The following is a 72,089-nucleotide window of genomic DNA, read 5'->3' as shown; positions in this document are numbered from 1 at the left end:
TTCTGAGTTCTCGTCTTCCCGGTCAATCTCCCTTTTATCTGTCTTCAGCATCTCGTCTTACTCCTATGATCCCTCATTCTCCTTCCTCCTCTTCATTCCTCATCTCATCTGATCAGACTTCTGGCTTTGACTTTGGATTGAACTTCTGGCTTTCCTCGGATTCAACCTCAGTGCTGCTTGACCTCTGCCTGCCTCTGACCACTGCCTGCTTATCGTTTCTGCCTGAACTCTGCCTGTCCTGACCACTGCCTGAACCACGACACTGAGTAAACTCCACCTGCCTCTGATCACACCCTGAACCTGTTTCCACTTGCCTGCTGCCTGTCCCGACCACTGCTTGTCTTGACTCCACTTTCTTCACCGTGCAGGCCTAAAATCTCTTCTACATGATGGATCTTCACCTCCTTACAGGCCTGCATCTAATTCTAGCTAGCCCCATCACCCCAGGGCTCAACATAAAGGCAATGAGGGCTGGTATTGATGAAACTCCAGTTGAGCCTTTGTTCCAGCCAGCTCTGCCTGATGATGGTAGGGACCTGCAAGTTGCGCTAACTCCATCTCGGCCTAAGGGTCCACTTCTGTAACATCTACTTGGTTAATAACAGTTTATTGACTTCTCGTCCAGGAACTTGTCCAAACCGTTTTTAAACCCAGCTATGCTAACATCCTTTAGCAGTGAATCCTAGAGCATAACTGTGCATTGAGTGAAAACAAATTTTCTTCAATTTGTTTTGAATGTTCTACTTACTAATTTCATGGAGTGCCCCCATGTCTTTGTATTTTTGAAAGAGTAAATAACCACTTTACATTTACCCATTTTATTCCACTCATGATTTTATACACCTCTATCATATCAGCCATCTCTTCTCCAAGCTGAACAGCTCCCACCTCTTTTGCCTTTCCTCATAAGGGAGCTGTTCAATTCTCTTTATCATTTTGGTCACTCTGCTCTGTACCTTTTCCAATGCAACTATTTATTTTTTGAGATGCAGCAACCAGAACTGCACACAGTACTCTAGGTGCGGCTTCACCATGGAGCAATGCAAAGGCATTATGACATTCTCCATGTTATTCTCCATTCTGTTCCTAATAATTCCCAACATTCTGTTTGCTTTTTGGACTGCCAGAGCACACTGAACCGATGATTTCCGGTTAAGTTTTTGTCTGTATATTTCTATATATACTTTATGGTCTCTTTATTCTGTATTTGAGGGTCTATCTGTGTTTTGCGTGTGTGACTGAAGTGAGGTATTCCAATAGTGTGTAGTTTCTACGTAGGGATCTATAGCAGCTTGGCTTGTTCTGTTTTCCAGATAGGGTGTGTATATTGCTGTTTTAGGCTTGGTGTAATGTTTGCAGAGTTAGTTAGCTCTCATAAGTAGAGAAGTTGCTGTTTGATTGCAGTAAGTTAGTGCTGTTTTGATATAGAAAGTTTATTGAATTATAAGTTTGTTTTTTCGTGGTTCTCTGAGGGTCATGTCCATGCCCAAGACGCATTATAGTAGGTCTAATACCATATGGGTTCCAAGTGTCTCACTTTTTTTATAGGGTTTTCTGGTTGGCACCACAGCAGTGTATGTAAATATAATATACATATTATAAGTGATATTTTTACCTCAGAAGATTGTGCTTTGAATGTCCTTTTTCATGTAAAATCTGTTATTAATGCATAATTGTTAATTGTGTGTGAGTCAGGTGTAATGGGGTGGGGGTGGGGGGTGCAAGGCTATAATGTTTTCCTAGGGCCTGTAATACCCTTGCATTGGCCATGCGCATTGCTGAACAAACATTTAACAGAGTCTCCCAACTCGTGGTGTCATATGTTCTGTAATGGGTGAGGGTGCAGATTTTCACTTGGCCATAGGCACCACATTGCCTGACTATGACTCTGGAAAGCAGTCTTCTACTTGTCATCCTGTCTTTTCTGAAGATTGTAGGCCCCCTGCAAGTCCAGCTTGGTAAAAATGTTGTGCATCCTGGAGTCTATCAAACAGTTCATAGATTATCAGTAGGGGATAGCAATCCTTAATTGTGACCTTATTGAGACCCCAGTAATCCTTTAAGGGTCTAAGGGAGTCATCCTTATGTAACCCTCTATCAGAGGTGTGTATACTCTTCCCTGAGCTTGGGAAGGGGAAATCACCATAGAAAAAAAAAAGAATTGAATATGTCTATACTTTCCTAGCCTGGAGGAATTAAAATATAGTCCTCTCCCTAATATCATACCTGGTGCCTTCTTTTAGAAACCCCTTATTGGCATTCCCATATATCATAGGTAAATCACCACCTCAAAAAGAAGAACAAGGCAAAATATTTTTACTAAGAACATATTGTATAAGAACTCTATTGTATTATCTTATAATCACTACCTGCCTTAACTTCTTTCCAGCTGTTTAAGCTTCCAAGTTCTTACTCCTTGTTGAATGTAACTTTTGCCTTTCTTCTCAATTGTTTAATTATTTTAGTTGTCGCTTCAGTTATACCCTTGTTCGATGTAAACCGATCCGATATGGTTATTACTATGAAGGTCGGTATAAAAAAGTGTTAAATAAAATAAATAAAATATAGTAACCCAGATGAATAGGTGACAAAATATGTAAGTGACAAATACCAAATACTATGTAGTAATAATACCAGTATAACATTCAAAACCATTTAACAATTACTTCCCCACTGAATAATTTTGTCCTTAATTACTCCTGGATTCAATTCCATTTCTTACAGTCCTCAGTAAAAATATGTGCACACAAAAACAGGAGGAGGGAAAAAAACCCAAAACTTGTATCCCTTGCTACTTTTTGAAAAAAAAAAAAAAAAGGAAATAGAAAGATGGTGCATGCACAAAAGATGAAAGCTATATCCAGTGGAGTTTTTACTTCTTGAGGGGAAAAAAACCCAAAACAATCCTCTGCTTTTTCCACTGTGAGGGGCAGACTTAAAGTCAAAATTCAATTAGCAAGTCCCTGGCACATTGAATCAGTGTCCTAGCTGGCTGTACCTATTGAAGTTTGTAGCAGCCCTGTTCAAGAGCAAGGCACAGACTAACACTGCAATCCAAAGCTTGCTCCTTCTCTTGCTAGAATACTGCGTAGAACAGTTATAGAACACTTATTTCTTTCCAGGAAGATAGGTCCTCAGTCAAATTCCTGGCCTTTGGGGAAATCGTAGGTGAAGACCTTGTTGCAGTTGGGCTCTCTTCTCTGCTCACTTGCCTTCCATCCTTACCTTTCACTCTCTTTTTCTTGCTCCCAGGCTGCTTTAATAGGAGCTGCTATAAAAGTTGTACCCTTTGAGTCCTCCACTCGGATTCTGCTTGGTCAGATTCCCCCTTGAAGACTAACTGCTGCAAGATTTACTTTGGAGGAAAAATTCAAAAAGCATTTGGTGATCCTGCTGTTCTGATTGGCTCCTACAGTAATTGCTCCCTCACTCAGCAGGATGTCATAGAAGGCAAAGCAGATAGATTTTCCTTTGTGGCTTCAGCTGATTAACCCTGCATTTCCTGGTTTATTTAGAGACACAGTTATTCAATAGCAGAAGACAAAACCCTGGGCTTAACTAAACAGTTTCCCTCTGGTACTCCCCACTTGACAAGCAGGGAAGAAACAGTACTTATCAGTTTATTTGTTGTACAACTATGAAACACAGTTTTTAAACCAACCCAAAACCCAACAAAAGGTTTATGGTTGCAAGGCATAGCTCCAGAACCAGTTAAGCTCAGGGTTGTAGAGACACCCAATTATGGGGACCCTGCCACACTTCTTTTGTTTGAACAAGAATTCTGCATTGGCAGGGGACTTTAACGGTCAAATGAAGCCTCAAGCCAGATTTTCTTCAATGATTTCAGACATGGCCTTAGTTTTTGGACCTGACAACGAGTATGGATTTGAACAGCAACCAACAAGGGCCCCAACTTTTATGGTCTGGGGAAACAAATAAGTATGGGGATAACTTGCCAATACGGCAGTTACTACCCTTAACCAATAAGTGTGATACTTTGACGCAACTCCAACATTGTTTTCTGCTTCAGCGGCAAGGTATAATGGAGAATTGGATTCAAACAGCAACCAATGAGGGCCCTGGCTTTTACGGTGTGGGAAACTGATAAGCATGAGGGTAATCTACATGGCGCATCAGATATTACCAGACAGGGCAGACTGGATGGACCATTTGGTCTTTTTCTGCCGTCATTTCTATGCTTCTGTGTCCAGCCACATGGGGGCATAGTTCCAGGAAGCAGTTCAATGGTGCAATTGTATTCCCAATGCCTCGAGAGCATCTCTGCTTATTTCTTGCTAAAGACATCTGCAAAAGCTTGGTACTGCCTAGGAAGGCCTGGGGGAATTTCCACAAGAGTGAGAATTATAGGCCCAAAACACAAGAAGAGAAACGAAAAGGAGACCAAGAGACAACCTGTCAATGAGTGGGTTATGTAACAGAAGCCATGGTACACCAGAAGAACTGTACAGGAAGGCGATTCAAGAATGCAAAAGGAAATGGTTTCCGAGTGCCATGTACCCACGAAGATTCAAATCCATCGTTATCCATTGCTCCCCCCTTTATTCAGGGGCCATCCATCAATGGCAACATAGACTGGGGCAGGATTAGGTTGGATAGGAATTTTGTGCTGGCAGACAAAATCCAGACTAATAAAATTGCTGACCCAGAGTCGATATGGGCTGCTGATTCTGAAGACCAATGCAAGGATACTAAGACTGAGAGATGCTGGGCCACTCAATTGAGGGATACCTCAACAACATCCAACAGAATCTGCTCCTGTGAGACTGGTGATGAACGTGGACCAGAATTAGGTTTTTGTGGACAATTTCTAAGTGTCCGGGGTCAACAACAGTAGAGGCAAAGTCCCAGCTGCTTCCTTTGATCTTTCTCTGTTTGGGAAAGGTGAGTGCCAATATGGCCCAGTTCCATTCCTCAATTAGCAGAACTGGATTAACCTGTGATTGTGCAAACAGCACAGGATTCATGGGGGAATACTGGAGCTCTGATTGCCATTCACATATATGTAGGCACAAGGAGATCAAGGCATCCAACTCTGAAGGCAGTTCCCGACAGGTCAATTCATCATTGATCTGATCTGCTAATCCATTCAGGAAGGCCACCACAAGGGCCTTGTTATTCTGGCCCATCTCTGTTACAACCATGCAGAATTCTACAACACACTGCTCCACAGTATGGGTCCCTTGCTTCATGTGGAGAAGGGAAGTAGAAGCTGAAATGAAGTGGCTTGGGCTGAAAAAATGTGTTTAAACACATGACAAAAGCATCACAGCTTGAGATCAAAGGGTCCTGTCTTTCCCATAATGGGGAGGCCCAGGCCAAAACTTCCCCATTCAGTAAAGATATTATATATGCCACTTTGGACTTATAGTCAGGAAAACAGTAGCTTTGCAGGGTAAAGACTATAAATAAGCACTGATTCAGAAAGTCCCAGCAGGTTTTTGGATCTTCAGAAAAGCATGAAGGCGTTTTCACCCAAGGCTTTTTGTGTGTATGCTCCATTGCTGAAGGAAGTATAGGAGCAGGAATCAGTATTTGCTGCAACTGTGATCCAGAGGGCCCCAGGAGATTTTGAGCAAGGGCATTCACTTGTTCCTGCATGCTTCCCAGGCATTGTTCAGACTCCAGGAGCTTATCCAAGGCTGTAAAACACATGTCTAGCTGAGTGGGGGTCCATGTTGACCAGAGCTTGATGTGATGGTTGTAGTCTAGTCTGTGGGTTGCCTTAGAAATGAGCAACCTAATCCCAGAAAATTCAAATCCAGGCCACCAACGATAGATGGACTTCTGCCTAGGCCAGCCTCAATTCCTTCGGATTGAGCCCTCTGGTGCTGGTGGCCAGTGAAGCATGAGAAATGGGATAGCTCCTGACATGGACAAGGAGCGAGAGGCCTGAAACAGGATAAGAAGCAAGAACAAACCAGAAATCTGGTAGCCCAGAAAGGAGAATAAAAGGAACACTGAATGAGGAAACTGAAATTAATGAATTCTTCTGGAAAAAGGAGCAGAGCCAGAGTAAGAGGCCCGGAAGGTAGAACCAAGCTCTGGCAACTGATTGCTGAGACTGCCTCAGTATAAGTACAAGTCTATACAAGTAGCAAGATGACAACTGGGAGGAAGCAAGGAGCACTGAGCTGGGAGGACTAGATAGTTGAAGCAGCTCATAGCTCCAGCCTGCAGGTGACAGACACTCGGCAATGGATCCTTACAATGCTTTGTAAGAGGTTAAGGTCTGTCCTAGAGAAAAAGTACCATAAGTAAATATTATGAGATATTATAAATGCATATTATAAAAGACATTGATAGAATTGTATATAAATAGTACAATATGGGAGTCCATTAAGTAAGTGAGTGTACAGGAGAGCTATGCATGAAACCATGCGAAAACAGAGAGTTCAATATAGCAAGGAGGTAGTCACATTTTGAGGTAGAGCTTGGTCTCTTTGGTCTGCTTCCGGCAGTTTTAATCTGTATCAGAGTACAGAACATTACAGTTTGCAGCAGTCATAAAGAGGCCTTCATAATCATGGACTTATGTTACAGGTGCAGACTGAATGCTGTTTAAAATATCCAAGTTTTTATTAGTTTTCTGAAAGCAAAGAAATCTAGAGCTAGTCTGATGTTAGGCAGTAGTGAATCATGAGAAAGTACTCTTTCTGGTGCTAGTGAGGCATATTTCCTTGGGGTCTGGCATATTATTGACATAGTAACATGGTCACCATTGGTTAGCCAGGCGGTCTGTTTGTGCATGGAGAGGCAAAATCTATTTGAATAAAATAATTAATGCTTCAGAAAGTTCTACCCAAGCAATTATATCCCTGTAAGATAAGGTGTTCCATATATTTAATAGTAGAAAGACTAAATTCTATCATACAATTTCACCTGTCAGCCTTTGGATGAAACTATTTGTGGATTTTTTTCACAACAAGCAGTGAAGTTTTTGGTCTCATTTTGAAGCAAGAATATAAGAAATGGGATATAAATCCTACACCAATCATACATTTGCTATTTCGCAAGCATGTATTAAGGTCATCGATGTGCATCGAATAATAGCTGTAGAGCAGAACCAGGCAGACACTCAATGCTTTTAGACAGAGAAAAACTAACTTGTCAGATTTTGTTTACACCTGAGTCAGAGTTACCCTAAATCCTACCAATTTAAGGCTTGAAGGAACCAGCAACAGATAATACAATTTAATGCACCACCTTGAGACATTTCCAGTTATGAGGCCAAGCATGGTATTTTTACATTTTTTCTATAATATAGATTCCAAATGACAGAAGCTCAAGTTAAAATGTATAATAAATTGAAATCCCATGTAAAAGAAAATACAGCTATTACTATAGCAACACAAACAGACTTAAGTTAAAATATAGAAAGGGAGGCTATATTTTGGGAAACATGAAATAACCTCCAAACCAGCTCATCAGAAACAAACTATCATGATGCTATCTAAATGTTGTTGGATTATGCCAGAACTACATATATTTGTTTGTTAACACAAGGGACTGCTGAGGTAAGCAGCCTTTATGCTGTTTTGTATGTACTTTTGTTTTTGCCTATAAATAAAGCCGTTTGTTTGTTTCCCAGGCTTTTGATTTGTTAGTCCAATAGCATGATGCTACTCTGATCATTGCTTGAGGTCTATATAATATTTCAGCATCAGCTAACCGTTTGTCTGGTGCTATGTTGTATTTCATCTTCTGCAGTGGCTCATGTATAGTGTTGATGCTTATTCTGACTTGACTACATCCTATTTTTTTATTTTTTTTTATTGTCTAATGATTGTTTTTACTGTACTCCACTTAGAACATTGGATATTGCAGATAATAAGTGCCTAAATAATAATAATGAGATCAATATTTAGCTGGCTAAGCCCTGGATTTATCAAAATGTACTAAATATTGCATGTGATAGGAAAAGGGGTATGTTTATGGTAATAGGCAGTTTATGCTAATACCTATGTGAAGTGCTATCTTAGTGCAAGTTGCCATATTTCCTACATGCAATCATGTTTAGTAGTTTTAAGCTCCTGGAGAGCTGGCCTATCAAGCCCCTCCTACAGCCAATGAGAGAGAGAGAGAGAGAGAGAGAGAGAGAGAGAGAGAGAGAGAGAGAGAGAGAGAGAGAGAGAGAGAGAGAGAGAACCTAGCCATAATGCCCTCACACTAGGTAGGTATTTATATCTCTATAGGAGGCCCACCAAGTAACTCGAGGTGAGGTTTAGGTATTAGTGTAGGGGTTAAAGGCCACTTTGACATTCAAAGTGAGACATACGAACAGAACAGTGCTCTCTTGTGAAGATTTGATGACCTTCGGAGTGAGGAAACTCACACAAAGATGAGATTTGTGCAATGTTCTCTCAACCTAGCTTGATGGACTCTCTCCTGGGTAACATCACGTAAGGAGAGAGCGCTTGTCTTGATAGAATATCTGAAGTTACTCGCAGAAACTCTGTTGTTGTTAAGCATGACCGATTGAAGCATGATAGATCGCTCCTCACAGTGAAAGTAAAAATCATTTGACTCAGACTCCACAGCAGTGATCGTAAGCCAAAAACTGCTTAAGTGGACATCTCTGGGTAATATTTTATACTACAGTTGAAATTTTGGATGTTACACGGTTTAAAGAGCCCCTGATGCAGCCATAAAGCAAAACTTTGGCCAAAGTCGGGCATGTTTCATAATAATTGAATAAAATCCTTTCCAAGGCATCGGTCTAGTTCTTGTTTTTCCATTTCTGTGGCTTTCCTAGACCGGTTACCGTCTTGTTTTGTGGGAACAATTTTCTAAGCCTGCTCCAGGCAGGTGTTAATTGCCGAGCGCTAAATGTGCATCCTAGACCCACCATTTTTTTTTTTTTTTTTGCATCTGGAGTGAATGCTAATAGCCTCAATCACATGCATTTGCATGGGATTAGCGCTATTACACTCAGGGGGATTAGCGCCTATTTAACCTGCGACCGACTGCCGGTTATACAGTGTGCTTGGACAGTCTGCGAAACTAATAATTATAAAGGTATCTTGTATGGCTAGCAGTTACTACCATAAGCTTGCTGGGCAGACTGGATGGACCATTTGGTCCTTTTCTGCTGTCATTTCTATGTTTCTATGTTTAGGTACTGTAGTGAACCTGTTCCTGCTGGGCACTTGTGACCTGGATTGGCCATTGTTGGAGACAGGATGCTGGGCTTGATGGACCTTTGATCTGACCCAGTATGGCATTTCTTAGGTTTATTTTGTACCTGTGGCAAACTTCAAAGTGAAATTATGTGCTCACTTTTTCTTTGAAACCTAGTAAAAAAAGTACCTGCTAACTTTTTTCCCAAAGCAGACAGTTTGAAATTTGACCTCCCTGTACGTAATACTATTGCTTAATTATCTACCAAACACAAATATTTTAAACTTTTCAAACACAGATTTGTTGTTGGATAATGGCGTTAAGAAGCTCAGCTTTTTCATATGTGGAAATCCCGCAACAGTGAAATAGCTGCTGTGTTTGACAGTCACTGAGCCTAACCTTCGGGCCAATACAGTACAGTGCGCTCCGACGGAGCGCACTGTTAACCTGCCATTGGACGCGCGTTTTCCCTTACCCCTTATTCAGTAAGGGGCGGAAAACGTGTGTCCAACCCGCCGAACCTAATAGCGCCCTCAACATGCAAATGCATGTTGATGGTCCTATTAGGTATTCGCGCGCGATTCAGTAAGTAAAATGTGCAGCCAAGCCGCACATTTTACTTTCAGAAATTAGCGCCTACCCAAAGGTAGACGCTAATTTCTTCGGGCACCGGGAAAGTGCACAGAAAAACAGTAAAAACTGCTTTTCTGTGCACCTTCCGACTTAATATCATGGCGATATTAAGTCGGAGGTCCCAAAGGGTAAAAAAAGTAAAAAAAAAAAAAAAAAATTTAAGTCGGCCGGCGGCTGTCGGGTCGAAAACTGGACGCTCAATTTTGCCGGTGTCCGGTTTCAGAGCCTGTGGCTGTCAGCGGGCTCGAGCGTCGGCTGTCAAACCCACTGACAGCCACCGCTTCGGGCCAAAAGGAGGCACTAGGGACGCACTAGTGTCCCTAGCGCCTCCTTTTGCCCATTTCTACCGCCGGACCTAATTTAAATACTGAATCGTGCGCACAGGCGAGTGGCCTGTGCGCGCTCCCGCGGACTTTACTGAATGGGCCCGCTTGTGTGTTACAACATTTCATAAATGTACCCTCATTTACTGCATACAGAATGGACATAGTAAAGTAAGCAATGATTTTTAATTTGCATTTACTAGTGTGATATGAGATGTTAAGGGACCTGGTGAAACTGATTTGCATTTTTTTTTCCCTTTCTACCTCTGTAGGAACATTTCCTAAGGAGCAATTTATTCTGCAGTGGCTATACCATATCCTCTGATTATAGGAATGATGCTGAGAAACAAAAACTGAAATTGAGAGAAAATAATACAAAAAAGAAATATTTCAATACTCTCTCTTAAACTATCCATCTGTCACAAGCCTGATACTTTGATCCAAAAGAATAATCACAAAGATCTTATAATCGGATAGAATGTTCCTGAAAAAAAGCAATTTTATATTTGGTGAAAATACATAACCAGCAAGTATCAGTTTAGCTGAGGAAATTAAAATTCCAGCAAGCAATAAGGAATGGGTGGAATTTCTAAGAGACCAATATGAGGACAAGGGTTAGGGGATGGCTGCTGCAGCTGAGCATTCGTGTTCATGGAGGGTAAGTGGGATGGTGACAGTAGCATATTGGGAGCTTTTTGTAGGAACTGTTTGCTTACAAGCTCCCCTCTCAGAAGGAACCAGCAATTTGATGCTGGCCAAGCAAAAAAATGGTGAATAGGGCAGGCCTGGAAGGAGACAGCAGGCAGAGGGCCCCTTGTAAGAATGGGGCCTCAGGTGGCCAACCCATTGCCATCCCTTAAGATTGGCTCTGGACAGTGTACTTTCTAGGTCATCTCACTCACCAAGAGATACTGGAAGTAAAGTGGATGTGGCAGGATTTATATGCCATTCCTGCTAAAGTATGCTAGGGTTTCCAGTGCAGCAGGTAGAAGAATTAGGGAATTCTTCTTTAACCCGTAACGGAGAGTGTTAGACAAAGAGATGCTTGAGTGCAAGGGAAGAGGAATATCCAGCATGAAAAAGGAGGTGATATTGCCCCTGTATACGTCCCCGATATGACCTCATTTAGCCTATTGAGTACTAGGGGTCTGCAGGCCAAAAAAATGTCATTTGGAGGTCAATTTTCATTTTTGCTAATTTTTATGCTTTTTTTTTTTTCTTTTTTTACATTTCGGAAAGAGAGCACACTATTTCTGAATAATGTGCACTATTTGCAAAATAGTGTGCACTATTCAGAAATAGTGTGTAGTAAAACGAAGGAAGAACAAACTAGAGATGTGAATCGTGTGATCGATCGTCTTAACGATCGATTTCGGCTGGGGGGGGAGGGAATCTTATCGTCGCGGTTTTGTTTTTTAAAATATCGTGTAAATTGTAAATTGGGGGAGGGCGGGAAAACCGGCACACTAAAACATCCCTAAAACCCACCCCGACCCTTTAAAATAAATCCCCCACCCTCCCGAACCCCCCCAAAATGCCTTAAATTACCTGGGGTCCAGAGGGAGGGTCCCGGTGTGATCTTTTACTCTCAGACCTCCGGTGCGTTGTAGAAATGGTGCTGGCGCTACCTTTGCCCTGTCATATGACAGCAGGGCAAAGGTAGCGCCGGCGCCATTTTGTTTTTTGTCCCCCGACGTCAGGAGCGTAAGAGATCACTCCCGGACCGGCGCTGGACCCCCAGGGACTTTTGGCCAGCTTGGGGGGGCCTCCTGACCCCCACAAGACTTGCCAAAAGTCCAGCGGGGGTCCGGGAACGACCTCCTAAACTCGAATCGTTTTGCCGTACAGCAAAATGGCGCCGACCGTACGGCATGGTCGGGGCCATTTTGCTGTACAGCAAAATGATTCGAGTTTAGGAGGTCGTTCCCGGACCCCCGCTGGACTTTTGGCAAGTCTTGTGGGGGTCAGGAGGCCCCCCAAGCTGGCCAAAAGTCCCTGGGGGTCCAGCGGGGGTCCGGGAGCGATCTCCTGGACGCGTGACGTCGGGAGCTAGGAATCAAAATGGCGCCGGTGCTACCTTTGCCCTGTCACATGATAAGGGCAAAGGGCCACCGGCGCCATTTCTCTTCACAGCAGCCGTGGGCAGAGAGCGGGACATCGCGCCGGGATCATCGCGCCGGGACCCCAGGTCATTTAAAACATTTTGAGGGGGTTCGGGAGGGTGGGGGTTTGTTTTAAAGGTTCGGGGTGGGTGTTAGGGTTTTTTTGGTGTGCCGGTTTTCCCACCCCCTATTTAACGATACAATACAAATGCCCCTGACGATAAATCGTGGGCATTTGTATTGTATCGTGCACTCTAACGATTTTGGACGATTTTAAAATTATCTGACGATAATTTTAATCGTTCAAAAACGATTCACATCCCTAGAACAAACACAAAATTTTGAAACTGGCAAACGAATGCATATCCTACTGAATACAATTCTGGATACCATGCCTTCATAAGGATATAAACCAGATAGAATTGGTCCAGAGAGTGGCTACTAAAATGGTCAGTGGTCTTGATCATAAAGCATATGGGAACAGACTTAAAGATATATATATGAAAATCCTGGAGGAAAGGAGGGAATAGGGATATATGATAGAGATATTTAAATGTGTAAGGAGGCTCTGGAACGAGGGGTCATGGGATGAAGGTGAAGGAATGTGGATTCAGGAGCAGTCTAAAGAAATATTTCTTTAGGGAGAGGGCAGCAGACACCTGAAACAGCCTCCCAGTTGAGATGTGAAGATGGGAACTTTGTTAGAATTCAAGAAAGCATGGGACATGCACAGGGGAACTCTGAGGGAGAGGAAGGTTTAGCAAAGCTAAGCAGGAAGTCTGGATCGGCAGACTGACTAGATTGTATGGACAGACAGGAACAGACATAGTAAAAGTAATTGGGGTGGAATCCTTAGGATTGAAAAGACCAGGACCTCTTTCTTGCCCCTTTCTGCTGATTTAAAAGAGGACGGACGTGATAGCAACTGCTGGGAAAGCAAATGAACATGTACACCCAATCTGCTGTGAAGAGGGTAGATGTTCAGAGTTAAATCAAAAGAAGAGAATTCTGCCTTAAAGAGCTGCTTGGAGGAAGGCAAGTGAACTGTATTTTTCTTTCCTGTTTTGTCTGCTTCAAGCCTTAGCAGGATGGCTACTGAGAGGGGCCTTATTGAAAAGCATCTAGTCAAGAACTGTGGTTGACATTCAGAACTATGAGCCTTAATGGAGTATGTGCTGTATAAACACACTCAGCCCTGAGGAGTTGTATGGGGAAAGGCAACCAACTGGAAAGTGTTCACAAATTTCTAAGCTGCGTTTCATACATGCAGAGAGTATGACTTTTGCACAGTGGTGGTTAATTCGTGGTTGCAGACCTGTAAAAGTACTGAATGTGAACTGTTTCCAAAACTGTGTGAACAGTTGCGGGTGAAGGAGACAGCAATCTATGCTTAGACTAGAGACAGGTGGGTCTAAATGACCATAAGCTGAATACTGATGAACATTGTTTGAGCTTCCTCCAGGTGGAGTACAGATAATCTTAACAGTATCCCAACACAAATGTGACAGAATTCATAGGAAAAAACTCTTCGTCGTGGGAGGCATGATAGAAGAGTGTGAGACTGCAATCTAATCATCCTCACTCTAGAAACATATGTGAACACACCCAGTGAACTGACAATTAAATCTGCACTCATACATTATGACTGCCTGAGACAAGCTTAATCTCTCTCATTAATAAGGAAACCTTACTCGTGCCTCACATCATGCTGAAATTATTCTTGTTAAATGAAATCCCCCCCTAATGCTGGAGCCCTCTCATTCCCTAGTGGCATGAATTATATGACTAGTTATAGTTTTTAGTTGCAAGTGCATGCTAAAAGTCAATCACTGGATGAAAGTAAAGCTTTTACTTTAAAATTCACAAGAATTATGATAGCCTTATTCATTCTGAAGAAAACTGTAAATTTATGAGGCTGTAAACATAGAAACATAGAAACATAGAAATGACGGCAGAAGAAGACCAAACGGCCCATCCAGTCTGCCCAGCAAGCTACGCACTTTATCCATTTTTTCCCCCTTTTTTTCTCTCCCACCTGTTACTATTGGCTTCCAGTACCCTCCAGCCCTAATTCCCCTCCACCCCACCACCAATTTAGAGAGCAGCGCCGTATCTGCATCCAAGTGAACGTCCAGCTCAATTAGGGGTAGCAACCACTGTAACAAGCAGGCCACACCCTTACCCCATACTCTTACCCACCCCTGTTTTTATTTTTTTGTTTGTTTTTTGTTTTTTTTGGAGATAGCAGCCCTCCATCCTTCCGCTCCGTGAAGGTGGAACACCAACTACTGGCCACTGGCATCCCGCTCCGTGAATGCCTCTGTGGCTACTGCCGCTCCGTGCAGTGTTTGAATGCCTCCTCTTTATTCACGCCCTCTAGACTTGATGGATCCACAGTGTTTATCCCACGCCCCTTTGAAGTCGTTCACAGTTTTAGACTTCACCACTTCCTCCGGAAGGGCATTCCAGGCATCCACCACCCTTTCCGTGAAGAAATACTTTCTGACATTGGTTCTGAGTCTTCCTCCCTGGAGCCTCAGCTCATGACCTCTGGTTCTGCTGATTTTTTTCTGACGGAAAAGGTTTGTCGTTGTCTTTGGATCATTAAAGTTTTTCAAGTATCTGAAAGTCTGAATCATATCACCCCTGCTCCTCCATTCCTCCAGGGTGTACATATTTAGATTCTTCAATCTCTCCTCGTATGTCATCCGATGAAGACCCTCCACCTTCCTGGTCGCCCTTCTCTGTACCGCTTCCATCTTGTCCTTGTCTCTTTGTAGATATGGTCTCCAGAACTGAACACAGTACTCCAGGTGAGGCCTCACCAAGGACCTGTACAAGGGGATAATCACTTCCCTTTTCTTACTCGATATTCCTCTCTCTATGCAGCCCAGCATTCTTCTGGCTTTTGCTATCGCCTTGTCACATTGTTTCGCAGACTTCATATCATTAGACACCATCACCCCAAGGTCTCTCTCCTGCTTCGTGCACATCAGCCCTTCTCCCCCCATCGAATACAGTTCATTCAGATTTCCATGCCCCATATGCATGACTCTGCATTTCTTGGCATTGAATCTCAGCTGCCATATCTTCGACCACTCCAGCTTCCTTAAATCCCGTCTCATTCTCTCCACTCCTTCCGGCGTGTCCACTCTGTTGCAGATCTTAGTGTCATCCACAAAAAGACAAACCTTACCTTCTATCCCATCCGCAATGTCGCTCACAAATATATTGAACAGGACGGGTCCCAACACCAATCCTTGTGGTACACCACTTAAAACCTCCCTCTCTTCAGAGAGAGCTCCATTTACCATCACACATTGTCTTCTGTCCGTCAACCAGTTAGCAATCCAGGTCACCACCTCGGCACTCACTCCTAAGCTTCTCATTTATTGATAAAAAATATCCAAAAGATCTACCAATATTTGAACTGTAACTGCTGGAAGCAGAGATCAACTGTGAACCCTTAGAACTGTGGCATTGTTGATACAGTGTAGCAGGAAAACCCACTAGGCCCACTAGGCCCATGCCGACAGCTGGTAGACTCGCTGTTACTAGGATTGAAGCTGGAGTTTCACCTATACCAGCCCTGTTCCCACAGGTTCAGCCCTTGAGTTCCAGGGGCCGGCAAGGCTTAGGTGGAAGTCCTGTAAGAAGCGGTCAGACAAAGTCAAGAACTGACTGTGAATAGTCAGTGTCCAGGTTGAAGCCAAGGAACAGGGCAGACAACAAATGTATCTGGGTACAGGCCAAGCATCAAGGTAGGCAGTGATCCAGGAGAGTCCAAGGCAGAAGTGAGAACCGGAGACTCAGGCCAGGACAGACAAGTCAAGGCAAGGCAAGACACAGAGGAACAGGACAGGACCGAGCGGATATGGCAAGATAAGAGAAAGGCAGGCCTACGCAAGATCAAGACAAAGCAGGACAGGACAGGTCAATAAGGCAAGGCAGGACAACGAGGCACAGAAAGGTAGAAACACGCACTGCAGACAAGGCAGGAGATGCTGTGGCTGAGACAGTGTGTAGGAGTGCAGCTGGAGTTTAAATCCCCAGCCCACGCTGATGTCATCATGTTTCAACATGAGTTTCTGTTGTGTTCGTGCCTATTCTCGCCCTTGTTCCATCCTCTCTACCTTTGTGGTGACTCCCTTCGGCTCAGACGGACAGATGCAGCCACGGCTTCTCCCCGCCTCTTGGTCCCGGACTATTTTTCAGATTTAGATCAGATTCTTCCCTCCCCAGCCGAATCTGATCGTTAAGACGATCTGGCACACGATTCACATCTCTACTACTCACTACCTATAGTCTCTCCTTACAGCTCAGCAGCTCAGAGATCGTAGTTCCAGTATCAGAGGGACTTCAGCCCTGCCGGGCATATCAACTCACTATTGTCATCTCTGGTGGTTCTACTTCCAGTCTAATAAAGACCTATCTGTGTTTGTCTCAATACTCCAGCCTAGCTGGTGGTCCCTCTCAAGATCTCCACTTGAGGGCGCTGTCATCTGCCATCGGCGCAGAGATTCACTATTTCTACTAAGTGTTACTCCTTACACTAATAGAGCGGTATTATCATCTGCCACTCTGTGGGAGCCGACCCACGTCAGACCATTATTCCTCTCTCTGCGGAAGCTGATCCATATCAGATAGCTATCTCCCTGTGGGAAGCTATCTCCCCGTGGGGATCATACAGGTTGCTGGCTCATTTTTCTACAGGAACAAAGCATAAAAGTTGCTACTCCTTCCCTCTGGAGGAACAGAGCACTAACAGATCACTACTCCTTAGCAAGGTCTGTAACAGAATGCTAACTCCCCCTCCTGGCGGGGTGATCGCTAACAGATTGCTAACTCCTCCTTAAGTGGGAGTATCCAGCAGCCAGATTCATAACAGATTGCTAACTCCTCCCCCCTGGGGGAGCAGATCTATAACAGATTGCTAACTCCTCCCCTCTGGGGGAGCAGATCTATAACAGATTGCTAACTCCATGAATTCAGCTATTTAGTATTGAGAAGATTTGGAGAATTCAACTTCAGTGATTCTGGCAAAAGGAATGGAGAAGATTTGGAGAGATTAACTTCTTTGAATTCGGCCTTCAAGAAAAGAATTTGGAGAAGCCTACATTTCAGTGACTTCAGCGTCCAAGAGAAGCATTAGAAAAGCAGTACTCCTCTGGTGGATTCAGTTAAAGGTATTTGAAGTTGTGTCCCATGCACCCGGCTCATCTTTCTGCCTTACAGGCTATTCCAGGCTTAGCTCAATGCCTTTCAGAACAGCAAGAAACCCTGGAGAAACTTACTGCAGCTTTTCACCAGCTTCATATGCAGAAGACTCAAAGCACAGCTTCTATACAAGAAGTCCAGTTACCAGAGGTAACTTTAAAGTCAGCTGTACCACTGGCGGCGCCTGTTCGATTCTCCGGTGAACTCCAGAATACTCGAGGCTTCTTGAACCAGTGCAGCTTACATTTCACTTTACAACCTTCATTGTTTCCCACAGGCCTCTCTAAAACTAGCTACATTTTGTCTTACTTGGATGGGAGAGCCTTGTCGTGGGCTTCTACCCTGTGGGAACGCAAGGACCCTGACTTGCAGGACATAGAAGGATTTATGGACTTGTTTAAATCCGTTTTTGATGACCCTGCTCATATGTCTGTTGCTGGATTTGCTTTGGTGGACTTGAAGCAAGGCAAAAGATCTCTGGCTGAATTCATCATCGAATTTAAAACTTTAGCAGCAGAGCTTCTCTGGGACCCTAGATGTCTGAAGACTCTCTTTTGCAGAGGCCTGGACACCCGCATAAAGGAAGAGCTGGCTGCTCGTCAGACACCTGACTCACTGGAAGAATTAATATCCTTAGCCACTCGAATTGACTGGCAGCTCCGAGACAAGGTGAAGGAATCCCGGCCTAAGGTGTTACCTGGATTGAAGCAAACCAGTGCTCCTGCACTATGAGGGGGTACAGCACCTCCTGCTGTAGAGATGAAGGAACCGAAGGAACCTGGTCATGGATACTTGACTTCTAAAGAGAGAAGATATAGGAGGAAGAACGGCCTGTGCATGTACTGCGGTCAGCCAGGCCATGATGTTTCTGCTTGCCCTATTCATCCGGGAAACGGACAAGCCTGAGTCCCGCGGGAGGACTGTTCTTGGGCTACACAGCAATATCTCCTCTCAGTGCTCCCACAATAGCTCCTCTCAGTGCTCCCACATTCCAGTGGGAGCACTGAGAGGAGAGGATCACCTTGCTGGTGGCTGAAAGGAATCAGTAAGTTTTTGCTTGGGACATTGTCTTTTTTAAAAGTATTGGGGCAAAGTTAACTATTTGGGAATATTATTTAGTGTTTTGTGTGTTTGTGCTTTTAGTAATCAGTAAGGCAGTGAATAAACAAGCTAGACTGTATTTTTAAATAGTCAATAAGGCAGCTAGTAAGCAGTAGGTAGTGTGTTTATTTTTAAAAGTCTGTAAGGCAGCTAGTAAGCAGAACTGAGTGTCTGTATTTAAAAAAAACCCCAAAAAACCACAACCCTCCCCCCCAAAAAAAAATAAAAGTAGCCAGAAGCTAGAAATAAGGTAGGAGCAGTGGTTACCTAAGTAAAAAGGTTGAAAAGTTCAGTTCAGTTACTCACCTTGGAAAGGTATTGAGGTAGTGTAATTTGGTTTGAATAGGTACCAAATTTGTTAATCAAGAGAGCAGTGAGTCACTCTGGCTGACTAACTGAAGTTAGACTGTTTGGATTTCCCAACCCTCCCACCCCTCGCCCACCCACCCCTAGCTCATCCTTTAATTTATAAGCAGGTGCCACTTTCACAAAACAAAAAAACAAAAACAACAAAAACTTTATTGAGAGTTTCATCAGACCCCTGTAGGCCACTACCAGACATATAGAGAATTCACTAATACATTTGAAGGACGTTAATTAGACACATTCCTACTCCCATAGCAACCTAAAACTTAACTAGGAACTGATCAAAATTGAGATGAAGACAGCAGTCCAGCAGCAAGAGGGGGGCTTCCCAGTCTTTTGCATCGAATGTCACATGTATGATTTTTTTACCCACCGGTGAGAAGTTGTACATGTGCATGCGATGCAAAGAACTCCTGGCTCTCAGAGAACGAGTCTGATCTCTGGAAGCAAGAGTGGCAGACCTGGAGGAGCTGAGGCAGACAGAGAGGTAAATAGATGAGACCTTCAGGGACATAGTAGCCAGGTCCCAACTTCAGACTGGCAGCCCTGGTGCTGCCTTGGAGGAAGAAGTTCTCATGATTGGAGAGCATCAACCTGGTGTAGCAGGAAAGGATCCTGTAGAAAGGACCTGCTCTCCAGGTGATGCACTGTCCTTTCGTACCGAGGACATCTCCCCAAGGCCTACTGCCCAGGAGGGAAGGGTTAGGTCGGCCGTCATAGTTGGTGATTCGATTATTAGGAATGTAGATAGCTGGGTGGCTGGTGGGCGTGAGGATCGCCTGGTAACATGCCTACCTGGTGCGAAGGTGGCGGACCTCACGCGTCACCTAGATAGGATTTTAGACAGTGCTGGGGAGGAGCCGGCTGTCATTCTACATGTAGGCACCAATGACATAGGAAAATGTGGGAGGGAGGTTCTGGAAGCCAAATTTAGGCTCTTAGGTAGAAATCTTAAATCCAGAACCTCCAGGGTAGCATTCTCTGAAATGCTCCCTGTTCCACGCGCAGGTCCCCAGAGACAAGCAGAGCTCCGGAGTCTCAATGTGTGGATGAGATGATGGTGCAAGGAAGAGGGATTCAGTTTTGTTAGGAACTGGGGAACCCTTTGGGGAAGGGGGAGTCTCTTCCGAAGGGATGGTCTCCACCTTAACCAGGGTGGAACCAGACTGCTGGCTCTAACCTTTAAAAAGGAGATAGAGCTGTTACGGGACTGGGCCGTGCCCTGGTCCCTCCACCTACCTCGGGGCCGGCCCGGCCCGCGTGACAGCTCTTTCAACCCCCGGGACCTAGTTTGCGGCCTGCCGTGGCCTCTCCGCAGCGAGCGAGACGCCGCCGACTCCCATCGCTGGCTGCGCCCCCCAGGTGCGCGTGCGCGCGGGGCTTGCCTCTTAAAGGGGCCAGCGCGGGAACCTCAGCACTGCCGGAGGATGACGTCAGACGCCTTCAGGGTATAAGTACCCTGCACCTAGATCACTCCAGTGCCTTGCAACGAGGTTCCTCAGGTTCCCTGATCACTAGTTGCTGCGTTCTCCTGGGTACGTGGGTAAAACCTCACGTATGACTAAGACAAGGATTATTGAGCACTGCTGCAATATCAGATCTGGTAGAATTGACGAGCCTCTGGTGGCACATTGGTTCCAGGCTGGCCACTCCGTCGCTGATCTCTCCTTCCTTGTTCTGGAGGTGGTCCCACACCCTCACCGGGGGGGAGACTACGCCGGGATATTAGGTAGGAGGGAGCAGCGTTGGATTTTTATTTTAGATACAGTTTCACCCAGTGGTCTAAACAAGGAAATAGAATGGCATCTATTTTATTGATTGATCATTAATCTGGTATGTGTGGTTCTGTGTACTTACCGCTTGCAGCATCTCGCGAGAGAAACTCCTTTCTTTCGCGCTTTTTTTCATTTAAATGGCTGTCACTGGTATGGGGCATTTGCGCTCCTGATGTCAACTTTAAAGGTATGAATTTTCTATGTTATATTTCTTACTTTGCAGCCTGTTTTGTTCCGTTCTTGATTGATGTTATTTTATTGTAGACATAATATTTTGCTGTGGTCCCTCCTGATGCAGCTCACCCGAAACGCGGACCGCGTCGGGGGACTTTACAAGTATTTTTTATGTTCACTTCATTGGAGTTGCCTCACTTAAATGCATTACAAATACCTGAACTTACAATAAAAATAATTGTGAAGTTTGGATGGAACTGTATCTTTGTTCTTGCACTATGTTTATGTGAGTGCTTGCTTATGTGCAAGGTCGCTTCTGCTGATTTCTAGACTTCAATTACCCCAATATTGACTGGGTAAATGTATCATCGGGACACGCTAGAGAGATAAAGCTCCTGGATGGAATAAATGATAGCTTTATGGAGCAATTGGTTCAGGAACCAACGAGAGAGGGAGCAATTTTAGATCTAATTCTCAGTGGAGAACAGGATTTGTTGAGAGAGGTAATGGTGGTGGGGCCGCTTGGCAATAGTGATCATAAAGGGGCGGATTTTAATAGCCCTGCTCGCCTAAATTCGCCCAAATCCGGGCGGATTTAGGCGAGCAGGGCCCTGCGCGCCGGTGAGCCTATTTTACATAGGCCTACCGGCGCGCGCAGAGCCCCGGGACTCGCGTAAGTCCCGGGGTTTTCGGAGGGGGCGTGTCGGGGCGGGACCGAGCGCAGCGGCGTTTTCGGGGCGTGTCGGGAGCGTTCTGGGGGCGGGCCGGAAGCATGGCTACGGCCCGGGGCGGTCCGGGGGAATGGCTACGGCCCGGGGCGGTCCGGGGGCGTGGCCGTGCCCTCCGGACCCGCCCCCAGGTTGCGTCCCAGCGCGCTAGCGGCCCACTGGCGCACGGGGATTTACTTCTCCCTCCGGGAGGCGTAAATCCCCCGACAAAGGTAAGTGAGGGGTTTAGACAGGGCCGGGCGGGTGGGTTAGGTAGGGGAAGGGAGGGGAAGGTGAGGGGAGGGCAAAGGAAAGTTCCCTTCGAGGCCGCTCCGATTTCAGAGCGGCCTCGGAGGGAACGGAGCTAGGCTGCGCAGCTAGGCGCGCGCCGGCTATACGGAATCGATAGCCTTGCGCGCGCCGATCCCGGATTTTAACGGATATGCGCGGCTACGCGCGTATCTACTAAAATCCAGCGTACTTTTGTTGGCGCCTGGAGCGCCAACAAAAGTACGCCTATTTGCGGTATTTGAAAATCTACCCCTATATGATCAAATTTGATTTAATGACTGGAAGGGGGACAGTAAGCAAATCCACGGCTCTCGTACTAAACTTTCAAAAGGGAAACTTTGATAAAATGAGATAAATAGTTAGAAAAAAACTGAAAGGAGCAGCTACAAAAGTAAAAAGTGTGCAAGAGGCATGGTCATTGTTAAAAAATACCATCCTAGAAGCACAATCCAGATGTATTCCACACATTAAGAAAGGTGGAAAGAAGGCAAAACGATTACCGGCATGGTTAAAAGGGGAGGTGAAAGAAGCTATTTTAGCCAAAAGATCTTCATTCAAAAATTGGAAGAAGGATCCAACAGAAAAAAATAGGATAATGCATAAACGTTGGGAAGTTAAATGTAAGACATTGATAAGACAGGCTAAGTGAAAATTTATAAAGAATTTGGCCGTAGAGGCAAAAACTCACAGTAAAAACTTTTTTAGATATATCCAAAGCAGAAAGCCTGTGAGGGAGTCAGTTGGACCCTTAGATAATCGAGGGGTTAAAGGGGCACTTAGAGAAGATAAGGCCATCGCGGAAAGATTAAATGATTTCTTTGCTTCGGTGTTTACTGAAGAGGATGTTGGGTAGGTACCCGTACTGGAGAAGGTTTTCATGGGTAATGATTCAGATGGACTGAACCAATTCACGGTGAACCTAGAAGATGTGGTAGACCTGATTGACAAACTTAAGAGTAGTAAATCACCTGGATCGGATGGTATACACCCCAGAGTTCTGAAGGAACTAAAAAATGAAATTTTAGACCTATTAGTAAAAATTTGTAACCTATCATTAAAATCATCCATTGTACCTGAAGACTGGAGGATAGCTAATGTAACCCCCATATTTAAAAGGCTCCAGGGGTGATCCGGGAAACTACAGACTGGTTAGCCTGACTTCAGTGCAAGGAAAAATAGTGGAAAGTGTTCTAAACATCAAAATCACGGAACATATAGAAAGACATGGTTTAATGGAACAAAGTCAGCATGGCTTTACCCAAGGCAAGTCTTGCCTCACAAATCTGCTTCACTTTTTTGAAGGAGTTAATAAGCATGTGGATAAAGGTGAACCGGTAGATGTAGTGTATTTGGATTTTCAGAAGGCATTTGATAAAGTTCCTCATGAGAAGCTTCTAGGAAAAATAAAAAGTCATGGGATAGGTGGTGATGTCCTTTCATGGATTACAAACTGGCTAAAAGACAGGAAACAGAGAGTAGGATTAAATGGCATTGTTTCCCAACTACCGTGCCCTCAGTGCTGATCAGGTGTGCTTTGGAAAAGTCACCACTACCTGATGCTCAGATCCAGGTCTAGGGCTAGGCTCAAGCCAAATTCTGGAGCCCAGCCCAAAGCCAGGTCCCATCACCAAGGCAGGGTCACATCGAAAAATAATGCCATCCTATGGAAGGATGCACCACAGTGGTGACTTGCTCCCAAGCAGTTGGATCCATATTGATGTTTGGATGTGCATCAAAATGGCAATATCCACTTGGGAGGAAAACGCTGCAGTGGAGTCATTGTAGTGCATCCTCCCATGGAACAGTGTTATTTATTAACAATCCTAGAAAAAAGGTTTAGAAGGCCTAGTCCTGGGTCTCAACAAGAGGACCCAGCCTTGAACAAGCCCTGTTGTCAGGCCTAAGCTGGACCCTGGTAACAAACCTAGTCTTTTGCGAGGGGACCTAGACTTGAGCCAGGCTTTCACATCAAGCCTGGGCCTAGGCCTGGGCCTCAGTGCTGCAACCTGGTCTCAGATGACTGGACCTGGTTACTGGACCTGGTCTCAAGCAGGACCCTAGTATCGGTTATGAGCCTAGGCCTCGGCATCAGTAATGGGACTAATCCTTAGTCTGAGCCCCAGCATTGGGCCTGTACCTAGACCTGGGCCTTAGTGATGGGACCTGGTCTTATCTTTGGCCCCAGCATTGGGTTTAGACCATAGTAATAGGACCCATCCATTGCCCTAGGCCTAAACCTGGGCCTCGGCAATGATATCCAGCCTCAGGTCAGGCCCCAGCTTTGGGTTAGGCCTTGGTGATGGGACCTGACTTCGAGTAAAGTCCTGGTATTAGGCTTGGGTTGCAGTGTCAAGACCTGGCCTCAGGCTGGGCCCTGGCTTCTGGCCTAGGCCTTGGCAATGGGACCCAGCCTCAAGCCAGGCCTGGCATCCTGCCTGGGCCTTGGCAACATGATCTGGCCTTGGACTGGGCAACAGCATTGAGCCTAGGCCTTAGCAATGGGACCCAGCCTCAAGCAGGGCTTGGACCTAGGCCTGGGTCTCAGTGACAAGATCTGGCATTGGGTTGGATCCTGGCATCTGGCCTAGGCCTGGGCCTTGGTAACAATACCAGCCTAGGTCGGGCTCTGGCATTGGGCCTAGACCTTGGCAATGGGATCTGGCATCAAGCCAGTCCCTGCCATTGGGCTTGTGCCTCAGCGACAGGCCAAGCCCCTGCATTGGGTTTAGGCCTTGGTGACAGGACCTATCCTTGAGCTGGACTGTGGTTTTCTGCCTGGGCCTAGGACTAGTCCTTGGTTTGGGCCCTGGCATCTGGTCTAGACCTTGTTGATGGGATCTGGCCTCAGGCTGGGCCCTGATGTTGGGCCTAGGCTTTGGTGATGGGATCCAGCCTTGGACTAGACCCCTGCATTGGGCCTTGGGCCAGACTCTGTTGTTGGGCCTGGGCCTTGGCGACTGAACCGAGTCTCAGGCTGGGCCCACTATTGAGCCTGGGTATAGGCCTAAGCCTCAATGACAGGACCCAGGCTACCAACACCATGCTTAAGCCTCAGCAATGGGACCTGGCCAAGGCCTGGTCCTGCTGGAGGCCTGTTTTCTTTTTTTAATATACAAAAAGAAAAATACCAGAACATTTTCAGGTATTTTCATCAGTGGCGATTTTCACCTTCATTTGGAATGAACCAAAAATAACTTCATTTGTCACATTTTACGCATTTATTTCAAATGTGCACATCCCTATTGGGAACAGTAGCATAGGAGTAGTTCTGGCAGCCACATTTGGCATCCAAGGTAACTAACTGAGATGAATGACAATATCATGCCAACTACTTCTTTCTTCTGCACATGTATATACAAGGAATTGGTCCATTGAGATCAGTTCATGTGTTTTTCTTTGTTTTAGAATTTGGAACAGAGTGTGCTGGGTCTTTCAATGTTTCCCCAGCTCTTAGAACATAAGAAATTGCCATCTTGGGTCAGACCAAGCGTCCATGAAGTCCAGCATCCTGTTTCTAGCAGTGGCCAATCCAGGATACAAGTACCTGGCAAGTACCCAAATATTAAATAGATTCCATGCCATTAATGCCAACAATAGCAGTGGCTATGCCCTAAGGGGTAGATTTTAAAAGAAGCGCGATCAGCCTACTTTTGCTTGCGCATCAGACTCAAGCAAAAGTACGCTGGATTTTAGTAGATACGCGCGGAGCCGCGCGTATCCACTAAAATCCTGGATCGGCGCGCGCAAGGCTATCGATTTTGTATAGCCTGCGCGCGCCGAGCCGCGCTGCCTCCCCCCGTTCCCTCCAAGGCCGCTCCGAAATCGGAGCGGCCTCGGAGGGAACTTTCCTTTGCCCTCCCCTCACCTTACCCTCCCTTCCCCTACCTAACCCACCCACCCGGCCCTGTCTACACCCCCCCCTTACCTTTGTCGGGGGATTTACGCCTCCCGGAGGGAGACGTAAATCCCCGCGCGCCAGCGGGCCTGCTGCGCGCCGGGCCGCGACCTGGGGGCGGGTACGGAGGGCGCGGCCACGCCCCCGGGCCGTAGCCACGCCCCCGTACCCGCCCCCAAAATGCTGCCGACACGCCCCCGGAACGCCGCGACGACCGGGCCCGCCCCCCGACACGCCCCCCTCCGAGAACCCCGGGACTTACGCGAGTCCCGGGGCTCTGCGCGCGCCGGGAGGCCTATGTAAAATAGGCTTCCCGGCGCGCAGGGCCCTGCTCGCGTAAATCCGCCCGGTTTTGGGCGGATTTACGCGAGCAGGGCTCTGAAAATCCGCCCCTAAGTCAATTTGATTAATAGAAGTTTATAGACTTATCCTCCAGGAACTTATTCAAAATTTTTTTAAATCCAGCTATACTAACTGCCCTAACATCCTCCGACAACAAATTCCATAGCTTAATTGTGCTTTGAATTAAAATAATTTTCTCCCATTTGTTTTAAATGTGCTATTTGCTTTTTTGATGCCACAATACAGTGAACTGACAATTTCACTATAAGGCCTAGATCTTTTTCCTGGGTAGTAACTCCTAAAATGGAACCTAACATAGTGTAACTACAGCATGCGTAATTTCTCCCTATATGCATCACCTTGCCCTTGTCTACCTTAAATTTCATCTGCCATTTGGATGTCAAATCTTCTAATCTCGCTAGATCCCCCTGAAATTTATCACAGTCCACTTGTGATTTGACTAGTCTGAATAGTTTTGTATCATCTACAAATCTGATTACCTCACTCATCGTATCCCTTTCCAGATCATTTATAAAATATATTGAAAAGCACGGTCCCAGTACAGATCCCTGAGGCTCTCCACTGTTCACCTTTTTCCACTAAGAAAACTATTTAATTCTACTCTGTTTTCTGTCTTTTGACCATATGACTCCTCTCCATTTTCATACTGCTTGCCCCATGGAGACTGGTGTGCCATACAGCATTTTGGTTAATGTAGGTTTGCCTTGAGCTTGAAAACGTTGGGAAACATTGACCTATTGGAATAAATATGGCATCCTCTTTAAGCATTTTGCAAGTGTGCTGCTTGTATGTGGCATAAAATCATTTCTGTAGGGGATCTTCAGGATCCAGATGTGTCGCTCACCCATCCAACCAAATGTCATATCAATGAGCAGCCACTTAAAAAACTCAATATGTTAAGAGGTGCCATGCCGAGTCAAATGAAAGTTCATCGACATCCTTTCTCCAAGAGTGGCCAGTTTACATAAGAACATAAGAACATGCCATACTGGGTCAGACCAAGGGTCCATCAAGCCCAGCATCCCGTTTCCAACAGCGGCCAATCCAGGCAATAAGAACCTGGCAAGTACCCAAAAACTAAGTCTATTCCATGTTACCGTTGCTAGTAATAGCAGTGGCTATTTTCTAAGTCAACTTAATTAATAGCAGGTAATGGACTTCTACTCCAAGAACTTATCCAATCCTTTTTTAAACACAGCTATACTAACTGCACTAACCACATCCTCTGGCACAAATACCAGGCAGATCCCAAAAAGTATATTCAATTCCTTGCTGCTAACTCCCAAGGAAAAGTAATGGCTTTCCCAAGTCTGTCTACCAAACCCCTTTTAAATCCAGCTATATTGCATATCTTGATCACATCCCCCAGCAACAAAGTCCACATCTTAATTGTAAGTTGAATGAAAAAATATGTTCTCCAATTTGTTTTAAATCTGCTTCCTATTAGTTTCATGGTACACCCTTTAGTCTTAGTATTATTTGAAAGGGTAAATAACCATTCCCTAGTTATCTGCTTGACCCTCCTCATGATTTTATATCTCCGCTCCTTTGACCGAGAATCCAGTTTTGGTCATGGCAGCAAGAGTGCCAAATCTTAACCACTGGAACAAAAGCAACCGATAAGGTAGCGGAAGGCAATGAAAGCATCGGCCAGATCTCCAGAATTCTTTAAACAAACGCTGCTTTGGATGCAGACATTTTTTATTCTAATCTGCCACTCTACTCCTTGTATGACTCCTAAGTGAGAAGAAGTGCTTCTTCAGAATTCTCGCACAAACATAACTTTTCAGATCATTCTACCATAGGGATGGGCAGGAAAATTATAGTTTCTTGATCACTTTAACAAAACTTTTCCCAAAAATTGCTTTCTGCCTGCAAGCTGAAGTTTGGCGATTGCAGAACCAAACTAAAATATAGCAAAACTACTCTAATAACAAAGTTTCCTTCGTTATCCCTCTTAGCCGTTTTAGTCTCTGCCTTCACTTTTTCATCTTCAGGAAGAAGTGATAGCTCTGACTGATCCTCCTAAGGGAAAATTTAGATAAGGAAGAACTGGGATTTGGGCTCCAAATATTTTAGTGAGCCCTACAAGGAAAGAGAAGAGTCTGAATGAAGGATGTATAGGTAGAGGGAAGTGAGGAAGGTTTGAGATGTTCAGGGAGTCTGAATAGGGGGTACTAAGTTCAGGAGGGTATAGGGAACAGGGACTGTTTTAGGGCGTTGTCCTGATAAGGTGCCAGTTTCTGTGCAAGAGCAGAGCTCTGAATGTTAGACAGTTGTGAAACTGTCAGTTCCAGCCCCTTAATCTCTCACAATCCCCTAACTCTTCATCTGTTAATACTAAAGCAAGCAGGGCAGCTTATTGTATTTTAGCCTGTTATTACTTTTCATAATGTTCTCAAAAGAACAGAAGAATAAATCAATGTCTTGTACTTAATATGTTGATAATCATGTTGTAATATTGGAAGGCCGTCAGCTGTAAGCATTCATTCTGATCTTGGTTTTCAATTTTCTTTCTCTCCCTGCCTCCTGCCCCTTCACCAGCTGATACATACCTCCAGGGGGTACTCATTCCTGGTTTCCTTCTGAGGTCTAAGGTTGCTTGTCAGTGTATGCAGATTGCTTTCCATTATTCCACAACATCATCTGAATAGTCCATGGAGGCTTTGAAGTTTGCAGGTTGCTACCTACCAAACTATATCACCTTTTTATAAGTCATATCAAGGTTGTTTGCACAATCCTAGAGGCAGAGAGTTTCCTTTTCATCTGGAAAAAACATACTGTTTCAGAGTTAGTGTGTCCACATCCCACCAAAACAGGGAGCTTCTCTTTGAAAATAAGAACATAAGAAAATGCCATACTGGGTCAGACTAAGGGTCCATCAAGCCCAGCATCCTGTTTCCAACAGTGGCCAATCTAAGTCACAAGAACCTGGCAAGAACCCAAACATTAAATAGATCCCAAACTGTTATTCCATATTGATTAATAGCAATTTATGGACTTCTCTAGGAACTTATCCAAAAAATTTTTAAATTCAGTTACACTAACTGTCGTAACCATATCCTCTGGCAATGAATTCCAGAGCTTAACTATGCACAGAGTGAGAAAGAATTTTCTCCAGTTTATTTTAAATGAGCTACTTGCTAACTTTTTGGAGTACCCCCTAGTCCTTATCTGAGAGTACATAACTGATTTACATTTACCTGTTCAAGTCCTTTCATGATTTTGAAAACTCTATCATATCCCCCCTCAGCCATCTTTTCTCGAAGCCGAACAGCCCTAACATCTTTAGCCTTTCCTCACAGCAGATATGTTCTATGCTCTTATTATTTTACTTGTAAATTATGTTCCTAAATGCTTCTGAGGCAGGGGGCTTCTATTTTCATCATGTTGTTGTCACCTCACCCAGGTCAAACTGAACAGTCTGATCCAGTCCTTATCATGCCTCATGGAAATGTAGTCCTACATTTCTTGGGAAAATCAGAACTACAATTTCATGCATGTAAAGGAGCAAAACTAGGACTGGAGCTATCTGTTCAGATTGACCTGGGAGAGATGACAGCCCTCATTCTTTATAAACCATTACCATTATCAAACCAATATATCTCATGGCAGGGAAAAGGAGGCTTTGCTTTCTTCTGCCTAGAAGTTGGTTGATTGAATGTAGTTGGTGGATTGAGGAAAGCGAAGCTTCTGGATCTCCTGCAGAACTGGAATCGTGCTGCTGATTCATTGCATTGACACTTCAGCTGGGCTCCAGTCATCCCTTGCTTCCTTTTTTTCTCTCTCTCTCTCTCACATTTGCTAGCTACACTGCTAACCAGCTTAGTATAGGACAGAATCAACCTACAGTGATGGTATGTTTCTTATTGTTTCTTTTCAGGGACCTGACCATCATTTTAATTGACAAAGCACTGTAGGGGTTTGCCATTTCCTTCTGTTCTCTAGCTTACAGCACCTGGTCTCCCAATTGGTCTACAATTCAAGTACTAGTCAGACCTAACACTGTTTAACTTAGCTTCCAAGCTCTGAAAGGCTCAGAATCACTTGAGGTGATACTGCAGAAACAATTAGTAGTAGAACAAGTCTAAAGCGGTGTCTTGATTTCTATCTACACTCTCCAGAGACATCAATAGAGAAAACTAAAGCAAAATACTATTTAACTGTGAAGCAGAAACAGATCCGGTGGTATAAGAGCTGCTGGCATGGCACTTGCAGAGAGCTAATATTTCATCTCTGTTAGCTAATACTATGCAATGTCATTTATATAATAATAAAACAGCTCAGTCTCCTTGCAAAAAGGGACAAAAGGGCTTAGAGAAGGCAGAGAAAAGAACTATGGCACAGCTGGAATATATGGAATTCCAAAATCAGCAAGTATGATGAATTAGGATGTAAGCTTATTCTCAAGGAACGTACCAGATAAAAAGTAAATAAAAAAAAATCAGAGGATATATCAAGTGCTGTCCCAAGCAAGGAAATGGGCCCTGTTTGGTTGGACCATACCATTTGGACCAAGTGGAACCCAAGCTTACTCTTCTCAGGAAGAGTTCTCAGTTGTCACTGGGAGCATCTACATTTTTGTACTGCAGCAGCAAAGATGGAATATCAGCCTATGTGTTGAAATGGTTGATTGCCTGAAGCATAGAATGAATGCTTCCTAAAGAAGCAGAAAGCATCTGTTCAGGGTAAGGTAAGCCAGGAACATTGAAATATGATGGCAGATGAGGGGGCCACAAAGCCCATCCAGACTGCCCATTTTTCCTAACTATTGCAATACTGAAAAGCCCCTGCTTCATGTTCGCTTCCCTTTATGGCCGGTGATCCTCTATGCTTGTTATCCTAAAATCTGATGTGTTTTTTTGCTGTCACACCACCTCCATTGGGATATTGCCCACTTGGATCTAAAGCTTAATGTCTAGCCTGGGGGACACATTTGCCTAATGGAACTGTGACATGGGAAGTAGGCTCAGGGTGTCTGGGGGCCAGATTTCTACAGTTAGCGTGAGCAATTTCAAATTATGGGTTTTTAGGAATTTAAGGAGGTGGAATGCCCTCTATATATCAGTGGGTTTTCTATTGCCAGAAGCTTCCTTTCTCCTAAGTCTAAAACCTCTCATAGTAAGGAAAAGAGGTTCTCATCCCTTGCCTGTGGCTAGTCCTATGTGTCATGAATTTAACACCAGTCTCAATCACTAAGCAAGGCTCTATGCAGAAGACTGAATTTTAATATTTTCAGCTTTACTGTGTCTTTGTCAACCATGTGGAGATCTCACCTTTTTAACTCTAAACAAAACCTGAACTGAACTTTCATCTTGTGACAACTCTTGTAATGTTCTACTTCTGTTTCCCAGTTCCAGTCCGAAGCAATAACTCCAAGCCAAACCACAATTTGATTATCCAAATTCTGTTTATTCAGTAACAGCTAATACTCATGCATAGCAGTAACAATTTGAAACAGGGTTTGTTGCAAGGCTTAGACAGCTCAACCTTTAAGTTTCCAAGCAGTTTAAAGTAGGGATGTGCATTGATTTTTTTTTTTTCGTGTCGTTTTCGTTTCAGGTCATTATCTATTCAATTTAATTTTTAAAATGGTTCAGTGGGTGTTTATTTTGGGTTTCCCCTAATTTCAGAGTTAGTGCGCACTAACACGAAATACTAATTTTTACAAAATTTTGTTATTTGTTTTTTTCTTTTCATGGTGCTTCCGAAAAGAGATGAAATAGACAATTTTATTGCCATTATCTATTTCATTTAAAATGAATGTACATCTCTAGTTTCAAGCATAAGGAGGAAAGTACTGCTCATAGTCCTACTACTCCTTGGTTGGTTTTCACACACTAAAAGGATTCAATGCCAGAGTTTTCAAATTATTGACTATAGTAACACTTACAGCTTGGAGTTCTAATTAATATAGCTTGTATTACAAATTAAAGACAATTAATAACAGGATACATTTCAAATTTAAATGTTTAGGGTTTTTTAAGCACCACAGTTTCCCCAAAAACATACAGGAACAGTCCTGATCAAGCATTTTTGTGCTAGTGGACCCTCGGACTGAGGCAGGATTGGCACAAACTGCAGGGAGGAGCCCCACAAGTTCCTACCATTGGCAGGTGGACTTGGGCGAGTCAGAGACCCAACTGGAGCTTCGCCTATACCAGTCCTCATTCCCTGCAGGTTGAGCCCTTGAGTACAGGGGCTGCCAAATCATAGGTGGGGGTCTCTGATGATGGCGAAGGTGGTCATCCTTGAAACCAGGGTCAAAGAAAAGTGGTGGTCAGGCCAGTAGCTGGTAGTGGTCAAGGGCGGTCAAGTGTATTCAGTGATGGGCAGAGATCGAGGGCAGGCTGTGGTCAAGCGTATCCAGTAATAAACCAAGGTCAAACCAAATATCCGTCCAAAGGGAAAAGGGGACAGATAGGCAGCAAGGGTCAGGTGAGGAGAAACCCAGGCAGGTGAGGAACACTGAAGACAAGACTCTGGCAACATGGTCTATTTCTGGAGTAGTGGGACCTATTGCTGAGGCAATGAGGGAATGCCAGGATGAGCCCTTTATAGGGCATGGCATCTGATATCATCAGTGGGTGATGCAGGGCCTTTTCCCTCCACGGGACCTTTTAAAAAGCAGGAGGTCAAGAGCGCGTGCCTAAGGAGACGCGCGGTTGGACGGACCCAATGGTGTTTTGTTGTGTGCAGCAATGAGGCACCGCATTGGAGTTTGGTGTCCTGCTGGCAGCATTTTGCTGTGTCATAGAATGGCCCAGAGGGTGAGGTGAGAGCGGCGGTTCACGGGGTTAGCCCGCGGACCACCGCGCGCAATAGCATGACTTCAAAGTACTCAATTTTCACTACATGGCTTCAGCATTTCCAATGTTAGAATTTCACAGCACAAATTAACCAATTAACACACATGCAAACTTCTCCAGCACCAAATCAGGTAACTTTAGCTTCATATGTTTGGGTATATACAGCTCAGCCATTCTGCTGAGTGTGGGTTTCAGAGAGAGGGAGCCTATATGAGGGGAGGGGGATGCCAGGAGATGTGGCTGTGCACACGTAAAAAAAAAAACGGGCGCCCAGTTTGGATGCACGTTTTTACGTGTGGCTTATTGCATCGGCCCCCATGTATGCAGAATGACAGGAATACTCATGAAATAACCCCCTTGCTGAGATCACCTTGTAACCACAAAATATTCCATGCCTGAGTAGAGATGCATCAAGGCTGGAAATGAGGTAACAGGGAGACTTGGCAGTGCCATGGAGGAGACAGAGTACATGGGCAATATCAGTACTGGAGATGTTCCAGGAGTCGGTTCTACCAGGGTAGGCACATGGCAGTGCCAGTGCAGGAACGCTTCAAAGGAGAGAGAATGCCATTGAGATAAGGAAGGCAGGCAGCACCAGGGAGAAGTTCCAGAGCAAGAATGTAATAGGGCCCTAGAAGTCAGAGGGGTCAAAGTATAATTGAAAAGACCTCAATTAGAATGTTAAAAAAAAGTTCTTTATGCAGCTACTGTTTTAAACATTGCCATCGGGGAGCCAAAAATAATCCAAATGAGTGCCACGAGGAACTGAAGTCAGCCCTATGGTTCAGCTAATTGTTAATAATATATATACCCCCCCCCCACACACACACACACACACACACACACACACACACACCCCTCCCCCATCTCCCACTTGAAATGTTTGCAGGGCCAAGGTCCCCTTCAGATAATAGAACTGCCAGGAGAGAAACCAGCAAAGCACTCGGAGAGAGCCCCCTCCCAAAATATGAAAACTACTTTTAACAAAGGAAAGTCATTTTTATTCATTTTTTTCCAGGAAGAAGAAGAAAAGAAATGTGTTCTGCCTGCTGCTGAGTAACAGTTCTAGCAAAGCTCTGAAGTGCACCGCGACCCAGGGAGAGAAAGCTGCCGCTGTAAGAAAGGAGGAGATTAATATAATGTTAGAAACGCCGGAGGAAGAGGCCCGGAAATAAAGGTCATTTTTATTTTAGAACGATGGTAACGTGTTTTCTCTGACTCTGCCAAGAACATTTCAGAGACTCCTCTAGCACGCTCTCCCAAGGGAAGAGAAGCTTGCTAACAGGTGGCCCTTAAAGCAGCTGGCCTTCAGGGACTATGTAGTGCTGGGTTCCCCAAATCTGGTCCTCGAGGGCTGCAACCCAGTCATGTCTTCAGGGTATCCACAAAGAATATGCATTTGTTATGTTTGCATTCAGTGGAGGCAGTGCCTGCAAACAGATCTCATGCATACTCATTGCAGGAATTCTGAAAACCAGTCTGCTTTGTGACCCACAAAGAACAGATTTGGACCAGCTGCTTTAAGGGTATAGGGCGTGAAACTCCTGCTAGAAAGTTTAGGAAAGAGGAGCTATGGATAAGCACAACATGCCACCGAGGCTGCACTCTGGACTCGCAGTACAAGAATGGTAACATTTGCCATGGAGTAGAAGTGCCTCCAGTGCTGGTTCCACTTTTATTTTTGAGATACTAAGCCCCCCCCCCTTCTCCCCCAATGCTAGATCAGAAATATAAGAGATGCATTAGCAGTTCTAAAATACATAAAATGTTTACATCAGCTACAAGCTATTGAGGCCACATTACTAGTTACATAATATATGATGGTAGCTAAAGACCAAAATGGCTGCTTCAGTCTGCCCAGACTTGAGATGTGTCCACTTTGCATAGATGCATATATAAATTCCCATCTGCAATAAATTCCCCATGTCTTTTACTGAACTCTCAGGTTACATGATACTGAGGCTTCTATACTGATTACAGTATTGGTAGACTTCTGTGCTGGTTGCGGTGTGCAAAGACTTTAGTGCTTTATATAGGGTACTGAGGCTTATTCTCTTTTTCTGGGAAGAGGAAAGACGTTATGAGACAGGAAAAAGGGGAGTAAGAGACCTGACAGAAGAATCAAGCTGAGGATATTATTAAAAGTTAACGGGATAGGACAGCTGTTTCAGAACATAAATCAGGATGACATTCATGTTAGGGTAACAAGCTACAGTCTGGGGAAAGTCATTTATCTTCTACAGATTCTCAGATAAATGCTATTAGTGAATATTTCACTGTGCAGTTTCCCAGAATTTCCCACCACAGGTCGCTGCTTGTGTGCTGTCTGTGTCTGCTGAAATACAGACCTGGTCCCAGTCATCCAAAGCTAAAATACTGTATCCAGATTACCACAACACAGAAAAGCTACTAACAAGGAAAGGAACAGAGAATACCAGGTAGAGCCATTAAAAACCCAATAACAGGAAATACTAATGCACATTAAAAATGGGAATTAAAAAAATTACTAAAAAACAGTGTACCACACCAACGTACTCAGATTGCATAGAAGCCACAAGTATCAGTTAAACAGGATTTCTAAAGAGCTCTGACTGCCAAGGGCTTTGAATTACTAAAGATCTAATTCCCTCCCGCTAGTGATGAAGAAGCTCCTGAAACTCCGGCAGGACGGGGGAACCATGATCCTTATAGCCCTCTGTTGGCCGTGGCAGGTTTGGTTTCCAGTCCTGCAGGACCTCTCGGTATGCCTATCTCTGTAATGAGACTGAAGGGGGACCCTGTGTGGCCGCGCGGATAGTGGCATGCTGAGCATGCTCAGTGTGCCAGTCAAACGTCTAGAAACTTTGCCAGAATTTTTCTGTGCTGGGCTCCATCTGACAATGTCACCCATGTGTGAGGAGTCGGACTAACATCCTGCTGTCCTAGAAGAACACCTGTTACAGGTAAGCAACTCTGCTTTTTCAAAAGTGTATGCAGGTGCAATGTCTGTAGGTACTTCTACTTGTGGATTTTTACTAGTTTTCAAAGGAAAAGTATTGAAAACTGCCCACAGGAAAAGTACCCACACAGATTTGCACTGGCTTTTTTCTGCAGGTCCTTTTTCTAGCCAAAACACACATAGTTGTGAAAATGAGAACTGTACATGTTGTTGCCTCCCCCACCTTAGCCCCACTTCCACAAAAATGTGGGTGGACAATTTTAAAAAATGTCATTTTATCCAGGTAAATAGTCATTTACATGGGAAAATGGCTTTTGAAAATTGCCCTTACTCTAGTGACATTTCTCTCCCTTTGCAAACTGATTCACTAAGGGTTTTTCCCATAGGCACAAAATAGGAAAAAAGCCTTAATGAATCTGGTCCTTAGTGGTATAGTAAAATGTTTCTGCTAAGTCCCTCTTCTTGTTCATCTAAATATGTCCTCCAACCTACACTTTCTGTCTTCTTCCCCGCAAACATAGCTTGCTTGATTTATTTTCATGATGAATCCAGAAGCTAAATACACAGTGATAAGACAGCCTATTCTGTTCTTCTTTCTTCCAGGTGCCCATTGTGTTCTAGTTGATGATGTAAGATAGAAAGGGTGAGACAAACAAATGCAGAAGATCTTATAGTTCCTGATGCAGTTTTATGTGATCGATATAAAAAAAAAAACCCAGTCATAAACCCAGATTTTGATAACATTGAGCTGGTGCAGAAAACAAGATTGCAAAGCATTCCTGCAGAATCTGATGACTATGGAAGGTCTTGAAATACTTTGTTAAAATTCGGTTTTCCAAGTAAATTCTGCTGTTTGAGAGATTACTTGTAAACATGGGTTGATCTGCATCAACTGCAAACAAAATCTCATTAGCATCACTTTATGTAAATGAAGTGGATTAAGGTTGGAAACCAATTGTAGAATGAAATGCTGAAACTGAGGGTTTGCCTCAAGTTAGTCTGAAATTAACTACTTTATCGCCATGCTTAATGTACCCCACAATAGCCACTTTCATTGTTTCTCACTGAATGAACCAAGGACTCAGCGTAAAAGAACCAGATAAAGTGGGCATCCCAGAGCTCAATTTCTATCATCATTTTGACTGAAAATGTGTTTTTCCATAGAAATCAGGAAGGCTACAAAAGGTTTAAAAATTAATAGAAGTAGATAAAGGAGGACAAATCCTTCCTGGGTCAGCCCAATAGTCTTTGGTGAAAGACATTATAAGCGAGTATTCCTTGCATTTTTAGTGCATAAATGTACTCTGCTGTACAATGGATGCTACAATAAAAACCGGTGTCACACACATGGAACAATTTGTGGCAGCCTCCCAGTGATGCAGACAGGATCTGGAGGCTAGAGTATTCCCTGGGTCTTGTTTCCTGGTGAATCACGGCTCTTCTACGAAGCTAGTGGCACTGTTACAAGTTGTGTTGTCAGATCGCCTTCCTCCACAATACAATAGCAAAAGTCCTAAGCACTCTGGCTGGCTTCCTGTTTCAATGCAGTGCTCTTAAAAAAAAAAAAAACAACAATAATCACTGCATTCCTCTCTCAGTGATATTGTAGAGTTCCTCCCACCTCACTACAAAAGCAAAAGTCCTAGGCAGTCTTGCTTGCTGCTTGTAGCACAGGAGCATTTCTTAAAAAACAAAACAATTCATTCCACTCATGGGGCTGTTGTGGGGTTCTCTATAGGGTTCCTCTCACCTTTACTGCAATAGTAAAAGTTTTGAGCAGCCTTGCTTGCTGCCTGGGGTACAGTAGTGTTTCTCAACCCAAAAATCACAAATTAATTCATTCCATTCATGGTGCTGTTGTAGGAGTCTCTTTAAGGTTCCCCTCACCCTCACTGCAATAGCAAAAGTCCTAAGTAGTCTTTCTCACTAGCTGTGGCACAGCAGTGTTTCTCAACAAAAAAACCGCAAACATTCAATTCATTCTACTCCCCGTGCAGCAGGACCTCCTGCTGGTGACCCTCCTCCTCAGTTCATTAGTAATGTTTTAGTCTGTCCTGTTGATTGTCAGAGAGAAGGGTTTCTCAAAGAAAGGCTGCAGGATCTCCTACTAGTATACAGGGCTAGCTAATGATTGTCTTGTCACACAGTTCATGAGAGAAGCCCTGTGGATATTTCACCTCCACTTCCCATCCACCTGAAACCACCCAATTTCAAACACTACCTTAGGTCAAAACTTTGCTGGGTTCTAGGATCTCCTCTGAAGTGTCCATAGGGGGTGATCTCATCTTCTAGCTCTTTAGCCTCCTCCACTTCCATGGGCTTAGCCGTTAATCCCCTTTGGTCTCTAGCATTTTGGTCTTGTAGCTGCCATGCTAATTGTCCCCAGTCAATGCAACATGCAGAGTTATTCCCCAGTCCAGTTTCAGACTGCTCCCTGGTTGCTCTTCCCCCTGCTTGGGTCAGGCATTCTTCCCAGCACTCAGCATCCTGGGAACTGAAGTTTCCCAGTCTTCTCTTCTTAACCTGGGGTTTCTAATCCTTATCCTAGCTCTGCTCAGGTCTGTCTGTGCTGGAGGGAGAAGAGAGAGACTGATTTGCTCTCGCCCCCTTATCACTCTCTCACACACACACAAACCCTTTTAAAGTCTCTGAAACTGCCAGACTGTCTAACGTCTTCTTCTTGTCTTGATAGTACATCTGCATTTATATGTTCTTTTCCCGCCCTATGTACTATATAGAAATCAAAAGACTGCAGGGCAGGGTACCAGCGTGCCAAGCAATTGTTAGTATTTTTCATCAGCTGGAGCCACTTTAATGGGATGTGATCTCTTACTATTTGAAATCATTACCTTAGTAGGTAATATCACAGGACCTTTATGGCCCACTTTATAGCCAGGCACTCCTTTTCTATGGTAGCATAATTACATTCATGCCACAACAATTTTCTTTTTTTTTTTTTTTTAATTATTTATTTATTCAACTTTTAACAAGATACAAAGAATAAACGTTTGCATTGAAATACAGAGCCTAAAGAGAAATGAGTAATCTTTACTCTTCAAAACATATAAAAAATAGAAACTTCTCTTGTTACATAGGAAAACGATGAGGGGGTTTTATGAGTACAAGGAGTCAAAAAGGAAAAAAAAAAATCTACCTAGTGTAACATGAAAGGAGTAATTAATATTTAAGGGGAAAAAACTTTAGTTCTAAAAGGTAAAACAGAATGCATTAAGAACCATATCCTTAAAAGCAGGGTGGACAACAAACATGATGGAAGCGGCAAACTTTAAATTCAAAAAGACATTTTGATACATTCCTATGAGCAATTCAACATACAATGTCATTGGAGGTACAACGCGAACATAAAGTTGGTGGCCATTTAAGTTAAAAAAAAAATGGCGCGAAAACTAACCAACAAGAGCTATAAACCGGACGTTCCAGGAGACTAACAAAGTGTTTTTTTTTTGTCTAGGATTTTTGTCTAGTATTTAGCCAAACACAATAGTGTATGAGCCCTAATTGCTGTACGTTTACATGAGGCCCCTCTCCATTCCGCAAAAAGTTTATTGGAGGAGAAAGGATAAAGGACTAATACCTTATCCCCTCATGAAACACCTTGTCTCAGGCTCTGCAATTGTAGCATAGCCATTGTTTCTCTTGGGCTTTCCTTAAGTTTGTGGCGGCCAGTGCCCTAGCATTTTCCAGTTTGTTCTTAAGAATTTGTTCATAAGATAGTATATCTGCTTTTCTCATGACATCCAAAGGGCCCCAGGGTTGCCGGTTCAACATAAGCTCAAAGGAGGAAAAACTGGTGGATGCCTGGGGGGAGTCCCAGACAAAAAGACAACATAAAGGGGATCATAAGGTCCCAGTCCCACGTGTCACTGTCTAGCCGCTTAGAAAACATCTCTTTTAAGGTCTTATTAAAATGTTCTACAAGACCATCCATCTGTAGATGGAATGCTGAGGTGCAAACATGACATATACCAAAAGTCTCCCAGATCTGTTGGAGAACCCATGACCTAAAATTGCTACCTCTATCTATGACCCTAGGAAATCCTACTGTACAGAAAACTTTCAGGAGCTCATGTGCTATGTTCCTAGTGGTAATTTTCTGGAGGGGGATCGCCCAAGGATATCAAGAGGCATAGTCCAGAATTACTAAGACATATTCATTTCCCCTTCAACTTTGATCTAATGGACCCATAATATTGACAGCTATGTGGTTGAGAGGTTCTTCTACTACTGGAAGGAGTACTAGAAGGGCTTGTGGAGGCTGGCAAGAGGTAACACCTTGGCAGTCCAGACAAGACAAACAATAGTTCTGGATGTCTCCATATATGCCTTAGGTAAGACTGGTGCTTTATCTGAGCAAGAGTACTATGGATCCCTTGGTGTCTGGCCAGTGAGATTTCATGGGCTTTGGCCATGATCTCCACCTTAAACTTTCATGGGACTAACAGTTACCACAGAGGTTCGTGACCCCGAGAGTTCACTTGTACTCTACACAATAATCCATGCCTCAACTCGAAATAGGGGAAACTCAGAGTATTCTCTTTATTCACAGGTACATCATCTTTAAATTCTTCCTGCTGCATTAATCCTTTCAGTAATACACTGCGCCTCTGTTCTGCCTAGAATTTTGGATAATCCTCAATGCCACTATGCCACGATGCCCCTTCTGATTCTGGACTCCCTATGTGTTCTCTCTTGGCTCTTTCTCTTCTCTCTATCTTCCACTGCACCCTCAGTTTCCTCCCTCTGGCATTGCTGGAAAAGAGTTTCTGATCCTGAAAGAAGAGTACATCCCCTAACGTTTCTTCATTAGAAGTATCTCTAAGAGCCTGCACCTGGGTCATGATCAGGGCTTAGCTGCAGCAACTTAGTCCAGTCCCTACCCAATATTAAGTCAAAGGGGAGACCTTTGGCAATAGCTACTCGCATTATTTCTTTGTCTCCTTGGTGAATGTGCACATTGTGCATAGGGTAATACTGGGGTGTCCATGTACACACCACACTATGAGATTACTCCTTTACTCCTGAAAGCATTTTCTGCCTTGAGCTGCCACCCCTATTCTCTAAATCTGAGTGACATAAGGAACTGATTGGTCCCTGTGTCTAATAGGGCTTGCCCCTGGTGCCCATTCACTGACACCCTTTCCAAAAAGGGGTTTCTGGTCTAAGGTCCTATCCTGGGAATTTGTCTGCCCACTTGTAGGGCAGAGTTAGCCTGAAATGGCCATCGCATCCCTTTGTCTCTTAAGGTTGACCTCGGCCTATGAGTGGAAGGCTCCAAAGACCATCCCGGGCTTATATTAAGGGTTGCCTGAGCCTCCACAAACTTCTTGGTGAGATTTACTCCTACTCCCAAATTAGGGGCCCCTTTGCTTAATTACCCATTCTTACAGAAATTTCTGTTTCTTTTAAAGGTCAAAACACACCAATTAAACATCAAGTACGTAATCTAAGCATCATCTTAGACAATAAATTATCTATGAAACCTCACATAAATAATGTTGCCAAGAACTCATTCTTCAAATTGTGCATGGTCAAAAATGTGAAGCCGTTTTTAGAACCTCAAGACTTCCATTCAGTTCTTCAAGTACTAATTCTTCCACTCTATGCAGATTACCCTCAAGTTTCTGTTAAGGGTATTAATCACCGCTTTGTCTAGTTTACTCCCAAACCTTATATATTAAGATGCACTTTGCTTTTGAACTTGGCCATGGAAGCAGTCCTGTTCTTTTTTCCTTATGTCTATGTATCAATACCTCAGACCATAAAAGTCAAGAACTATGTCAGTTGTCCTTTGAATCCAATTCCCTTTTCCCCCACGTTATCAAAACGTAGAGCGATGTCAAAGTGGAGAGCAGTTGCATCAAAGCATCAAGGCTTATTGGTTAAACGTAGTAATCCCCATGCATATTGTTAAGGGTAGTAGCTGCCACTGAGCAGGTTACCCTCATGCATCCTTTTCTTCATTTCTGTCCTTCAGCTTTTAGGGATCCACAGTGCTTATCCCATGCCCCTTTGAATTCTTTGACTGTTTTTGTGTTTACCACCTCTTCCGGAAGGACATTCCAGGCATCCACCACCCTTTCTATGAAGAAATATTTCTTGATATTGGTTCTGAGTCTTCCCTCCTGGAGTTTCATTTCATGGTCCCTAGTTCTACTGTTTCCTTCCCAATGGAAAAGGTTCAAAGTAAGCACATCATTAAAACCTTTCAAGTATCTGAAGGTCTGTATCATACCTCCCCTGTACATCCTCTCTTCCAGGGTGTACATACACAGATCATTCAGCCTCTCTTCATAAGTCTTCTGATACCATTTTGGGCGCTTTTCTTTGGACCACATCCATCTTGTCTCTATCCTTTTTGATCACAAAAAATAAGCCCTTAAACATCAACGTATTCCAAGAACCTCACACGCTGTAAACACACATCGAGAAAAGGGGGTATCACTGGTCTCAAATAGTACACACTCAGAATAACCATGTATGCAATGCTTATTATATTTGTTTGTAGGACCTACGACTTAATGAGTTTGACAGAAGTACAAGCTCATTCTCAATGTAGAAGGTCCATTTACTTTATTTTAATCACTAAGTTCTTGTATTTTTATTTTAGTTTTTTTAAACTCCACCAAGTTATTTTAAGTAAAACTCTATGTCAAATGAATTGAAAATGCCGCACAAAATTCTAAATAAGTCATGTCTCTAGAGCACATGCTCAGAAATATGGTCTGACCTCTGTCCACTTAGAAAAAAAGTCCCATAAACACATCATATGGACACATCAAATCACCAAATAATTAAGGAAAATATTCTTCTCCGTCTTTGAAGGCAAAAAGGTCCATTACAAACCAAGTCCCAACACGAACGTGTTTCGGACCATGACAGGTCCTGCTTCAAGGGCAAACGACTCTTGAAAGTAGCTCTTGATAACCCGATACCGACTTTAATACGGCTTCATTTTTTCTTCAAAAGCAATGCTTGAATGGTTAAATAGTCTGAATTCAGAATGCAGACCGCGCCTCTCCCAGTCTGTGCACTTTCGTCTTTCATTATCCATCACATACAGCTCTTTTGGATTACCACACCCCAGTTGCACGACTCTGCACTTCTTGGCATTGAATTCCATTTGCCAAATCCTTGATCAGTCTTCAAGCTTTCTTAAATTACTTTTCATTTTCTCTACTCCTTCAGGCATGTCCACTCTGTTGCAGCTATTAGTATCATTCACAAATAGACAAACTTTACTTTCTATACCTTCCGCAATGTCACTCACAAAGTATTCAACAGAACTGATCCCAAAATTGATCCCTGTGGCACTCCACTTAACACGGTTCTCTCTACAGAGTAAGAACATAAGAACATAAGAAATTGCCATGCTGGGTCAGACCAAGGGTCCATCAAGCCCAGCATCCTGTTTCCAACAGAGGCCAAACCAGGCCACAAGAACCTGGCAATTACCCAAACACCTAGAAGATCCCATGCTACTGATGCACTGATGCAATTAATAGCAGTGGCTATTCCCTAAGTAAACTTGATTAATAGCAGTTAATGGACTTCTCTTCCAAGAACTTATCCAAACCTTTTTTGAACCCAGCTACACTAACTGCACTAACCACATCCTCTGGCAACAAATTCCAGAGATTTATTGTGCGTTGAGTGAAAAAGAATTTTCTCCGATTAGTCTTAAATGTGCTACTTGCTAACTTCATGGAATGCCCCCTGGTCCTTCTATTATTCGAAAGTGTAAATAACTGAGTCACATCTACTCGTTCAAGATCTCTCATGATCTTAAAGACCTCTATGATATCCCCCCTCAGCCATCTCTTCTCCAAGCTGAAAAGCCCCAACCTCTTCAGCCTTTCCTCATAGGGGAGCTGTTCCATCCCCTTTATCATTTTGGTTGCCCTTCTCTGTACCTTCTCCATTGCAACTATATCTTTTTTGAGATACGGCGACCAGAATTGTACACAGTATTCAAGGTGTGGTCCCACCATAGAGCGATATAGAGGCATTATGACATTTTCCGTTTTATTAACCATTCCCTTCCTAATAATTCCTAACATTCTATTTGCTTTTTTGACTGCTGCAGCACACTGAGCCGACGATTTCAATGTATTATCTACTATGACGCCTAGATCTCTTTCTTGGGTGGTAGCTCCTAATATGGAGTAGGTTCCATTTACCATTACACGCCATCTCCTGTCAGTCAATCAGTTTGTAATCTACACTATTTCCTTGGCACCCACTCCCAAGCTTCTCATTTTGTCACTAGTCTCCTATGCGGGACCTTATCAAAAACTTTACTAAAATCCAAACAAATTACATTGAGTGCTCTTCCCTGATCCAATTCTCTAGTCACCCAATCAAAAAAATCAGATTTGACTGACAGGACCTTCACCTGGTGAATCCATGCTGCCTCAGGTCTAGCAACCCAATGAATTGTAAATAGCTCACTATCCTTTCCTTCAGTAGAGTCTCCATTAATTTTCCATTCACCAAGGTGAGGCTAACCAGCCTGTAGTTTTCCTGTCTTCTCTCTGCTCCCACTTGTGAAGAGAGACCACCACTGCTCTTCTTCAATCTCATGGCACAACTCCCGTTGCCAGGGATCTTTTGAACAGGTCTTTCAGTGGACCTGCCAATATATTTCTGAGCTTCCTCAGTATCCTGGGATGTACCTCATCCGGCCCCCATGGCCTTCTCCACTTTCAGTTTTCCTAGCTCTTCCCATATATTCTCTTTTGTAAATGGAGTTTCGATTATTCCACCCCTATCTACAGACTTCTAAACCAGTGACTGTCCTTCTCCAGGATCTTCTTTAGTGAATACCGAACTGAAGTATTTGTTTAATATTTTTGCTGTTTCTTCGTCTCTCTCTATACATTGATCTTTGTCACCATTCAATTTCACTACTCACTTTAAAATGAGTGCCTGAGCACCCAGATATACATGTATATGGGCGTCCAGCAACATATACTGAAATCTTATATCCTGCATGCATGTATATGCACATCTTTTAAAATAGACCTTGTGTGAGTATGTGTGTCCTAATCTTAAACATGCATGCAAACTACCGGGAATAGTCAGCATTTACACGAACAACTAAGTTAAATTTTAAAACATATGTGTATGAAGGAAATGACCAGTTTAACCAGTTCATCCACCAGTTTGCCCAGTCTAGATCATCAAGACTCCCCCCTGGAGTTTTAGCCTATACTCCCCCCAGTTTAACCAGACTCCCTCAAGCACTTCAAATGTGGCTAAAAATAGTGCTTTTCAGACTTACACCTGATCAATAAAAGAAATGAACTAGACACGCGCTGCATTCGCCATGCTACTTATATGCATATCTCTTGGCCCAGACCCAGAACACCCATGACCTGCCCCCATTCTGCCCCTGTTTTACTCGATGCAAGATATTTGCACATTGGTACTTGTGCACATATTTGGCAGGTTTCTGAAATTGATCAGAGACATCCATGTGCTAGAAGCACACACATCTGCACTTTTTGGTACACGTATCTCTTTTAAAATTCACTTTTAATTTTTTATCAGTTCCCTTTTGCAGCTTTTCCTTTGATATTATTGCTCTTTCTTCCATTTTTTGGTGGACTCTTTGTGTACCCCAGAGGTTTCTGGCACAACAATAGCAATACATCACCTCCTTTTCATTTTCAGGGGTTCATCTATTAGTAGATAATCTTCTTAATTTTTTCATTAGCTTCTATATTGTTTGTTGTCTGCTGTAGTGAATCCATGAACAACTTCACCATGGTCTATAGCTGTACCAGAGATTTTAATCTTCATCTGAAGATTCATCACTATCACTACCACCTTCATTAGCCCTAGTGGTTAAAGCAGCATGTGCTAACCCACTGAAACCAGGCTTCAAATCCCTCTGTCACTCCTTATGATGTTGGGCAAGCCACTTTACTCTCTGTTGTCTCAGGTACAAAATTAGATTGTAAGTGCTGTGGGGATAAGGAATTACCTATAGTACCTGAATGTAATCTGCTTTGATGTACACTTTGAAGTGTAGAAAAGCAGAATATATAAATAAATAGTGCTTAGACAAAGGATGGCCATTTTTTTTTTATCTTGGTGACATGCAGCCGGTATGAATTTTCTTTTTGCTTCCTATCATACTTCAAAAGTAGTAGTTGCTTGGCTGAGATTTAATCCAGCTATTATGCAATGGGATCACCACGTGAAAACTTGGTGAGAGATGTTCCTAAAAAACTGGATGGTCCATTTGTGTCTTTTTCTGCTGTCATTCACTAGGTTACTATATAATGCACAGAATAATTGAAAGTAGCCTAAAAGAATGCAGCTCATACATTTTTCAGGGTGGGTTCAGCTGAAAGGACAAAGTCAACTTGTCTTTTTTAGTTTGAAGATGCTTACAGTGAAAATCAACATCATCAATCTCTAATAAAGTTGTGGAGTAATCTACTCAGGACTATTAAAGAATCGTTAGTATAATAGAAGATTTTATGGGTAATCTGGATTTATTCCAGCCTCCTTGCATCCTAAATAATACAGATATTAATTGAAACAATTTCAAAGAAACAGATTTAAGGAAATATTGAAATTAGAAAAATGTGTCTTTCAAATATTTTGTCTCTTCCTTATTTGATGATACTATGTTTAAAAAGCCCATAAAACCATATCTCCTAAAACAATTATAACCTCCAATCCTTATTCACCATACTTTTAATCAATTATTAGAGGATTTAGAAGTACCGTCAATGTAGACAGCACTACATGGGAATTAGTAGAGTTGATCACATGGTTAAAAGGAGGTTTTTCCCAAAGAGTTCACAGTAGGTGAGAGATGGTGGTTTAGACCCTGGCTCTCCAGATTTCACAGGTCTGAGTACCTACTTCTTGCCATAAACAATAGTCTCATAGATGTGACCATGAGGCAGAGGGTACAGTGTGTGAAGTGCCATACAGCTGTGGCAAAATAATTCACTATTGCAAATATAGATGTAGTGGCGAAAAGCCACCATATGTTATTGAAAGAAGTGGGACAGTTTTCATCTCTTCTTTTGAAGATTAGACTGGCAGTAATAATTTTATTATGTATTTAAAAAGTCAGATGGAAAGAGGACATCAGTTGAACAACAGTATATAGTATGATAATTCCATATTGGAACTGATTTGGATATTACTGAACCATTCAATGAATTGTGCACAGATAGGAGAGAAGCTCAAATGTTGTCAAAACCTATATTTATTTATTATTTATGTATTTATTTGTTTTTATATACCAGTGTTCGATTTACATATCACATCGGTTTACAAATAATTTTTGACAGGTGCAGTAAATGATTAGAGAAATGTCATAGGAAGTTATAGTAGCAACATGAGTAAAAAAAAACAGTGCCAAAAGATAGCATAAATAATAATGGTATAGCAAAAAGAAATATATTGCATAAATAGTGGTAAATATTAGAGTAACAGGGTAACAATAATTATCATTAGGTATATTTTGTATCAGAGACGGTAATAGGGATGGGTAGCATAGTTAAATAGATAGCATAAATAGCATAAATAGTTATATAATGATAGCAATTAGCATTAGGGTTGCTCTGAGTGCATGGTTAGGGTTTGGTTTCAGGTTGGTTGTGTGTGATGCTGGAAAGGCTTTGCGGAATAACCATGTTTTAAGATGCAGTTCTAATCCTGTAGCCTCACATGATAACCAGCTATGGCCATGGTGTCTTTGAAATTCAGTTCTGTTCCCTGAGGGTGTCAGAGATATAATCCTATCTATCAGAAAACAAAAGACCTGTAAGAAAAGATGTTGCTGTGAAGCTATGTGAGAAGGGGGGAGAGAACAAATCAGATCCTGCCTTTTCTCTGCCAGCACAAACAGATCTGAGCAGAGCTAGGGTAAGGAGTAGAAAGTCCAGGTTAACAAGAGAAGACTGGAAAACACCAGTTCCTAGAATGTTTAGTGCTGGGAAGAATCCCTGGACCCAAGCAGTGGGAGGAGCAACCAAGGGGTGGTCTGAAATCAGACTAGGGAGTAACTCTGCAGGTTGCATTGATTGAGGGCAATTAGCATGGCAGCTACAACATGATCAGGAAGCTAGAGACCAAAGGGGATTAGTGGCTGAACCCATGGAAGTGGAGGAGGCTCAGAACTTGAAGATGAGATCACCCTTATGGATACTTCAGAGGAGATCCTAGAAACCAGGAAAGTTTTGACCTAAGGTAGCGTTTGAAATTGGGGTAGATCTAGTGGGTGGGCAGTGGAGGTGAAACAGCCACAAGGGCTTCTCTCATGAACTCTATGACAATCTTTAGCTAGCTCTGTATACTAGCAGGAAATCCTGCAGCCTTGTGAAAGTTGTTGTGCTTTCTTTGAGAAGCCCTGTTCTCTGACAATCAGAAGGACAGAATAAAACATTACTAATGAACTGAGGGGGAGGGGCACCAGCAGGAGGTCCTGCAGCACCGGGAGTGGAAGGGAGTGGAAAGAATTGATTTGTTTGTGGTTTTTTTGATGAGAAACACTGCTATGCCAGACCATAACGGGGTCTGCGGGAAATGAGCAGCTACAGAAGAAAGGCCACGCCTTGTTAAAAGAGGCCCAACAGACTGCCGGCTCACCCATCTTGCCAATGGCTGAAGATGACAGGAGGCCCTACAGGCCACCAGCACACCCATCCCGCCGGCGGTTGAAGTTGGAAGGAGGCCCCATGGCCCGCCGGTGTATCCATCCCACCAGCAGCTGAAGTTGGAAAGAGGCTTGATGGGCCACCAGCACATTCATTACACCAGCGGCTGAAGATAATAGGAGGCTCTACAGGCCAACAGTGCACCCATCCCACTAGCGGCTGAAGTTGGAAGGTGGCTTGACAGGCCACCGGTGCCCTCATCCCACTGGCAGCTGAAGACTGAAAGCACATGTGTGTCTGAGAGAGAGAGCATGTGTGCTGTGAGAGCATGTGTGTATGAGAGGGAGCACGTGTGTATGTGTGAGTGAGACCATGTGTGTTTGAGTGAGAATGAACGTGAGCATGTATGTGTATGAAAGAGAGGAGAAAGATTGTGTGCCCCCTCTCCTAATCCACAGCAATCTCAGAGCAACTGGAAATCAAAAGTTCCCAGGTATGGAAAGAGGAGACATTTTTAATCCCTATTAATTTTAATTGTTAGCTATTATTTTATGTTTTTGAAATATTTTATTGGTGTTTGGAAAATTAAAAAATAATTAATGAGTTTGTAATTATTGGATGTTCTATATAATCAGTTGTTTTGAAATATTCTTTTTATTAGTATGGTTTTCCAAGTAGTATATTTCTTGATTGTATTGTTTGATGTTTTATGAGGAATGTTTGTTTTTCCATTGCTGCACTGCGGTTTCCAGTTCAGTTTTTGTCTGCACGTTTGTATTTATACTTTATGGTCTCTTTATTTTGTATTTGACAAGGGTCTGTTTGTGTTTTACATGTGTGATTTAGATGAGGTATTTTGCTAGCATTTAGTTTCTGTATAGGAACCTAAAGCAGCTGGACGTGTTCAGTTTTCCTTAACAGGAGGTGTATTGGTGTTTTAGGGCCTGTTGTAATATTTGTAGTATTGCCTTTTCGTAGGTAGGTTTGTTACTGTTTGAGTCTGGCAGTTAGGATTTTATGAAATGTCAGGCTTCCTATAGGTCCCAAGTACATTTTCTTCCTGGTTGTGGAGGGAGTTTGTGTTGCTGTTAACGAGGAGACACCAAAATTTGATTATTTTTTTTATGGTGAATGGCAAGGGGAAGAGCCCTTGTTCTGCTCTACAGCCTTTGTTAGGGGAGTTTCTATGAATGCAGGGTACTGTAGAAATTAAAGTGCAGGTTTTATATTGGGATTCTGTCCCACTTCTATATAGAAACATTGTTATTGGTTAATGCTCTTAAATAATTTTGGTGGTAGTTTTCTTAGATGGTTTCTTTTTTACTTAGAAAGTTCTTCTGTCTAGAAATGCCACTGCCATAGCCCAGCACTTTGTGACAATGGTGAAAAATATTTTCTTAGCACTTGGATAGATGAATTCACAACCTCTACTAGCAGATGGAGACGGAGCAAAGCTGATGTCACAATATACATACCCCTGCACTGACATCAGCCCGCCAGTTTCTCCATCTCCAGCAGATGGTGAATGTGCATCTCCCTACTGGGGATTGTTAAAAGGAGACAAGAAGAAATAAGATTATTGCCCCACTTTCCTGTGGTAATACCTTATGGTCCCTCCCTTAATCAAGTTTCTCGAGGTGATTTTGTCGTTTGCGGGTGACTCATTTTCACATGGAAACCTTATGCTCGGTGATAATGGCAGTACAGTCAGGGGAGTTTCTGATATCCCTGGATTTGTCGGAGGCATACCTTCATATTCCCATCAGCCTGGAGCATCTTCATTTTGCTGTTTTAGGGCGACATTATCCATTTTGAATGCTGCCTTTTGTGTTGGCCACCAAGCCCAGAACCTTTTCAAAAGTTATGGTGGTAGTTGCGGCAGTGTTGAGAAAGGATAGCATTCTGGTTCACCTGTACTTAGACGATTGGCTGATTCAGGCCAAGAGTCTGGAAGAAAGCCTTCGGGTCTCACACAAGGTGATCTCCTTGCTACAGGATCTAGGTTGCGTGGTGAATTTGGCCAAGAGCAATCTACAGCCAGCCCAGACACTGGAGTATCTCTGTATTCGGTTCGACATAAAGCAAGTCAGGGTGTTCCTGCTGGAGGGCCGCATTCAGAAGCTGATGGTACAAGTGCGACTATTGACAGAAACAATACACCCGACAGTGTGTTCTTATCTACAGGTACTTGATTTGATGATGGCCACCCTAGAGGTCGTTCTGTGGGCAAGGACGCAAATGTGCCCTCTTCAGCGACTCTGCTGGCTCGTTGGAGTCCACAGTTGCAAGGCTATTTGATAGGGATGTGCATTCGTTCCCTACAAATTGGGAATCCGCAACGTATAGGGCCCTATTTGTTGTATTAGTGGGGAAGCAAAACGTATTGCGATTCCCCACGAATACAACGAATCTTCACCGAATTATTTGGCTGCCTAAAGGAGCCAATTTAAACAACCCCCCCCCTCCTGACCCCCCCCCCCCCAAGACTTACCAAAACTCCCTGGTGGTCTAGCGGGGGATCCGGGAGCCATCCCCTGCACTCACACCCTTGGCTGCCGGTTTCAAAATGGCGCCAATAGCCTTTGACCTACTATGTCACAGGGGCTACCGGTGCCCCTGAGACATAGTGAGGGCAAAGGCTAAGGATGCCATTTTGAATACTGGCAGCCGACAGCCGGAGTGCAGGAGGTTGCTCCCAGACCCCCGCTGGACTTTTGGCAAGTCTTGTGGGGGTCCGGAGGGTCCCCCAAGACTTGCCAAAAGTCCCTGCTGGTCCAGCGGGGGTCCGGGAGTGATCTCCTGCACTCAGGCTGTCGGCTGCCAGTAATCAAAATGGCGCCAATAGCCTTTGCCTTTACTATGTCACAGGGGCTACCGGTGCCATTGATCAGCCCCTGTGACATGGTAGAAGCACAAGATGGTGCTGATGGCCATGTAACAGGGGCTGACCAAAGGCACCTGTAGCCCCTGTGACATAGTAGGTCAAAGGCTATCAGCGCCATTTTGAAACCAGCAGCCGAGGGTGTGAGTGCAAGGGATGGCTCCCAGACCCCCCGCTGGACCACCAGGGAGTTTTGGTAAGTCTTGGGGGGGTCAGGAGGGTGGGGGGTTGTAGTTAATTTAATTTTAGCGGGGAAATGAATAGGAATTAACGTATAAACGTATCAGGGGGCCCCCTTGCCGAATGCAATGTATCTGCCCCCCGACGAATACGAATCCCAAATGCAACATATGGCGTCCCTCTGTACATCCCTACTATTTGATACGGCTTCACCTGCTGGTGGAGATCAGCATACAGCTGCTGTGGTGGTTGCAAGCGGACCATCTAAGGAAGGGAGTTTCCTTAAGATCACCGAACTGGCTAGTGCTCATGACAGATGTGAGCCTCCAGGGTTGGGGGGCCCACTGTCAGGAGTTAACAGCGCAAGGGTACTGGAGTACAGAAGAGTCTTTCTGGAGCATCAAATGGCTGGAAGCCCGGGCCATCTGCAAGTATGCTTACAATTTGTCGACCGATTGTGGGCTCAAGCGGTCCGGATAATGTCAGACAATACTACGACAGTGGCTTACATCAATCGCCAGGGAGGAACCAAGAGCCAGAAAGTGCTGAAGGAAATAGCCAAACTCATCTTCAGGAGATCTCAGCCTCCCACATTGCAGGAAAAGACAATGTAAGAGCCAACTTTCTCAGCAAACAGAGTCTGGACCCAGGAGACTGGGAATTGTCAAACTAGGTGTTCCAGTTCATAGTGGACTGCTGGGCCTCCTATTTCTAGACTTGCTGGTGACATCTCCATACAAAGATTCCTCATGTCTTCGGTCGCAGGAGAGATCAAAAGTCCTTGGGCATCGATACCTTCGTGTAGGAGTGGCCGGAGGGCAGGCACATGTATGTCTTTCCCCCTTGGCCCATGTTGGGCAGAATGATTTGAAGAATCGAGAGTCACACGGAGATGGTGCTTCTGGTGGCATCAGATTGGCCCAGGAGGCCACAGTATGCAGATTTGCGAAGGCTCTTGGTGAACCCTCCTATCCAGTTACCAGTTCACAGGGATCTGCTACGGCAGTGGCCTGTTCCTCACAAAGATCCAACTCAATTATGTCTTACAGTATGGCCCTTGAGAGGGCTCAGTTGCTGAAGCATGGATATACCACTGCAGTGATTGCTACCTTGCTAGGAGTGAGAAAGTTCTCCACTTCCTTAGCCTATGTGTGGGTTTGGCAATTGTTTGAGGCTTAGTGTGAGGATCAAGGGGTTCTCCCTCATTCAGTTAAGATCCTGTTCATTTTGGAATTTTTTCAGGATGGATTGAGAAAAGGGTTGTTCCTTAATTCATTGAAGGTACAGATGGTGGCTTTTGCCTGTTTCTGAGGTCAGGTGAATGGTGGATGAGCCTCATCCAGATGTGGCTCGTGTCTTAAAAGGGGTGAAGCATCTTTGTCCTCCCCTGCGAGTGCCAGTACCCTTGTGGAGTCTTAATCTGGTTTTGGATTTCCTGATGGGTCTCACCTTTCGACCACTGCATAGCCATTCCTTGAGGTTACTTACAATGAAAATGGTATTTTTTGAGGCAATTTTTTCTGCACGTAGAGTCTCTGAACTGCAGGCATTGTCTTACTGTGAACTGTTTCTGCAAGTGATTCTAGGGGCGATACAGTTGCGTACTGCTCTATTTTTTTTTGCCAAAAGTGGTCTCAGATTTTCACTTGAATCAATCATTTTCCCTGCTGACTCTGGACAGGAAGAGAGATGTGGATGATTATTGCCTGCTAGGCTCCTTGGATGTCAAGAGGCATATCTTGAGGGATTTAGAGGTTTCTGAACTTCTCAGGAAGACAGACCAGCTGTTTATACTCCATGGTGGGAGTAAAACAGGGTGAGCCAGCGTCGCAGGTAAGGGCTCATTCCATTACGGCTCAGGTAGTATCATGGGCAGAGACTGGATTGCTGTCTCCCATCGAGATTTGCCGAGCTGCGACATGGTCTTCCTTTCATACCTTTTCCAGGCATTTCCGCCTGGATGTGCAGGCCCAGGAGGATGCAGCCTTCGCACATGCAGTATTGATCGGACCACGGGCAGCCTCCCACCCTGTTTGGGAGTAGCTTTGGTGCATTCTATTTATCATGGATCCATCTATCCAAATGCTAAGAAAGGAGAAATTACTTCTTACCTGAACATTTCCTTTTCTTTAAGGAGGATATGTGGATCTACCTTCCCGCCCTTGGTTGCCAGATGTTTGTGCTATTGTTCTCTTATATGGCTGCGTGTTCCAGGGGTTACTGGTAAGTGTCAATCCACACCTTAGACTAATATTATTGCACTTTTTTCCTGAGTTCAGTGATTTCCTGTTAGCTGAGTGATGGAGTGGTTGTCTGTTAATAATCAAGTTTTTGTTAGAATGTCCACAGTTGGCTTTTGCAGAGAATACTGGTAGGCTGATGTCAGTGCAGGGGTATATATACCATGACCTCAGTTTTGCTTTGTTTCCATCTGCTGGTAGAGGTGCATAACTCACTGGTCGTGGATCCACCTGTCCTCCTTAAAGAAAAGGAAGTTATCAGGTAAGTAGTAATTTCTCCTTGTAGCAGTACCTCTTGCTTTAGAGGTGGTGGTGTACTGTCTCTGCATGTATTGAATTTGGTAAAAGGCAGGTGTGGAGAGAGCCTTTGGACCCCTTGCAAGATCGAATCAACAGGGTGGTTTTCCTGTCACAGATGATTTTCTTTAAAATAATAATAGTAATAATAATAATAAATACCATGTTGCGTGGGTGGGGGAATGTTTGGAGGGATATGTGCACCAAACCTCTCTCCACATCTCCCTTTTAAGTTATGTGGCCCTGTCTCAAACATCCCTCCTTCCCCTTCCCCACCAATCTCCCACTTTCTGTCTCTGCTCCACGGTCCATCCAAATCAGACTCCCTCTCTCTCTCCACCTGTCAATCCTGAAAGCTTCTCTCTTTCTCCCCTCAACAGTCTACTCCACCAGTCTCTGTCTCTCCCCATTCCACCAATCTATCACCATCAGTCCCTCTCCCTCTCTACCAGTCCATTCCCGCCAGTCTCTCTCTCCTCCTCCACCATTCTCTCTCTCTCTTTCCACCAGTCTATCCCCACCACTTTGTCTCCCTCTCTCAGTACATTTCTACTAGTCTCTTTGCCCTCCACCAGCCTGTCTCCTTCTACCGGTCTCTCACTTTCTCTCCACCAATTTCTTTCTTGCCAGTCTCTCTCTCTCTCTCTCTCCACCAGTCCATCCTAGTCAGTTTCTCTCCCCTCCCTCCTCCAGTCCATTCCCCCAGTTGCTCCAGATCCAGCTGTGTAGCTGCCTGTAGTTTCACTACATAAGTTATTGAATATAAGTACATTTGTGTACATTTACCACTGTGCTCTGTAATTATATGTATTCCATTTATATCAGTAAGCTTTATTTAATGTTTTATATATTATGAATGAGCATGGTGTGCATAGAATTATTTCTTTGTTATTACATTAATAACGTTTCATATAACTGCAGGTAAAAATGAAAAGGAAGCATGCGGGGTCCGTGAACATTTTGGAGGTTGAAAAGGGATCCATGTTCCCAAAAAGGTTGGAACCCTTGGCCTAGACAAATGTGCTAAGATGCCTTTACTTAAAGGAAAAGTAAGTAAAACTGAAAACATCTCCCTAACTGAAGATTGCAGTATAAACGAACTGGAGCACAAAGGTATATTTAAATATTTAGTAGCAGAGGAAGGTGGAAACATTTGGCATAAAGTACTGAGAGAAAAGATCAGTATTGAATACTATAGGAGAGTGAAGCAGATATTTGAAAAGTACCTTAACAGCATGATAAAATAAATATGCTATTAATCAGCTTGCAATTCCTGCACTATCATACAGTTTTGGAATAGTAGACTGGCCCCATAATTATGTAGAAGAATTGGATGTTATAACAAAAAAGCTTCTCTACGCCCATCAGGTAATCTATAAAAACCAGTGTATGCCTAGATTGTACATCCCTAGAGCTAAAGGTGGTATGGATCTTATTGAAATTGATTACACACCCATAGCTACCACAATAGGCCTCCAGGCATACTTAATGGAATCAACAGACCCAAATGCTCAAATAGTACTGAAGTACGAAAGCAAGCAAGCATGATCAGCCTCCGTCCTTAAGCTCAGACAATCATTATAGTGAATAGAGGGAATGAATGAAAATCCACCAACACATTAAGGGAAAGAAGCTACAGAATTAGCAAAAGAAGAGGAAAAACACTTTAAAGAATTAGATCAGCAAAGAAGGAAAGATAATTGGCAAATGCACAAATACAGTGGGAAATATAAAGAGCTACAACAGAAATCTTACATGTATCAGTATTTGACTCAGCAGTGATTAAGGAGAGATGAACTCAAACTTATAGATGATAGATTGACAATTGTAGCACAGGATAGTGGACTGCAAGGTGCGGACAAGTTGGTTCACCGCCAGTAGAGAAAAGACCGCTAAAATGGACAAATGCAGACTCTGTAGAACAGAACTGGAAATGGTTATGCATATCGTTGCAGGATGTGATATGCTGACGTCAGAAGGCTTGTATACAGAAAGGAACAACAAAGTTTCACGGCTTATTCATTGGAAACTTTGTAAACATTATAACATTGATGTACCAAACACTGGGAACACAACTCAAGTAGAATAGAAGAACGAAGAAGTTGTGGACACCTGGGATATTTGTATTCCTACTGACATGAAGATCGATGCTAGAAAACCATATATTGTGGTAAAGGAGAAAAACCCCAAGAATAGCATTGCTGATAGAGGGTGGCAGTACCCAGTGACTATTTTGTATATCATATGGAGAGGGCTAAGATCCTTAAGTACTAAGAGGTACAGTTAGAGACCAAGAAAATGTGACATAAAGATATAGAAATAGTCCCAATTATATTGGGTGCCACTGGCTTGATTAAGAAGAATTTCTATGTGCGCCTTGATATGTTGCCTATAAACATTACACCCTATGAATTCCAGAAAGGCCACTCTCTTTGTCATAAAGCAAGTACTAAGAAGAGAATTAGCAGTAAATTTGAGAAACTGAGATTATTGCCAATCTTGCTTACGAATGACGTTCCTTCCTGTGCAAAACAAACACTTTTGAAATCGAATCTCAGATTCAGGATGGGTTCATTCTGGTGTTTATGTCATTTGGACAATACAAAAGTCATTGTCTAACAATTTCTGATCACGTCAGCTCTAGAGAGTTCATATTTTGAACTATTTTATTTGTGCAGTAACTCAGAGCCAAATGTATGATAGGGATTTTCCACTTTGTGCTTATAGAAAAAATGCTTAGTACATCTGGTCCTAAGAGTGAAAAAGGGATTTTTAACAGCTATGAGCTCGATACAACATATAGGCCAGCTAAAGCTCTTAGAGGGCAATTTTCAAAGCTACTTACCTGGGTAAATTGGCCTGTCTGAAAACTGCCATCCCTCGATCTGTCTAACAGTAAATATTGTTCTCTTATTGTTCTCGATCTGTCTAACAGTAAATATTGTTCTCTTATATGGCTGCGTGTTCCAGGTGTTACTGGTAAGTGTCAATCCACTCCTTAAACTAATGTTATTGCACTTTTTTCCTGATTTCAATAATTGTTCCACTGGACAATTATTTTTAGCCAGATTGTATCATCTGCTAAATAAAAAGTTATATAAAAAATGAATACACATAGAGTGAAGTTTCAAACATTTTGTCCACGTATGTATTACCCTGTTCTTTGTACCAAGCAGGCAGTTTTCAAAAATTGTCCCCCTTATTTATTTACACCAGAGATTTTAACCTCTTTATTCACTGTAAGCATTCATAAACTCACTAATGATTCAGAACAGGATAAGAATTCCACACCTCTTCTGATCTTTGTAATTGTCCTTTAAATCCTTTCTGTCTCATCAATATCGTATTCAAAGTATGGTCCCTGCAGTACGGTATAACCAGCTCTTTCTCAAATATTGATTACCCTTGTTATGCATGCTATTACCCTTGACACCTTGCTAGCTGCCAAGTAACTATGCAATAACATTTTCTATTTGTTATCTATTAAGAAGTTTGGGTCCTGTTATGAATCACAAATCTTTATTTGTCCCTCTTGGAAGCAGACTTGCCAGCTGACTCTATTCTCTCTGAATGAAGTGGTCCAGTCCTGGTTTTTACCCTTGCTATATGCATGAACTTCTCTTAGGGGAAAAGTGGAAATAAAAGTGTACGCCTTAGTGGGGTGTATAAAGTCCCAAGGGCACACAATCTTATTTATATCTTCTGGGGCTGCTCCAGCTAACTATTCATTCCCACGCTGACTCTTAATCCCTAGGGGGTGGGGGGTGGGAATCTTTTCATTGGGGGAAGCTCTCGCTTATCGCCCAGATGATAAAAGAAGGTCGCCAGTGTGTGTGCTGTACTTTAGGTGCTTCCCATGAGGTAAGAGTCTTTAAGAATTAGACAGGACTAGGTCTGGGTATTAAAATAGTTTACTGATTCTTAAAGATACATTAAAGTCAATTTGTCCAATTTGATGAGTGTACATCTGACTGTAGTTACAGGGTTCTTTCTGTGTAGGTAGGTGTCCTTATTACAGACCTCTAGATAGAGCCCATGATTATTTAAAATGTGCATAACACTCCCAGCAGCTGTCCTGTGGAATCCTAGTGAGAGGATTCCCTTTAACTACAAAAATCCTACCTTTAGAGGTCTTCTTTCCTGTGGACACCCAGCCTGTCCTAATTCTTTAGGTGGGAAATCCATATGGGATCTCCTTCTCTTGTTCTGTCTTCTTTGGTTATGCTGTTTGTTTTATTCCTCAGCTGTTACTTAGGTGATTTCTCTTATGGAAAAAATCTGGAGCCAGGCTATTAATCCTGTGCTGAAATCCCAGTGGGGAAGGGGGATCCAGAAACCACTCTGTTACTCTTAGTTCCAAAAAAAAAAATGCTTTAACTCATAAACAGATGGCCATTTCTGCCCTCACTGTCTCTCGCAGCAGGATTCTGACACTGGTGCTTGCCTACCTAGGGGAGTAGAGTAAGTCACAGGTCTTTGGTCCTCTGAAGAGAGCCCCTTCGCCCCAACAGGGGTATCAGGGTTAAAAGTCTATCTCACTGTAAATTATAAGAAGGACCCTCTGGCAGGGAGCGCACAGTGAGGTGTCTCTTCTAAAAGACAACTCCTTTGGGAAAGGCTGGGAAGCCCTACCAGAGAGTGGAAAAAATAATGTTCACTCTGCAGCTGCTCTCTCGAACTGAAACCCCCAATCTTAAAATGGCTAAGCTAAATAACACTGAGTCATCCAATCAGAACCTCTAGGTGGAGGGATAAGAGCATAGATGGCGCCTATCTAACAAGCCGATACAGTAAAAGTGTGCTCAGCTGAGCGCACTATTTTACCCACTGTTGGACTCGCATGTCCACTACACCTTATACAATAAGGGTTTAGCACGTCCAAAAAGCACGACCACCCCCCAAAATTAATATCACTCATCCCATACAAATGCATGTTGATGAGACTATTAGATATTTCACCTGGGATAAGAAAAAAAAATGTGCGCCCAATCTGCACATTTACACTCAGAGATTAGCGCCTACCCAAGGGCAGACTTTAATTTCTGAGCAATCCAAAAAAATGTACAGAAACGCAGAAAATTCTGCATTTCTGTTAATCCTCTGACGTAATATCATGACGATTTAAAGTTGGAGGAAATCAAATGGTTAAAAAAAAAAATAGTGCCAGCCGTTCAGGTTAGGAAAATGGATGCTCGTACAATTGAGTGTCTGTTTTCCAAACCCACTGACAGCCACCTCTCCTGGGCTTCTGCTGCTAAGGAGGAACTAGGGGGCACACTATTGTCCCTGGTGCCTCCTTTTTAGCATGACTACTCTTTTAAATATGGTATTGCGCATCCCAGAGAGGTGGCTGGGCACGCGTTAGGAAGGCGGGCGCTCAACATGGAGCACTCGTTTTCCGCACAGGTTTACACTATTGGCCTGTGTGTTCTAAGAACAGGGATAGTGGTATCTAGTGGCCATACCTGGTAGGAGTGGCAAGACAAGTTTAGTTTATTTATTAATTTTTTGGACCGCCTTTCAGAACGAATCAGTCACAGACATGCAAAGCAGTAAAAAACCAGGACTTGACTAACCAACCTTGCAATATTTTGGCTAGCAGTACTTGTGCACTTATGACACCATTCTTTGTAAGAGCTAGCAATAGATAGGTAGATAAAAGAAATTGGGGTCCTACTCAAAAAGAATTTTTGCCATTCTGTGTCTATGGATAAAAAAAAACTTTACTGAATAAAGTTCATAGATCTCTCTCTCTTTATACAGTATATATAACCATATGCTAGAAGTATTATAGAATATCTCTTTTAAGAAGCATTTATCCTTCTTTTGGGCTACAAACAAAATGTCATACCAAGAAAGTCTTTCTTCCTCTTTCCTTATCATCTATTTTATCTTCTTCCATTTGCAATATAGTTTGTGTGTTGGGTAATGTTTTGCTATGGATACTTTAAACGTTTACATTTTTGTTGACTGACCTTTCTACTTGGATATTACACCTAAGGGCAGATGGACTTCAAAAATTGCTTTTGGGGGATATTTATCCATATTAATAATGGCTTGTTAGTTACTTTGGGTATCTCCACACACACACTGAGGACTATGTGTTGCGCTTCCCGGCCACGTTCGGTCTGCAGCCGGGCCTGCTCACCTCTCTGTCCCATCCACAAGCTCCAGGCTTTCCTCTGCACAGCCACAGCTAGTTCGTGGTTTCCCCCAGCTCCCCCGCTCACCATCTCTGATGCCGGCTTCACAGCAGAGCTCCCTGATGATATCACGCCACCTGGTATATAAGGCAAGGTCATTCCCCTAAACGGTGCCTTGGCAATTGGGTCATACACTCCAGTGTCTCTAGTTTGCCTGTTCCTGAGTCTCTTGTTCTAGTGTCTCCTGTTCCAGCATCTCCTGTGTCTCCTGTTCCAGAGTATACTGTGTCTCCTGTTTCAGCGTCCTTCCTATTCCTTTGTCTCTCCATCCCTGGTAGTACTCTTTGGACTGATCTCACGGTACTGACTTTTGCCTGTTCACCTGACTACTCCTAATTTCTGTCCGGACCTGACCTCTGCCTGTTTCACCGACTACTCTTGATCGCTGCCTGGATCCGAACTTCTGCCTATCCACTGACTATTCTTGATTGCTGCCTGGAACCGACCCTCTGCCTGACCTGACTACTTCCGGATTGACTACAGGTACTGACCCCTGCTTCGGCTGACCACTCTGAACTGTTACTCTGGCCTTTATCTTCGCTATCCACTAGGGACACTCTCTTCTGGCCTCCTGCGGACCTCCGGACATTCCTGTTCTGACTTCGACCGCGCACCCTTGTTCGTGGTGGGCAACTCCTCTACGCTTCCTCTCTTGGAGACCCTGCAAGGCCCACCTAAGACCAGGCAGCCCGGATAACCAAGGCTCAACCTTAGGGAATCCCGGGTTACTATTGGCGAAGCCCCAGCTAGCCTCTGTCTCCCCCTGTGCTCCGCCTCCTGGAGGCAGGCGCTCTCCGGGTCCGACCAGAGAGCCGCAACAATCCTGCACCAGGCCAAGGGTCCACCTCCAGCGCAACACTATGGAGGAAACTGCATGGTAGTAAAGATTTTCTTATCATAAAAAAATAAAATATGTACATATTTTTTGATCACGAATGCTTCATTTTCTTATTTAAAGTTATTCTTGGAATTAATTGTATAAAACTTTCATAAATATCACATAACTCCATCCACAAATTTGAACTCGGCCTGAATACGGATTACGATATGTCTCTGAGTTGGTACATTGAACTGTCAGAATTTTATGTTTATAGTTATTTATATATATATATATATATATATATATATATATAGTTATAGTCTGTAAATCAATGATATTTCTTTCATGACCCTACCCTACCCCTCCCAGTGTATTGTTTCCCCTGGTTTTGTTAAGGGCTACGCCCCCAAAGTTAACTGTATATATCTGTTCTTTGTAAGGGCTCCGCCCAAAAGTTCTTGTTTTTTGTGAACCGATGCGATGTGCGAACGGACATCGGTATAGAAGAGACGTTAAATAAATAAATAAATAAATAAATAATGTCCTTAACTACTTTAGTGATCCCACAAGAAAGGTGCCACCTATCTCATGTCATTTTTGTCACAAGAAAGATATTTCTTTGATCTTTTCTTCTATCTTCCACTCCCATAAAAGATAATCTGTATTCTTTGAAATGGTAACTCTGCATCAAAGCTCAAGCAGATTCACACTATTGCAGTGGTGGTGGGAAAGAGAGGGCACAGCAGTGATCTGATTGGATTCTCATGAATTGGCAATTCTATATTGAATCTGTTTGGATTTTTTCCCCAAACAATTTGAGGAAAATGAAAAAAATTATGTTGAATTCAAACCCATAATGCTATTGCACCTATTGCTCTTCCAGTTCTTTCTTAATGATTTGTGTATGTTTGTTTATAAGAGCCAAGACATCCTCTACTCAAGTTTCTATGCCTTAATACTTCTCCATTAAATGTTTTTCTTTAATTTAAAAATAACACTATTATAACTATAAGTAGACATAACTAAAACCTTGGTCCCAAAAGTGTAACACCAGGCCCTAAACTACCAATATTCTTCCTATTAAGAAAACAGAACAAATCAAGCTGCTATAGATTTCTACACAAACTACATGCACCAGAATACCTCACCTCAATCACACATGCAAACACAGACCCTTACCAAATACAGAATAAAGAAACCATAAAGTATACATAGAATTGGAAACTGCAACAAGCCAGGACTCTGTATCGTGCAACATGGAAAACCAGAAACATTACCATCCCTCATAAAACATCAAACAATACAATCAAGAAATATAAATAGTAAAAAAAAATAGTAAAACCATACCAATAAAAGATGAAAATATTTCAAAACAGCTGGCAAATAGGTCAACAATCTAATAATTAAATAATTATATTTTAAAAATTCCCCACTCTTTGTACTTGGGAACTTGTGATTCCAGTCATCCTGAGATTGTCATAGACTAGTGGAAGATGGTGGTGAATTTATTAGGCAAAAAACTTTCTTCTCTTTCTCTTATATACCCCACACACACATGCTGACTCAACTCACACACACACACACACACACACACACCACTCCATCTTATACACTCTCATTCACTGCTAACACAAACACACATGCTTTCTTTCAAACATGCTCTTTCTCACACACACATTTGCTGTCTCACTCTCATATACTCTCCTTCATAGCAGAAGAAACAGCAGAAGCCTCCCCTTCAACCCTGTGACTGAGAAAACAACTTATTCTTCAGGCCATAGAGCTCATGCTGTTCTGCCTCCTGCTCGTTCTTTCCATGGTCTTCTGTTTCAGCCATGTGGGCCAATGCTGCTCTGCTTAGGTGGCTCCTTTTGGCCCGCTTGACCAAAGCTGCTCCTGAATGTTTAAAAAACAGGGGATATTACAACAATGCTGCATTGAGTGGGGCTATCGTGGTCCAATGGGGCTACCAAAGTATGGATCCCAGGCTGACCATTTCAATTTGCTCCTCTCCTGCCCCAAGGATGGCCCTGAGGGGGAAGTTGAGGAGGCAGCGGGATCTTCTTTTCCAGAGGGAGAGAGAGTTGTTGAGCCCCAAGGGCTGCCTTGGAATGAGGGGACATGACTCTTCTTCATCTGCATTTTGAGGGAGCCATGGGGCACCCTACATTATGAGTCCTAAAACCAAGGCTAGCTAGGGGCTCTTGACAACTGGAATTTAATAGTGGATGGTTTTGAAAAAAAATAGTTTATGGCAATTTTTGAGAAGTGGTACAGCTCTTTAGCAAGTATTTATAACATGGTCTCACCATTGAGAACTGTAAATGTTAAGAGCAAAAAATATTGTCTCTTGGTTTACACCAGAGTTGGTGAAAAAAAAGCAAATCCTTTGCAGAGCTGAAAGAAAATGGCAAACGCCAGTTCTGATATGTAATAGTGATCAGTACATTTGTGTACTGAAAGATTATCAGATTCTTGTGCATGGAACTAGGAAAGAATGTTATACCAATTTAGTCAAGATCTCTATAAATCGATTGAAAGATCTCTTATATACTGTAAAAAAATAAGTTGTTACAGAAACATAGTAATAATGGAGTTAATCCTGTTAATTGTGAGATTTAGCTGAATTATTTTGAAGAAAAGATTTCTAAGCTTCAGAATTAGTTTAATTCTGATCACTGCATAAATGTTGAAGGTCAGATTGAAGATCCTTCTATTACCTGGACCCAGTTTGAGATAATTACACAAACTGAGGTTCAGGTATTCATTTTTCTGCTAAGTTCTGTTTTTTGTCAGCTCGTTCTTTGTTCTTTTTGGGTCATCCAGGGGATGAAAGGTATCACTTATAAAATTATTATAAGGATAATTGATAAGAAAGTCCTTGGTGGAGAGCTTTGTCCAGAGAAGCTAAAACTAGCTATTGTTTGTCTGGTTCAAATATAATTCTTCTCTTCCTTTAGATAAGGTATCAAATTACCAATCGTTTTCTAATTTGTCTTCACTTGCTAAGGTTTAGAAAAATATGTGTAATTTTGGTGATTATGATATCCTAGATCCTTCTCAATTTAACTTTAGAAAAGGCTATTACACTGAGTCTCCTCTGTTGTTACTATTAGATATTTTAGGATGCCACATTGATAAGAAAAGTGTTTGCTTTATTTGTTCTAGTTGATATTTCCGCAGCATTTAATACACTAATTGTTGTGAACTATAAGACTAGTGGACCCTTGGGCTGGCCTGCAGGAGACTTGGGAAGGACTTCCACTGGTCTCAACAAGACAGGCCAGGAGGCAGATCTCTGGCGGACAGGCGGTGTCGGCTTCACCCAGGAAGCTGGTACTCCCCCGGGAGGAGCCCTTAGGAGCCCAGCTACTGGGACTTAGGAGATTCACCTGGAAGTCGGAGCCCCCCGGGAGGAGGCCCGTAGGGGCCCGACCACTGGGACTTAGGCGAAGCTCGGAGTTGGACCTTGGACAGGTACTGCGGCGCGGTGGAGCAGAAGCAGGCAGGTATAGGCTTGATGAAACTAGCAGGAACCACGCTCAGGTTGTAGGCAGGCAGGAACCAGGCTTGGCTGAGGCTGGCAGAAACCAGACTCGGGCTGTAGGCAGGCTGGACCCTAGGCTCGGGCTGTAGGAAGGCAAGAACCAGGCTTGGCTGAAGCTGGCAGGAACCAGGCTCGGGCTGTAGGCAGGCTGGACCCAGACTCAGGCTGTAGGTAGGCAGGAGCCAGGCTTGGGCTGTAGGCTGGCAAGAACCCTGGAAGGCACAAGCTGGAAAGGAAGAATCCGGTACAAGAGAGCAAGACAAGTACCGGCATGGGGTCAGGCAGGCAGGCAAGGACGGAGTGGCTAGAGCGCTAGCGAACTCCGGGGCTCAAGGCAACGGGGGGATGAAGGAACCCCTGTTGCAAGGCCCTGATCAGGCATCCGCGGAGACCCTAAATAGGCCACGGTATCTGATGTCAGACTGGGGCGGAGCCATCCTCGGGCGGGAAACTGTCTAGAAAGGTGCGGGCAGCCGCGCGCGCGCGCCTAGAGGCTGGCCAGCAATGGCGTCTCCCCCGCAGAGACGCCCAGAATCCAACTCCGCTTCAGTGCTAGCTGGAAAAGACCTCCGAGGTAAGGGCCGGGACGCGAGCCTCGCGGACCAGACCGCAACAACTATGTTATCGTAAACATTGAACATATACACTGTTTTGACATTGGAGGTACTGTATTGGAAAGGTTTTTCTCTTCTATGTCACAAAGAAACCAACAGTTCATATAGGTGACAAGTGTTCTTCAGGAAACTCCTTAACTCTTCCATTCCCCAAAGATTGGTCTTGTCATCCATCTTGTTTAACATATATCTTGAACCTCTGGAACACATTTTAGCTGCATTAGGTGTATTTTGCAGTATCTAACTAGATGACAGTCAATTCAATCACTTGCACTTAAGATGGCAGAATGGCAGCCCTTCTATGGATGAGCTTGCAGTTTGCCTTAAGACAATTAAATTCTGGATGGCTACATAAATTTTAAGTAAAGCTGTATGTTCTGGGTATCACATTCTTCTTCCCCTATGAATTTTACTTATCAATTTCTGGTAATATTAATGTGAGTTTATCAAATGAGCTCCGAAACCTGAAATCATACTTGACTCAAGGATAATGCTAAAACCCTCATTTAAGTGCCATCATTATATCTGCCTTTTACAAGCTTAAAGTGATTAAACTCTTAAAATCTTATATTTTTTGTGAAGATTTTAGGCTTGCGACTCATTCTTTGGTGTTATTGAGGTTAGACAATTGTAATGCCTTGAATGCAGAGCTGCCAAAAAAATTGTTACATGTACTGCAACTGGTGGAAAATACTATCACCAGGGTAATTGTAGATGTAAATATTTCAGATATCACTCTTGTAGTTCAACAGTTGCACTGGCTTCCTATTCAGCAGTGAGCTTCATTCAAGGTCTTAACGATTATTCATAAAATTTGTTTTTCAGATAATCCTACTTGCTTAAAAATGTATTCCAATTTTAAATTCATACTCATTTGTTATGATCTGTGGATCAAAATGTGTGTGCTGTTCCCTCATGCAGAATTACACATTCTAGAACCTTCTCGTATATGGGACCAATCTTGTGGAATAGCTTACCAAAAGAGCTGATAGACATATCTGATTTATTTATAACTTAGAAAAAAAAAATTCTTTCAGTAGGCATATGACTAAATATGATTTTATTTATTTCAGCTAGGTGTGTATGTTTGCTGTTTTTAAATGTGTGTTATGTTTTTTGATGTTTATATACAGTATGCAATATTGTGATCTTCATCAAACAATTATTTATTATTGGAAGTTGTAGAATATAAAAATTTGTAAATAAAATAGTGCAAAATCTTTGTACCTGCCTGCATAGTTTTCAAACCTGCCCCTATATGATTATGATTATGTTACTATATTAATTCGCATATCCCTTTCATCCATTCCAGCTGTGAAACAGTTTCATTCCCTGTTCCTAGTAGACTTGAGTGGAATAGAATGGCACAGTGCTATCCCGGATATAAAGTGTGAAATTAAATTCGGTGCAAGAATGAGAAACAAGCCAGGGCTGCTGCTTTTTTCAGTGTATTAAGAGATAAATCTTACTGTTATTGTGAACTTTTCCCTTCAAACACTTTGTAATCCCTTTGCCTTACTCTTCATGAATAGATGGAATTTTTCTCCATGACATCGCCTCAAGACAATGACCGATTTTCACGACAGATGATTTATGTCCTAGAACCTGGAGAGATTTATTCACAAAAAAACCCACTTCAGTAGTTTATCTCAATCTCTATATTTATCAGTGCTGCTGATGTTTGTGTCTCTAAATTAACTGCAGATTAAACAGTTCAGGCAGTTGAAAAGTGTAAATGCAACAGTATAGCACAGAGAAGAACTTCAATCAAGGACCATGATGGATTCTTATCAACACACGTTGTTTGCAGTTTGCATGGGGCTATTTGGTGATAAACAAGCCAAGAGGTAAATAGACTCCAGTCTTGTATAAGGTTGGCTGTGTGTGCATATGAGGAGATTTAATAAGACAGAAAGACAGCAACCAGCACGTATTTTAGATTTGATTGGGCTGAGGAGTTCCAGTTTTGCAAAGCTGATCACGCTAGGAGCTTTCTGCTGACAGTGTTGGATGTCAAAGGAGAACTGAAATCTGACTTTTAAGCTCTCAAGGAAATCAGAGGAAGAAAGAAGCGTAAAGATATTTTTAAAAGGAACAACTGTTTATAAAGTGTTTGCACTGACTGGAGAGAGAAAGCTTAAAACAACCGTTCAGAGTGATGAGTACGGTAGCCAAAATTGCTTCCTTCACATCCTTGTCATGGGGCTTTTCTGTCAGTCTGAAAAGATGGAAGGCAGGAGGTGATAGGAGAGTTTCTGTGCACTCAGAACCACTTTTACGCCCTGGGGCACACCTACATTCAAGACTATCCATAAAGTAGTGACCTTCAGATTGTTAGTGTTGGGTATATCTACTCAGAATGTGCATTTGTTTTAAAATGAAATGAAATCACGCTGAAACCACTCTTCTCTGAAAAATGAACCCAAAAATCACCTTTAATTAGTTTTTATTTTTTGTTGGCTTTCATTTTGGATAGTGTAAAAAATGGAGAGCTTCCAGAACAGCAAAATTACCCCAATCCCACCCAAAGGTTGCTTGCCCTGTTGAAAGCAGTGCAAGCCAAAGGATCTAATATATGTCTAGCACCAGAAATTTATAGATACCATAAAGGAAGAAATAATGGCATTCACTGATCTGTGGGCAAGGTAAACCATCTGCATAATTTTGCCTAAGTGTTTAATAGTGATGGCTGTATGTAAGGGGAGTTGTGACTGGAATGGACTCATGGGTGAACCAGTTTGGCCCTGCCATGCAAGAAGTTATCAGTGGCTCTCAGTAATCCAGTTCACAGCAAACTTACAGGGTCATTCTTTATTCTGAGAGGTGCCAGTATCACATCCGGGGTAGGGCCTTATCACGTGTGATACCGGCCACATCATGACAGTATTATTCAAATTAGGGTAAGGGGAAGGAGTGTGGGTGGGGTTGGGACGGAGTTTTCTCCTGGCAGTGCTGTGGGTAATAATGTTTTTCACATTATCACCAGCAGCACCATGGGAAATAACTACAACCTTTTCCTGTGGTGCTATGGCGGCAATAGTGTATGGCACAGCGCGGGTGAAACCGCACCACCACTGCCCACTATCACCCCTGTGCCCCTTTGTTTCATGACAAAATCTAGGGGTAAGTAGTCTTCAACAAAGAGGCATTATAGCACCAGTGTATGGCAGTTCAGACTGGATAAGCAGTATAGTGACGGTAAGGAAGAGCTCAGGAAAACTGAGGATTTGCACTGACCCTAATCCACTAAAGACAGCACTGAAAAGATGCCATTACCCAAGGTTCACAATTGAAAGATATCTTACCTGACCTCTTGAGGGTCAGGATGTTCACAGTTTATGAAGAATGGATTTTGGCACCTAAAGTTGGATGAACCATCCAGTAGACACATCACTTTTGCAACACTTTTTGGGTGCCACAGGTGGTAGTGAATGCCAGTGAACATCAGCCTAACATCTGAGGTATTTGAGAGGAAACTAATGAAAACTAGGCATGTGCATTTGTTGCTCCATTTGATTCATTTTGGTGGTATGCACATATCTGACAAATGGATAGTGGGTGCACAGAAATGAATGGTGTATACATATGTGCTCGGTGCATGAATACACACACTACATTTGTTTTTGCGCACCCCCTATCCATTCGTCAGATACATGCATACCGTCAAAATGAATCAAATGAATGGAGCAACAAATGCACATCCCTAATGAAAACTAATCTGCTACAGGCAGGATACTAAGTATTTTAAATAAATAAATAAACTGTGATGACAAAGAAAATCCAGATGATAAGCTTATTGTAAAGGAAGGAGATGCAGATGCAGAGAACGACCAAGATGAGAAGCTAGGCATATTTCTACATCGCTGTGAAGAAAGAAATATAAAACTGCTGGTCGCCGCATCTCAAAAAAGATATAGTTGTGATGGAGAAGGTACAGAGAAGGGCAACCAAAATGATAAAGGGGATGGAACAGCTCCCCTATGAAGAAAGGCTGAAGAGGTTAGGGCTGTTCAGCTTGGAGAAGAGACGGCTGAGGGGGGATATGATAGAGGTCTTTAAGATCATGAGAGGTCTTGAACGAGTAGATGTGACTCGGTTATTTACACTTTCAAATAATAGGACTAGGGGAGATTCCATGAAGTTAGCAAGTAGCACATTTAAGACTAATCAGAGAAAATTCTTTTTCACTCAATGCACAATAAAGCTCTGGAATTTGTTGCCAGAGGATGTGGTTAGTGCAGTTAGTGTAGCTGGGTTCAAAAAAGGTTTGGATAAGTTCTTGGAGGAAAAGTCCATTAATGGCTATTAATCAATTTTACTTAGGGAATAGCCACTGCTATTAACTGCATCAGTAGCATGGGTTCTTCTTAGTGTTTGGGTAATTGCCAGGTTCTTGTGGCCTGGTTTTGGCCTCTGTTGGAAACAGGATGCTGGGCTTGATGGACCCTTGGTTTGACCCAGCATGGCAATTTCTTATGTTCTTATGAACCCAGAATAGGTGCAGCTGAATCAGAAGCAAGTACCATACAGGGGGCATCTGCTTACATTCTTTGAAGCCAGATCCTGATAAAATTAAAACAATACTAGATATAGAGGAAATAACTTTGGGAAATGTTTGGCTAGCTCTAAAAGCAATTGAAAAATCCCTAAAAGTAATTGCTCAGACGACAATGGAAGCAAAAAACCAGACAGTAATTAATAATAATCTAATTGGAACTTTCAATCTTAAAATAGAAAATCATGAACAAAGAATGCAAAACATGGAAGATATTCAACAAAATCTTATAAAATCAGAAGAAATGAATGCGAAAAGATTGGAAAGGATTGAAAATAATCAGAGAATGCTGAACTTAAGAGTAATAAACTTTCCTGTAGTTCGTATGATAGCACCAATTGAACTATTTAAAATGTATATGAAAGAAATCCTGAAAATACCTGGTACAGCGTTGCCAGTTTGTACCAAGACATATTACCTCCCTCAACTGGGTCCTGAAGTTGAAGAGAGGCATGTTTCCCCTATGAATATTACTGATTGTTAGAATTGTCCTGTTGATACTGAAATTAAAATAGGAAGGTGATGTTGGTAACATTTGCCTTCATATCTGAACGTAATCATGTATTGAAACTATTTCTGAGAAATAGGTTAGCCCCCTATGGCGCCCAAATCTGGATATATCCTGACATAATTAAGCAAACACAGCTGCGTAGAAAGAGTTCTTAGCAATGAAAGAAAGGGTTCTTAGTTTGGGGGCCCAATATACTGAAATACCCTAGTAAATGCTGTATTCCATATTTAAATAACAATTATGTATTCTTTGAGCCAAATCAACGGAAGGAATTTCTGCTAGGTCACTCACAAGTGACTCCCAGGGATGGATTGACTATTAGTTAAGAGCAATGCTCACCTGTCTTATCATTTAATCTGAATATATGTTGCTTTGCTTAGAATTCGTATGCCCCCCAATTCTTATATTTAGGGACAGAATCCTTTGTTAAGAAACTTATTTCAATTGTTATTTTGACGTATGCAAAGATATAATTATAGTAAGGATTATGCAACGCTTTCTATTTGAATATAAGTGCATGTAATTATGTGAAATTAAAAATTAAAAAAAACAAAAACAAACAATAGTAGATATGTCCACTTCCTCTGATGTGAAGGGTACAGAGGTTCATGGGGATGACAAATTACCTTGTCTACAGTTGGTATCTGAGAGAGATGCTCACAAAACAGGGTATAGAATGGCAATAGGAAGCACCACAACAAAAAGCTTTTGAAACAATGAAGCAGATTATTATGGATGCACCAGTGTTAAGGTTCTATAAACCTGAAAAACCCCTCAGCCTCCAATGTGATACATCAGAGAAAGACTTAGAAACGGTTTTGTTGCATGGATAGCACCCATAACATTTGCTAGCAGATTTGTGTTGAACATAAAGCAAGGATATGGACAAGTAGGAAAAAAGCTTTTGGCTGTGTATTTTGGGGTGGAGTGGTTTCTATCAGGGTACTACTGTGGCTGTCCATAGGTAAAATCAGATGAAAGGTCCTTGAAGAGCATCATGCACATGCAACTGCTGCTCAGGGCACATGGATTTGCTGTCCTGGCACCAGCTCTGTGTATTCTCAAAACATGGTCACGACCATATAAGATGTGAATTGGACCAAGCTTAGAGGACATGGTTTGGGTTTCTCTTTAGGACAAGGAAAAGACTAAAAACACACACAACTTCTCCCCTCTAGGACCATACAGCCTCTTCTCCCAAATGGAACTTCACAGTCCTTTTCAGACTTTCAAAACACTTCTTCCTTATCAAATTTATTTATTTATTTATTTAAGAGGTTTTATATACCGATGCTCATGAAAAATCATATTGCGTCGTTTACATATAACTTTAGTTGGAATTACAATAAACAGGGGAGTTTAACCTGGAGAAACAACTCTGGGGAGAGCCACAAACAAGAATAGAGGTGGAGGAAGAGTAAATAGCGTTAATAACATTAACATTAAAGTAACAATAACGATATCTGTGTTAAGTAATGCGGTTAGGTATAAAGAGTCTTATGCGTGCTTCAGTTCTTCAGGAAACGCTTGGCTGAAGAGCCAGGTCTTAAGCTTTTTTTGAATGTCTTTTGGCAGAGATTTCTAGGCGCAGGTCAGGTGGTAGAGAATTCCATTGTGTGGGCCCTGCTGTGGAGAGGGCCCGTTTTCTGAGAGTGTGCCTTTGTGTGCTGTTCTTATAGGTCTGGCTGACGTGTGTAGTCGAAGCGGGAAGATTAGATCCAGTGGGGTCTGCATGTGGATAGATTTGTGGATCAGCATTAGAACT

The sequence above is a fragment of the Rhinatrema bivittatum genome, chromosome 8, assembly GCF_901001135.1.
Source record: "Rhinatrema bivittatum chromosome 8, aRhiBiv1.1, whole genome shotgun sequence".
Taxonomy (NCBI): Eukaryota; Metazoa; Chordata; class Amphibia; order Gymnophiona; family Rhinatrematidae; genus Rhinatrema; species Rhinatrema bivittatum.
Note: the sequence above shows the minus strand (reverse complement) of the source record.